Source organism: Caloenas nicobarica, chromosome 1, assembly GCF_036013445.1.
Source record: "Caloenas nicobarica isolate bCalNic1 chromosome 1, bCalNic1.hap1, whole genome shotgun sequence".
Lineage (NCBI taxonomy): Eukaryota > Metazoa > Chordata > Aves > Columbiformes > Columbidae > Caloenas > Caloenas nicobarica.
The window spans coordinates 138,777,590-138,849,163 of NC_088245.1; the positions used below are offsets into that span (position 1 = coordinate 138,777,590).

The window sequence follows — 71,574 nt, forward strand, 5'->3', positions numbered from 1 at the left end:
TGAACCATCAAGGACATAAATAAATGCTGCTAAATGGTTTAGCTCAATGGCCTTTGCCCTTCCTGGGGATGGAGCTCATCTTCCATCAATATGATTAGCAGAGGAGATTGTGTATTGATTAATCGTCCAGATTCATTTCTCAATAGGTGGCAGCAGCCTGTGATGCATGACCTTTCCCACTGAAGCCAAAGAAGCACATTTTGCTCCTTAGTGGTCAGGTGCCCAAATCCCTCAAGCTCTCCAGGGAGGGCCCATGCTAAGCTGTCTCAGTGAGGGTAAATGACCCCCCAAATTCCTCCAGGATGTCTCTGGGGCAGAGCTGAAGCTGCCTGGCAGGTGGGGGGAAAACCCTCTGCTACTCATTTGTCTCTCAGGCAAAGCATCCTGAATGTGCAGACCTTTGCAAAAAGCAAAGCACAAAATACAGCCCAGAGTGTAGGTGTGCACAAGGGCGCATGCACAGCTCACGCGTTGGCCAGTGCATTGCTGGACCGGCTGCTTAATCACCCCATCTGGGCATTGTCCATATAATCAGTGTTTTCCTGCCGAGGCTGGAGCGCAGTCAACCGGGCGTTGCTGCTTTCCCGGAGAGGAACTCCAGTCCCACGGGCAATGGAGTGCTGGTACAGCTGGATGAGGCCCCAGCGTTTTCAGCACAGTGTGTCCCCAAGGTCTCCAGAACTGGCACCTCGCGCTGCCTATTGTGTGTGTGGCAGCGGGGGCTTCAGCGCAAGTGTTAACCTGTTCTTGAGCTCCACAACAACACCCGGGCATTTCTGCCGCTCTTGGATGGATATTGCTTTTTCCCAGCAGGGCCTGGCCCTGGGACAAGTGGGATAAAGAGATGGCATTCACAAGCACTATTCTTGTCGCTGCCACACGGTGTGACCTTGACCAAGGCCAACAGGAGGTGAGGGGAGACCGTCGCGTGACGCCAATGCCGTCCTTTGCTGTGCCATGGCAGTTTGCTTCTCAGCCCAACAAGTGGGAGCATTGTGTCACTTGTCCAGGACAACAAGACCCTATCTGGGATGGAAACTTAACAGAGGACACACATGTGCTCCACCTGGGTGATGCTACTCAGCAGTGTTATGCAGAACAGTGTGGTACCCAAGCAAAGGAGACAGGAGAGCTGTGAGGACGGCTGTGGTTCAGGCGTTAGCAAAGGGGACTGAGAGGTATGGCACTTGGACTGGGGTGCTGAAGATGTGTCCATCATTTCTGCCTCCACCTGAGTTAATTGCCTAGGACCAGGGAGTCTAGGCAACATGGTCAGGTGAAGAAATCTTTAACAAAGGCACATTGCCTGAGTCTCACACCCCCTGGCAGCTCTCACCTAGTGCTGAGGGGCAGGCAGCAGAGGTGTTTATAGCTGCCTTCTGTCAATAACAACAAGTAGGTTACTTAACCTCTGTCTGTCACCGTGATGTACCATGCAAGTAGTAGCAGCTGCTTACCTCCTGGGGAAATGAGATTGTAGACTCAAGCTTGTAATGGGAATTGCTGTCTTGAGGTAAAGGCCACTGTATGTTATGGCCTTGTGCTGCTGCAGCCCGCCCTAGCTGCTTTAAGTCAGCAAGTCACTTCAGAGCTGGGAGCTGGATAAGGCTAAATTAGGATTACAGCTTCTGTGCTGATGAAATCTCACAGCCCTTTTCAGGAGTTCAGATTTTCAGTATAGAGAGGAATGCGCTCAGGTCATTCCTACCGTACCTTCTGAGCAAACATCAGAGCAGAAGTTTATCAGGCACGTTAGCATGTTCTTCCCTGCTACTGCATTATTTGAAGTTCAAGAAAAAGCTTGTGGACTGGGAACGGTGAGGAAAAACAAGGAGAAAGGAAAAACTAAACCCAGCAGATAACGAAAAGAGGAGATGGGGATGGCTTGAGGTCAGGGACCAGGGAAGCATGAGTCCAGGAACCTGTGGAGGAGGAAAGGCTGCAGGAGGAGCTGCAAAGAGCAAAGGGAAGGGACAAAATGAAGCTGGAGCAGCAGGAAAGATAGGTCTGTGTGAGTGGGGATGCTTTAAGACAAATCATCACCCTGTTACAAAAGGGGATCTACAGCTGAAAAGGAGCCTGATGGGAAGAGAGAGTAATTCAGTGATTTCCTTCATGTTGAGACAAATGAGGGAGCCGGATTCCCACTGAAATGGAGGAAGGATGACTGCAGACACTGCTCAAGGCATTTTACATACCTGAACAACACATGTCCTAAGAGAAGAAGGGCAAATCCATGGCCCAGACATTACAGATACCTTGGGAACTGCTACCAGCAATGTGTTGTCTCTTTGAAGACATTCACAGAAACAGGGCTCTCCTTGGCAGGTTGAGCGTGCATGTGGAGGGGCACAGCCTGCTGGGAGCGAGGCAGCTGAGACAAGTTTTAAACTAAGACACAGGGAGGAAGACTTGGGATTTTGTGTGGGCTCTTTAGTTGGGGCTTGTGTGGTTTCCATGCTGGCTTTTGATGTATAGTTGAAGGAAGAGCATAGATACTAAGATACAGTGATGACTAAAGCAACATAGGAGAGCAGGAGTGTAATGCTAATTTGAGCAGGAAACTGATACTCCATCCAAGATTATATAGCCAGTATATGTGGGACACTGGGAGGATCAATGCCTGAATGCTAAGATAAGGGACTCATGAGCAATATACAGAACTAGGGTACAAAACTATGTATACCAGGGCTTTTGGAGACAGGACAGACAGCTGGCAAGGCTGGACCACTGAGACCAAAAAATGTGTGGCTGCTCAGAAGAGCAAAGAAAAGTGGGGTGTGTGGTAGTATTGCCTGTGAATGATATTGTTGAGCGTGAAGAAACAAGCAGCAGCAGAGGTGATAGAACAGAGTCTGTTTGGGTTCAAATCACCTTGAAGAAAGACAGCTCTAGTTCTGCTGCAGTGGTCCAAGGTTGCACCAGGATATTGACAAGGGTCTCTAATGTTTTTAGGAAGATATGAAATAGCAGGGTTTGTCATTACTACAGGTTTTAACTTCTTAAGTGGAGAAAAATTGCAACTAGCATAGGCTGGGCCCAAGTATTCCTGGATGCACTGGCTGACGTATTTCTTCACTAAAGAGGCAGAAAAATAATCAGACCTGCTGTTGTGTTTGACGTGGTCTTGGTAATCAGTGAGACATCACAGAACAATGTTGCAGAAGATAACTTTCAATGTTGACTGGGCAAAGACTGATTCTGTTTAAATTAAATGAAAGAGTAAACATCATGGGGCCCCAGCTAAGATTTTTCAGCTTCAAAGCAGGAGTGATCAGAGAAGCCATGGGACTGAAGTGATGAAGCAGTTTGAGTTAAAAGTCTCCAGTACTTGCATGTGGAAGGCATTCAGACTCAGCATGGCAAAAGCTAGCTTGCTTTCCTGAACAAGAGAGTGGAGGCAAAGCATATAGAAAAGTTGTCTCTCTCTCCGGTGAAAAAATTTCCTCAGTGAAAGACGGGAGTGTCAGCAAAGAAATCTACGTTGCAGAGGTCACAAAGTTTAGGGAAAAAGACACGTCAGTTGGTGGAAATCAAGGTGAGATAGGCTTGGCAGAATTGCTGAAAGAATTTATTTGTAAAGGTGAAAAGAACAAGGCAAGAGATCAGACTCCTGCACAATGCAGCTAAGATCAAGGTATGCCTCAGAAACCAGAAGTTGTGCCTCATTTTGCAGGAAAGACACTGTAGAAGAAGGGGATTACAAGTTGATGGCTGGAAGTGTCTGGAAATAGAAACAATCCCATCAGAAGTCAAGGCAAAACTTGCAAGGTTTATTCAGATCAGAACGTTCCTGGAGACACATCAAGTAGTCAATTCAATGGCATTGATGTTCAATCAATCTGTTCGACTGAAGGCTGGATGGGGACCACACAGTTGCATAGTATCAACAATTTCACCTAAATTTAATTAAGGAACAAAAAAGAGATGTGGTTACTTATAGACCCAAAGGCTTAGAATGACTTTTCTTTTTATCCTAGAACAAAGTAGGAATAATTAAAGGTATTGACATGCACAGACAAGGGGACAAAATTCAACATGGCTGTATGAAAGATGTTATACTTTTTTTTTATACTTCGGGGGAGAATAGATCATTTTTTAAATATTGGTTATGTGGTATATGAAATGTATCTTGGTTTCACAGAAGGTGGTTGGGAAGTTGTGAAAGCAGAGGAGTACAGGGATTCACACTTGAACTGAAAAGTGGGTCACAAATTGCTTAATGAAGAGACCCTGAAACACAGACTAGTAGGCAATTGCTAATGAAATACGTTAGGGAGTGGTTTTGGCACCAGTTAATTTCATATCTTCACTGTTGACCTTGGAGGAAAAATGTTTGCTGAAGAGACAAAACAAGGAGGCATTGCCAGTACTAAGGAGGAGAAAAGTACCATCCAGAAGAGCTGGAAAAAGAGAGAGAAGATTGTAACAAGTGCAAAGAACGACACTGGAGTGGTCTGGGGAGAAAGACAGAGATGATGGTAGGAGTCTTTGCTTTTTTTAGCCTAGCAAAAGGAATGTTAAGAGGGCATATGATTGCTGCCTATTAATACAACAGATGGGAAAATCCCAGTGAAAGAGAACTGCTATTTCAGCTAAAAGACTGAAGAGTACTGGCATGAGAACATGTGTGCATCACCTACTTAAAATAGAGACTAGATACTAAGAGGTCATTTTAACCACAATAACACAGATCAGGACTGTATAAATGTGGGAGTAGTTACAGTCCTAAAATTACATTCGTCCCTTTGAAGGCAACTGCGAGGCTGATGTGGCCCCCAGTGAAAATGAGTTTGACACCCCTGACGTAGAGGCTTCCTTCTAGCCATATGTAAACTGTTTTCAGATGTGTGCCATAAAAATAGCTCGGGAGACAAACTCTATCTCTCTTTTGACCAATCTCAAATAAGTTTAAGCCTTTCCCCCCTGCTCTGTTGTGGGAAACATTAGCCAAGCCATGCTGTACATAACTCGTAATTCCTGCTGCAGGAGGTCAGTCACCCCAAATGTCATAGATTCAAGGGCACGTGTTTTTCCCCAGCTTCACTTGAGCTATGAAGTACAGTCCCTGGTCTCATTGCTCCTGGGAAGTGGATGCACAGGTGGCTGCTATTAGCATAAAGAAGAAACTTATTTGCCGACCGCCCCAGAAATGCATGTATTTGGCACAGCATTTACCGTTGTGCATGCTCTGATACAAGGGGACAAGTTACCACAGCTCCTCGTGGGGCTCTGGACAGTAGCCCATGAGGTAAGGGAAATAAAGACATATGGGTTAAGCAAGATGTTTTGCATCACAAAGCATCTTTTATCTTCCCTTTTGGTTTTTCTCCTGATGTTACCCTACATATATGTGGGGTCATCTGGTCCACCCTAATCCAAAAAAATAATGATCCAGGACCCGAGCCCCAGAGGAGAGTCTGAGCTGTGTTTCTGGGCTGCCAGTGGAGGCCTCAGGACAGAGGCAGGTCTGTCCTCATATGTGTGCACCAGTGCCTTCTAGGCTTCATGCGAGTCATGTGCATGGCATCAGGCACAGCCCAAAGGGGCAAAATTAGCTCCCAAGGAAGCGTGAGGAGAGAGGAGGAGAACATTATTCATGAGCCCCTTGTTTTGCCTGATGTGGTCAGCTCCACCTGTTTAACTTCCATTCAGAAATGTTCACCTTTTCTTCAAGGAAGGCTACTCTTTGCAGTTGTGCTACCCTGTACAAATGTGACCTGTAGACACAACTTCCAAAGATAGATTTGGGATCACCTGACAGCAGGCATCTCCCAGTGGTGTGACCTGTGTGCAGACATGGTGGCCAGCACGTGATGTTCCTGCTGAGGTCTTTTCATTCATCAAAACTATAGTGGAGGCTGTGGCACCCTATATTGGCTCATCCACATACTGCTGTTTGCTGCTTTTAGAGGTTAAAAAATTATTTCTCCATTTTCTAAAGGGAGACACTGAAACATCAACTTCAATTCTAAAGTACTGTGCTGCTTTTCTCAGATTTCCTTGGGGGACAATGAAACTTAGGATTTCTTGCAAAGCACTAGAAGACATCTGTCTGTCTGTCATCATCTGCATGTACTGTTCTGCTTGTCCATGCAAGATCCTTATTTTGCAAGTGAGTCCCTGTGTATATGTCTCTGAATGTGTCTTCTTGTATGGTAGGACCTGTGTGCGTCAGAACAGGGGTTCTGTTTTATGTTTCTGCACAGGTTCATCCATCTATACCGAGAATGTGAGAAGAGTAATGAAGGTGAAATCCTTTGGCCAGTAAGTTAAAAAGCACTAGAAATGTGGCAGGAATAATCCAGCCAGACTGATAGATCAGACCAGAGCTGTGCAGAGCACGCAGACTGGGAATACTGAGATCACACCAAATGGGCTTGCAGGTGCACTCTCAGGTCTTCACAGATTGTACCCCTGCATGTACTCTCCATGTACAGTGCACAGATGATACCAGGAGGGGAGACCTTCACTGCCAGTCAGAGGATGGCTGAATGTGGGAAATATGTCTTCCAGCCAAGTCGCTTGTCTGGAAGACTTCTGCCACCTGTCACAAAGTCCTGCAGACTCTTTCCCTCTGCCAGATGATGGGCACAGCCACTTGCCAGAGATTACCACCTGAGAGGCTGCTTCTTCCTGGACAAGCATGCACCACAGGCTGGGATTACACCAGCAGCAGTAACTTGGCCCTTCTGAGGCACTGGCAAAAGCTTCTGAAGTCTTTTCTTCCATGCAGGGGGAGAAAGAAGTCACCTTGATCAATGCCAGCTGAGACTCACCAACATCGCCTCCCTTTCCCCTGCATTCATCCACCAGGAGAGGTGAGAGAGCAGACTGCCCAAGTGAACAAGTTTAGGAGGCATGGAGGGTAACCAGAGAGATGAACCAGAACATGATACGAGGACTGTGCAGACTCCTGGTCCGCTGCGGACCTACTGGCTCAGGGTTCGTGATCTACCTGGGGTCATGCTTAGTACCAATGGGCTCCTGGGAGCACACAGCTCCATCAAGCAATAAGGAGGTGAGCCTCTGCCTGTGGCCACCACAGAGGGCACTTGTGCAAGAGAGAAGCACGTCCCAAGGGACAGGGGTGGTGGTGGTCCTGATGGGAGCCAGCTAAGGCATGCCTCCCATAGCCAATATAGTCTTAAAACACGCACTGTTGCAACATGCCTATGAACAACTCGAGGGAGGTAAAGGAAAGAAGGGAGCTCTTTGTCACCGCTCCAGGAACAAAGGCCGGTCTGTGAGACCGAGAGTAATACTGACCCAACCAGCATCAGCTGCCGTTGTTTCTTCCGTCACACTGACAATGCACAGTTGCAGGGTTTCTTTCCCTGCGAGGAGAATGGGATTTAGTGATACCATAAGTTAGTCAAACAGCAGCCAAGATATCAATTCACATCCTGTTCAATGGATGCAGCGTTTGCTTTGTGTTGTTTTTCTCCCACTTCCTCTATTTTGCACAGAGACTCATTTCCTCTCTCTTTCTCTGTAGCATGAGCATCACAAACACACATACACTTTCACTCCTCTCGCTTTCATTTACCTCCTATTTTGGAGGAAGCAGCTGTGTGTTTATATCGCTGGGGAGATCAAATGTTTTTTGCCAAAAAAAGCAAACAATGTTAACCACTGAAATTAGCAACAGTGTGCACCGACGGCACCATGTCCACCCAAACGAGTGGGACAGTGCGCTGTACTCCTTCAGGCTGCCTTTGCTGGGGGCTTGGGTAGTCACTGGACCAGGGTCTTCCAGTGAGTTTCCTCTGGAGCTGGGAGAAAGGCCACAGCCAGTCCCTGCTGTGGGCTGGTCTCTGGGCAGGAAACACCGCTGAGGAAACAAGGCTGTGACGTTGGATGCTGGACGTACAGACATTGAACGAGTCTCGAGTGGCGTAGCTTGACTGCTGGCTGATGACCTTGTGTTGTCGTTAGATAACCCCTGGAACTAGAGCCAGCCAGGAGCTCCGGGTGCAGCAATTGGCCCGGGAGAGATGCCCCTGCCCTTGCCACCCATCTGCACCCAGCAAAAGGGTGTGAGCTACAGCTTCGCTTTTATCTTGAGCTGTGATCCAGGTGCAAAGACCACTCTCTAAAGTTTCCTTCCCCATCACAGCTGTGCTGACTGTCTACATGGTCAGGAGGAGGGCATGCAGTCAGCCTAGATTTGGTCTCTGCAAGCCACTTGCTCAACTGCTCCCCATTGCTACATATTCCTGTAAAATCAGGACAGTTCTGGCTGACTATCTGAAGTGCTAGAGATTGGCCACAGATAAAGAGACCAGCTGGTATGTGTTCAGGTCGAGCTGGGAAACCTCTTAAGGACCTCCCTGGTGCATGTTGTTCATGTATTCAAGGGTAACCCAGCATCCAGATCTAAGCCAGGAAAAAATCTTTGTCCTGGTCAGATAGGAAAGAACTGCAGGGATGTGATTTATTCCCCTGGGATTTCACCTGGGAGATCTAGTCCTGCTATTGCAAGGACCTGGGAACTGGCAGTCCCGTGGCTTCCAGGCTTTTGTATTGAAGGGTTTCCATCGGTTATACATTCTGTAATAAACTGAAAGGCGCTTCTTCATTGATCACAGGCAGGTCCCTATCCTGCAAATAAATATCTGAATTATTGATTAATCTCTGAGAATCACACAGAGTCAGATATACCAGAGCAGAAGGATGGGGCATTTAAAAATCCACTGCAACTCTGGGGCTGCGGAAAGCAGCAGAGCAAGGTCAAAGATTGTTTCACTCTGTGCCTGTACAAGGAGTGAGGAAATAAAAAGACCTTGAGAAACATCCCTAGTTCTTACACTGGCTGGCTCTGATGTGCTTGATAGGTTTGGTAGTTTTAGGGGAGGAGAAAGGAAAAGAGGAGCGTAGCCAACTCCCTTAGAGGAGGCCAGCCCATGGCTGGAACCAAAACCAAGAATGACTGCTGGAGAGCCAGAACCAACCCTGGCTATGCCAAGCAACACAGTGCATCCCCTCCAAAAGCATGGCTATGGCTGGGAAATAGGGTCCTGAAACTGTTTGCAGAGCTGGGAATTCACAGGACTGCAAGAAAGGGAGTTAGGACCTGCAGAGCAAGGTGTGTGGGTCAAGGATGACTGCACACAGACCTGAGGGCCCTAGGCAAGCCATACAAGCCACAAAAATATGAACATGGCTGGATATAGCTGATACCTGACGCTGAGACTGGCTGCACTTCAGTGGGTCTGTGGTAGAGCAGCCTGCACAGAAGAGACTCAGATTGGTGGCTGTTGATGCCAATCATTACCGATACGATGGAATAATGGGCAAAATTGAAAACAATACTGCTTATTTTGAAAAAGACCCAGAGAAGGGCCTAAACTGGCTCAGAAAGTTGGTATGGAGTTTATTTTCTGGATATCCTGCTACCACTGTTTCAAGAACACTTCTATTGCAAAGCTCTGTGGAGCAACTAGTAATGTGCGAGTATAGTATTGCATGTGTAAATATAGACACAGGTAACAGAGATATACGTATGTCTGTGTATGCATGTGTATGTTTGTATGTGTATGGATATACACACACTCACAGGCAATGTACATATAGTACACTTACATATGCTATATATATTGCATATGTTACAACAGAGCACTTAATGAAGACTGGGTTTCTGCCTGCTGACATCACCTTCAACAGAATCCTGAAGGGAAAGACCCTGCTGGCCAAGACATGTGGGTTTTGAAGCAGCACAAAGAGACAAGGAAGACAACCAACAAACAGCCCCCAGGATCTGAGGTTAGGGAGCAGGAAAGCGCTACAGCAGAATGAGATCCCTGAGCCCTGCCGGTGCTATGAAATACCCAGCCGAAGAAAACTTCTGCTCCTGGCGGCACTTGCTGATGTCCTGGAGGAACATTGCAAGTATGAACAATGGCAGTGGGTGCTGCAGCAGCTCTCAGGCATTGTTCTCCAGGAGGGTTGTTCTAGCTGTTTATAGTAATGCCCTACACTAATGAATTCTACTGTTCTTCTCCCACGTTGATCTGAAAGGAAGATGTGGGACTGGGCACGGTACCTGCCAGACATAGCCCTGACTGTCCAGGCAGGCTGCAGTGCAAGTTGTGCTGCACAGAAAAAGGCAGATCTGCAGATTTCTTGCAAAATGCCTGAGTCCCCCAGCAATCCCGGGACTACAAGATAGCCCCAGAGAGCTCAGCACCACGGGGTTGGTAGTCCACTGTTCTCCTCTGCCCAGCCCCTGCAGCCTCCTTCCCCCTCCTGAGGGCAGAGCACCCTGGGGTAGGTTGAAGCCAGAGTTACCTGGCCAAAATCAGTGTGCTTCTTGTTGCCTAAGCTGTGAGGAACCGCTCCAGGGAGTCCTAAAAAAGCCTCAAGCTCTTGTACGCGTGGGTGGAGGGCAGAGCAGCACTTTGTTTGCGTTAATAGTACCATCACGTGTTACCCTAGGCAAGAGTGTGCTTTTGTCACAGTTATCACTGGGGTGTGATCATGTACTGGAAAGATTTATTATCCGAGAACAGAATCTAAAGGGAAGCTATTGGATTGCATCCCTGGCTCCCCTGGCTTCAGTGCACATAACTGAGCTTCCCAAATATTGCTTTAACAGAGAGCTGGACACAGAGCAGAACAAGGAGGGTGTCTCTCTTGCATGGCGTGGTGACACCAAGCCCAGTTTCACGTAGTTGAGTGTAAAGGAAGAACAGCACCAAAAGCATTCTTGAGAATCAGCCAAAATCCACTCAGGAGGGAGCTTCAGGTGCCACGTCTGCTGGGAGGTCAGGCTGGAGACCGCAAGGTCAGATTCCTGTCAGGGGTGGCTCCATTGGCTGCAAGGCAATCCCTACATTAAATCTGAAACGGTGGGGGGCACCTGGTGCTCCTCCACCTTGTCCGGCACCACCAAGGCTGTGGACACAGCCTCCGTGTGGAAACTATAGAGCTGGGAGCACCCTCAAACACAGAGATGGATTTCCTCGGTGGGGAGGGTGGATGGGGGCATCCTCCTGCCACTGAGGGTTGGGGGGTCTGGAGCAAGGCACAGCCTCTCCCCACTGCCACGGCAGTGCCTGGTGGCAGCCCTGCTCCGGCTGTGCCCTCTTGCCCCAACTCTGAGCCCGTGTGCTGGATGCACTGGCCCTGCAATATAAAATTGGCTTGGCCAGCAGGGAGCCATCAAGGAGTGGGTTCAGTCTTAAAGAAAAGGGGGAGTGAGTCTGGGTTGTTTGTGGAAGAGGAGGTCAGACTGGACCAGGGGGGTGGAGGAAGGATCCAGTCTGAGGTTCCTCATCTTCATGCAACTCGGGGTGGGTCAGAGCCATAAATATGCAGTGCAGGAAAGACGTTAAGTGAAGAAAGGTGGAAAAGGTAGTCATACATACCCCCAGATGAAGGCCAGGAAGGGAACATTCTGCTTAGCTGTCTAGGACAGACGTTTATTTTTTTTTCCTGTGCAGTTCAGCCATCTTATCCACTGTGAAAAATCATTGGCCGTGGAGATATCTGATAAGAACTGAGCTGGCATCAGTTGGGAGAACAAAATGTCAAGAATGCATTGGGCTGCACCCCTACTTTTACCAGCAGGCAGGACATCGGGCTGGGAACAATATGTTGCTTACCCTTATCTCTAATTGTCTTGCCTGCCTAGTTTCTTTACTGCCTCCTAATGAGTGCAAATATGATGTTTTGAGATTTGATCTTCTCCTAAGAACCCGTTCTGCTCCTACATCTCACCCCGTCCTGTGTTCCTCAATGCATAGCCTTGGCTGGTGGTGGGAAGTTTCAGGAGCTGGAAATGATGTGAGTACAGAGGAATACCTCGAATTTGGCTAGCCCTGTACTTCTAGGCCAAGTGTAACATAGTTTTCCCCACAGAGCAGCAAAAAGTTGCCATTTATAGAAAAATCTGTCTACTCCCAAGTGCTTTACAATGAAGAAAAGCAAAAATGCTCTTCCTCACTTTTTTTTTTTTTTTTTTTTTTTTGGTGAGAAAAGGGATAGGAGCAGTGGGATGCTCTACAGCCTCAGCCTATGCCACAGCTATCCAGGGTACACTGGAGATGTCCCACCAGCTGTCAGGAGCAGGCAGCAGGAAGAAGAACAGCTTCAAGGCGAACCAGAGGGCTGAGGTGGGACACACTGTGCGCTTATTTATGTGGCTGCTGAGGGGCTCAAGGGCTTTTCTTCTCCTGCCCATGTCACATCCCCTTCCACCAAATGTACCCCTCTGACCATGTGACTCCTACCTCACCTCTGAGGGACTGGAATATTGGGTCCCCGCCATACTCGGTGAGTGCAGAAACTTATCGCATGGACATCTGAGGAGCTGTTTTTCTAACAGTAACACAACACATGGCCTCTGGGGACATTTTTGTCCCTCAGCAACGTGGGACAAGCTTTGTTAGGGTTGGATCCCAGATCACAGAATCACAGAATGTTAGGGATTGGAAGGGACCTCAAAAGATCATCTAGTCCAATCCACCAGCCAGAGCAGGAACACCCAGATGAGGTTACACAGGAAGGCGTCCGGGCGGGTTTTGAATGTCTCCAGAGAAGGAGACTCCACAACATCCCTGGGCAGCCTGTTCCAGTGCTCCATAACCCTCACCATGAAGAAGTTTCTTCTCAAATTTAAATGGAACCTCCTGTGTTCCAGTTTATACCCAGCCTGAAATTCAGAGAGGGACTGACATCCCTTTTCCTGCTTGAGGCTTGGTAGGAGTGAAGCTGTGAAAGAAAAGGTTCTTCTGTACTCCTTTCTTTAGCTTGCCTCTATCAGGCTACCTTTCTCAAACCTGCCTTGGGAACCTTTCCTTCCCCCATCCCTTGTGAGCCATCATATGGTCCCACAAGACATATCCTAAGCTGCTCCCCTGGGCTGCTGGCAGATCAGTTAATTCCCATGAAACCTTGGGCAAAATACCTGCCTCTTCCCATGTTTCTGAGCAGAGGGCGCAAGCCCCATCCCTGGGGGCTGCTGCACCCTCCCCAGACTGCGGCTGAGGGTTTCCAGAGCCAGCTCTCTGCTCTCCTTTAGGGCACGGTTGGGATGCTGAGCTGCTGGGTAGGGAGGTGAGGTTCCAATGATCCCCTGCAAGCAACAGAACTGCTGAGTTCTCCCTAGATATCAGGACAAGCCTATTCAAGCCTGAAAGGTGGTCAGGCAAAAGACTATTTACATAGCTGTATTTATACAGCTGCAGCTGTAAGACATCTGCTGTCATGTATTTAAACAACTAGACCTTGCCTGAGCATTCAGGTGTTAATATTCCACTGACGTGAGTGAAGACAGGACAATCCTCAAGTATAATACGAACAGAGAAGTCCTCTTATAGCGTAGCTGTTACATGCCACGTGTATGTGTTTTGGGGAGGTGGGTTCATGTGTGTTGGCGGAGGATCCAGCAACCAGGTACGTGCAGCAGTGTGGGTAGAGAGCTTCACGTGAGGAGCTAACTCAAGGATGAGGCACAGAGATGAGGAAGAGATGCTTAGCACTTCTTCCAAATTTGGTAGTAAATTGGGGATTTCACAGAACCTCATTGATGAAATGAAACCAGCTACATCATGAGGGCGTGGAAAGGGACTCTGCTGACACCGGTGCAAGTTCCTTGGTGCCAGTAATGACGCGTGGGGGTTTAAAGATGTTGATGAATTCAGACAGCAGATTACAAAAATATGCTGAAATCCAGAACAAAAAAGAGGAAGGCTCAGACAAACTGTAGCTGACTGGCTTCTTCCAGGGGAGGTAGTGTGGATCCTGCCTTGACTGCTCTGTCTGTGACTAAAACAGATCTTCCCCAGCAGATCCTGAGGGTGCTCATCTCAGTATTAAGTTTTCTTTCCTATCATACCTTCAAATTTCCAGGTGATCACAGTTTCCACTAGCTTGCGCTGGATGCCAGGAGTGCAGCTGAGTCGTTCCTGACCCCTGGTCTACAATAATGAGAGGACTTTGCTCAAAGCCTGCAAGTGGTATCAGCTGCTTTGAGAGCAATTAATCCAAGGTGGTAATTTTTCACTGAGAAGGAGAATGAAGGTCACTCAAATATATTCTTCTCTCCAAGGAAAAACTCTCTTCGTTTCTATTTTAATCTCTCCGGGGATGAATTGCCTCCTAAAAACACTGGGAAAGCAGACAAGTAAGAGCATGTGGGTGAGCACGTGTGATAAAGAGGAGGCTGGGGCCAACCACATTTCAGAATGGCTGTCACACTGATTTGCTTTTGGCAACTATTTCTTAACATTAAAAAAAGAAACGAGAAAAAAGTTCCTGGATGCTTAGCTCTAGTTACAACTGAAAACAACAGCAGAAAATAGCCTAACCAGGGAAAAGAAAATCTAACTGCCTACTAAGCCTCTTCCCCTTCTCCTCTGCCCATGGGGCTGGCTTAGGGCACTGGGACAGCACCGAGTTGCAGGGAGACTCTTCCCAGCCATTTCAAGCTGTAGCTTGACGATGTGGTGAACCTGGCTGCAGGGCTCCTGACACCAGATCAAACACACCCCAGCCATGCCATACACAGCGCAGATGAGTATAAACTTGTTGGTTCAAAATCTTTTGTGAATTTTTGAGGCAGTAATCCTTGTACAGCCAGGCTTCATGCCTGTGCTGCTCTGTTGTTTTCCTGGATCAGGTGCTGTCTTTCCTCCTGCACATGGGACAAAGCTATCATGAGCTCTATACAATGCTCTGGTTCTTTCGACAGAAACACAGCCCTGTTACCCGCCTCCAGCCGAATCAGATTTATAGGGATGGATAATGCAGGTGGGCATTGATTGGACATAAACAACTAGATCCTCACCACCTAATATATATCATATATATATGAGTGTGGAAGGCATTGTCCGAATGAAGGGTTTCAGGGGGTTATTTGAAAGCCATGTTCACTGAATGGCATCACAACTTATCATTTCATTTCATCTGTCATTTCATCTGGGTAAGGATCCACAACCAGAAGCTCCTTTGGCCAGTGCTGTTGCTGAGGAGAAGTTGTGCAGAGCTGCATCCTCTGTAACAGCACTTCTGTCGACTTCTTGGCCATGTCCACATCAGGCCCAGGTCTGCTTAGTTGTGAAACCGGAGAGCAGTATATCTTATATTCGGCAGGTATGAAGACCAAGGTAAATAACCCTCAATAGAAAACACACTTGTTAGGGAGAGAACGCATATTAGATTTCGCAATTCACCTTGGGGCCCATTCACAGAGGACTGCTTTGAGCCCATTAGTGGAAATGTCTATTTTTAACCCTGATTCCAGTCAGCCGTGGGTCCCAGTCAATGCACGTGACACGCTGTCAGGAATCCTTTTTTTTTTTCCTTTAACATTTAAAAAGTTACTGTGAATTTTTTCTGCTGGCTGTTCAACATCCTCATTGAAGCAATATGGGGAGGAGGTGAGCAGCTCTGCATGTGGAGAGGTTTCCCATTCCTCATGGCTGACAGTTTTCAAACCATCCCTCACTTTCTGGCTTGTTTCTGCTCATCGGGGATCCAGTTTGGCAAGCGCACTGGGCATGGAGGTGCTGGCTGGGCAAAACTCTAGGGAGGGACAACAACATTCCCAGGCCTGGGGACTGGAGTCCCCGACTCCTTAGGAAGCACAGATATTTTTTTTTTTTTTTTTTTTTTTTCAGCTGTGATAGTAAAGTTCTCGTGGCATTTCACTGGAAGGTTTTTGATATCTCCCTCCTGATCAAACCTCCCCTCTGGGCTGTTTGAGTTGGCTGTTTGCCTGACAGCAGCACAAGCCTCCTGGAGGCAGAGGGAATTTTGTGTGTACGGTGCCGGCAATTTGGGGCCTTTTAAAGTGAAAGGAAGCACAGAAATGCAAGATCCCATTGCTGCTGTTACCAGAGCTGGGCAAACTGGCTGTATTTACTTTCCTGCTTTCTGAAGAGTCGGAGGGCTCAAAGGTTCACACAAATGAAGATGTTACCATGTTTGGGAAATCAGATGAAAGAAGCAGGGAGACAGATGATCTCATGGGAGGAAAGATGAGTATGATGAGAGAGATTTGTCTCCCTCCCTATGGGAAATAAAACTTTCCATAGATACTGACCCTCCACCATACTCTTCATCAGCAAAACCCAAGAGCCCAGAGGCTCTTGGGGTGGCATGTAGAATAAGAGGGAGAGAAAAGGAAGAAGGCTCTTGAGGCTTGAGGTGATGAGGAGAGGAGAGGAGAGAAGAGGAGAGAGAGGAGAGGAGAGGAGAGGAGAGGCGAGGAGAGGAGAGGAGAGGCGAGGCGAGGCGAGGAGAGGCGAGGCGAGGCGAGGAGAGGAGAGGAGAGGAAAGGAGAGGAGAGGAGAGGAGAGGAGAGGCAGCAACATGTGAAGCAAGTGCAGGTAGGTTCTGGGCAAGCCTGCAGCAGGGAGCTATGGTAGTGCACAGAAGGGGCCCCAAGCATCAGTACTATTTTGGAGCTGATGGAGCATGAAGCTGTGAGCAGGAGCTAGGGGAGGTCCCTGGGAGGTGTGTTCAAAGCCAGGCTCCCGGGGAACCTATCCAAGAGGCTTTACTGATTATGTTTGTTTATACACTTCCACATAATTGGGGTTAATCTGCTTCATGTTTTGGCTAATCTGCTGGTTCAGAGGTCTAGTAGGTTGGAGGGGGGTGTTTTGCCCTCCTCCTGTTTTCAGGCCATGGAGTCAGGAGAGAGAGACAGCCGTGGAGGAGCTCAGAGCTGCCTGCTGTCAGATCTGGCAGAGAAGTGCTTTATCCCTTGAGGAACGGTGCTGGGGAGCAGGTCCTCAGGAGGAACTAGTGCCTTTCTTCTTGCTAATTAATGGGTCTCATGAAAACAGAGGATTAGTGGGGAAGAAAACCACCTTGGTGAGAGCTTAGCACTACGTGAGGTAACTGCTCTGTAGGGGTCTGCTGAGGCTTCTAAATCCTGGTGGGCACCACCCCTGGCTGGCCTCATGCCCTGCCCTCACCCTTCTGCCTCAGGGCCCCACTTCGAGCAAAGGAGATGCATAGGTCATACACATGCTTGTGCTGTCCCTCTGTCCCCTGTGAACTTCTTCTTCTGGGAGCCCTTCTGCGCCCATCTGCTCAGTGGCTGTTGCTATTTCAGGTCCCTTTGCTGGCGGGGAGGGGGTGAGTCAGGGGCGTTCAATGCAAAGTGTTCCTTGTTGCTTTAGGTTAAATCAGAGGCTGTTGCCACCAGAAGCACATCCCACCCTCTGAGGGTGGAAAAAGGGTCAGGAGGATGAGTTCAGCCATGTGGCAAGAGCCCATTGCGCTACGGGGAAGCTGTTGTAAATGCTGCCCCTCCTGCCAAACCTACACATAAAATGCTTTTCGTGGGGGCTGTGTCGTAGCCATGGGATGTGTCAGCAGTGGCTGTTCTACCACTTTGGACCTCCTGACCTCAAGGCTTGGAAAGCAGATGTTTGCTCTAATGCCTTTCTGCTTGCAACGTTGAGGATGGGTCTGACCCCTTCAGCATGTTACATGAGGTGGTTTCCAAACTGGTCCATAAAAAAAGCCTTCATTCCTCTAGAAAAAAACCTCTACAATGTTCATCCCACAAGTCTCTCTGAGGACACAACACATAGAGGGTCTTAGGAAGCTGTTAAGTCCTGGGTGTGAAACAAAAGGGAGCCCGGAGCCTGTAAGTTGCACAAACAGGGCAGAACAAAACCTGGGCTGCCTTCAGGGCTGCTTGCATGTGCTCACCCCGACAAGGCAACAAAACCACAGCCAAAATAACACTGGCAGTGTGATGCCGCCCAGCTGATTGGTGACAGACACTCAAGGTCCGGTGTTGTTTAATCACGGCAGACATGACCTTCCTGTTATTCAAAACCACCCCAGCCACTCCGGCTGTCCCACAGCCCACGACTCAGCCCTCCCTCCCCTCCCTGCCAGGGGCTGCCAAGGGACCCAGGGGGGACGCTTCATGGGTTTGCCAACCTGCCCGTGCATCAGGGAGGTGCCTGTGTACACACAAGCTCTTGCAAATAGGGCTGCCCTCAAAGCCAAACTCATCCAGGCGGGGGAAGGAGCCTCCCATAGAATCATAGAATCACAGAATAGTTTGGGTTGGAAGGGACCTTCAAAGCTCATCTAGTGCAACTCCCCTGCAATAAGCAGGGACATCTGCAACTAGATCAGGTTGCTCAGAGCCCCCTCCAGCCTGGCCTTGAATGTTACCAGGGGTGGGTTACTCTTGCCAAAGCCAAGGTCAGGGGAGCAAAGCAGCTCCAGCTTTTCCCCTGTACTGTTTGTGCAAGACGCCTGCTGCTCATGCTTGGCCTGGCTGCCAAGCCCCTGGGCCAGTGATTAAACTTCCACGCCTGGCACAAGTGCAGCAAATTCAGGTGGTTACCAGTTGCGTTTTTTCACCTCCCGTCGCCTGGCGAAGGCAGAGCGTGCTGCTGCCACAGATGTGGCTGGCCCCCTGCCTCTGCCTGCTGTGGCTAAGCTGGCTTCCCAAAAAAACCAGCAGGGCTGCGAGTCTTGAGCTGGGGCTTTGCAGGTGGTGCCTCAGCCTTTAAGTGTGACGGTCATGCAGCAGCTTTGTCAGAGCACATTTGAGGGCGGTGACTAGCTGCCACTGTCACCCTTGAAGACACCCGGAGGTGGGTGCTGAGCCCTTCCATCATGGGCTGCTAAATCAAAGCCCCATCTCACCACCTGCCCACCTCTGTGTGGGGTGACAGAACAAAGCTGAAATATACTCCAGCTGGGAGACCATGCTGTGCTCTGGCAGGGGCCAGATGACATTGTGTCCTCCCAAGTCCAGCAGCAGTGATGGAGGTGGAAAGCAGCTTGGTTCAGGCATGACCATGGGCCAAGTGGTGGGCAGTGCAGCTACAGCACCATGCTCCCATTTCTGCAAGCCTGAAGGGCCAAAGGGTCCTGGACACCTTTGCTGACTCGCTGCACTTGCTCACTGCATTTGAATTGCAAGCACAATATCTAGGTGCTCTCTAAGCTGTGGTCAGTCCCCTGTGGTGCAGCGTGGGCTTGTCACCTTCATAACCGTAAGGCTAGCTGATCCATGCCTGCCGCTCTGGGTGGCACTGGGCTCTAGCCAGACCTACCACATCCACAGTCCACAGCAGCTTCAACATCAGGAGTCAAAGGCCACCACGAAGGGAAGTCTGAGCTTCTGTCCTTCTGTAGCCAGGCTGAAGGGAACCAGCATGGACTCAGCACGTGAGCAAAGTTAACACACTCTTCTTCAGGAGAAACACCATTTAGGCATCAGATGGCCAAAAGCCCAAAGATCCACCATCCATGACGTGAAATCACTGTCATGCTCTTCATTCATTCTTTGTCTAAAGTGACGCTGGTCAGGAAGTCTTTCTAAAGGCTTGAAGAACCTGGCACTGGGAGTTTGAATATCCTAGTGGCATGAAACCCTTGGAGCAGACTGACAGGTGAATGCAAGTCTTGCAGCCCCGATGCTGCTCTGCTCAGCACAGAGCCATGCCGTACCTCTGCCTGTGGCTTGGCAGCAGCTACACAGTCCCATGCAAGTGATGCTGGCTCTATAGACACAAGAAGAACAGAGCAAATACTGTTACCATGGCTGTGTCAGCACTGGGAAAACTGCTGAAATGAACTTGCATTTAGATGGTTGTTCCACTTCTGCACTGTGGCAGAAAGGAAGAGGGAAGGAAGTTTTGCTTGGCCTTGTTCACACAGTTTCATGACCTCCCAGGACCAGCTCTCTGAAGTGGTATGAAGAATGTGTACAGGTCACTTATTACAAAAATCTGTACTTTTTTTAGTCCAAACCTTGTACTCCACCTTTGGCACCATTTAATAATTTCAGTCTTTAATTACTAGGTAGTGCTTAGCTTGTAAATATTAACCAACATCTAGAGCCAACATAAAACATTTCATATCGCCTTCACCACCATCCTGGCTACCCATTCTGTTCCCCAAGCATCAGAGCCCAGTTTGCCTCAGTCACAGCTCCCTCAGTCCCTTATCTGGATAAGGATGTTGAAGCAGTCACAGCATGGTGAAGCTTTCCTTTAACATAGGCCAATACTCGCTCCAAGCTTAGCTTCAGAGTAGGTTTCTTTCAGGAGATGGCAACCAGGCTGGCAAGTGACAGCACGAGATGTTCCTGGACTGGTGTGAGTTGTCCAGGTGAGGACATCCTGAGAAACTCCTGGGTAGCAAGGATAGCCAAGTGTTCCTGCAGGACATGGCTTGGAAATGGCTGCAGAAAAACCTCAGCTACGCTACAGCACAAGGACAGCCCAGCAAGAAACCATATGGGCTTGCTGGGTCCAGGTTCAGCCCTGGCATAGATGCTCAGAGCTGTGGGACCCCTCATCCTTTCTGCAGATATTCAGATCTCAGCTCAACAGGGCCATCAGCAACCTGACCATGCTTTGAAAATGGTTGTGCTTTGAGCAGGCAGTTGGACCTTCAGGGGTCTTTCCACATTTTTTTCTTCTAGTGAGCAGCCCACTGCTAAGGCTGCTTAAAGCTGAAATGCCAGGGGGAAGAACAGCTTCCTTTTATTTTTTTTCCCATGCCATCAGACAAGACAAGGCTGATTTTGTAACTTCATGGCAGTGGGACTCTCAGGAAGTCCCAGGAACTAGTCAGAAAGTTCAGGTGTCATATCTAAGGTGGAACAAGTTTCATTTCTGCATCACTGCTCCATCATCATCAAATCCCATAAAATTCACCCACTTTCTTCCTACTTTAATGCAACTCCTTTTCTCCCCTTCCCAGCCGGGATCACCTCAAGTCCAGTTGCATCAATTCAACTGTTAGCATGGGCAGACTCCAAGAATTGGAAGACTTTTTTATTATTTTTTTAATGATCTCCAACTGGGGGTTCCACATTAAAGTGTCCAAGACAAGTTAAAACAGCTGCCACTCTCAGTCTCTCATTTTTCCCCCTCCCTAGTGCTCTCTTTGCTATTTGAGTTCATATTGTTCAGTACATGAGAGAAGTGACTTGGCTTTAAAATAACACCTTAAAAAAATAGTAACAAGGAAGAAGGGATGACAACATGGAGTTCTAACTGTAGATCCTTTCAGTGCTGTAGTTTAGAGTGAAACTTTGTAGAGGCAGACACATCTAAGAGTGATACAGACCACCAGTTCAGGAACTGGACCAAGAGCCTGAAGCACCTCCAGATGGCTTTAGCACAACAGCACTAGGAGCATGAAATTAGGACTTCATGGTAACTGTTCACATGCAGAAGTCCAGCTCTCCCATGAAGTTCTCAGAAGTGAACCATACAAGCATTAAACAGCAAATGAAAACATACAGAGAATGGCTAGATACTCAGAGGGAAGCAGCATGACCCACTTCAGCCCACAGAAACAACTCTGAGCCCAGACAACAGCAATGCCCTTCTCAAAAGCAGAAGATGTAGAAGGATCCTGTACCCATGATCAGCCTCTGCCCTCACTCCACAGCAGGCACAAGTCAGTATCAGGATGGGGCAAATACCACAGTGGAACAAGTATGTGCATGCACAGGAGACACTAGGAAACACTATCCCTTGCTTGGCAAAGCACACAGGAAAATCAGTATCAAGACTTTGAGAACAAGGATGCTTAGATCCAAGTGCCATTCAGTGGAAGCCTGTTCTCATTTAGAACCCTACAAGCAAGTCACAGCCTCTTAAGGCAGGCCAGAGTAGACATCCAGCCACCAGCTCTTCTCTCCGCTCAATGCTACATTTGGAGAAATTAGCCAAGATGCATAGTTAGAGATCAGCAAGCTCTCCGAGCTTTAGGCTTTGAAATGCAAGTGCTTACAAGCAGTTTGTCATATTAGGCATTGAGCTACAGAGTGGGATGCATCAGGGCTTTTAAGAACTGCATATGCTGTTGTCTCTGGGTCAAGCAGCTGTTTCCCTGCTACAAAAAGGGGAAGCCAGGGGCTAACTCATGCTGTCACCACCACACTCTAAACAGGGAGGTGAAGCTGCTCTGAACCAGATTTTGCCTTGAGAAAAACATCCACCTAAGACCATGTGGGGGCATCCTCTTATAATCCATCTTTATTTGTAAAAATCCACATATAAAATCTTTAGTTTCCTTTTACAAAAACAAAAAGGCACATAAAACTACTCAAACTCTCATCCCCATGGACTGATGGTTGGACACTTCCTCCCCAACCTCCCCCTTGCTTTCTCCTCCAGTCCATGTTTCTTCATGTTTCCTTCAGTTTCAGCTCACTCTTGCCCAGGCACAGTTCTGCGCTTGCAAAGATGAAGTACGCACACAGGGGAGATGGTGGAGAGGTGGCATGGGCTGTGTGTGGAATGTTTTACAGGTGCTTTTTAGTAGTAGGTCTCTTTTTCCACCCAACCTAAAGGAGGGAAAAAGCAGCATTAGCCTTAAGGCAGACCAAGTATGAGGTTCATGAGAGCTCCTTTTAGGCTCTGAAAACTTGCACTGTAGCACCTGAGCTAATAAGTGACCCATCACAATGGAAAAGTCTTACCAAACTGTTGATTTGCTGCAGCTTTCAGGCCCTGTTCCAGCTTTCTAGAACTACCCAAGCATTAACTAGTCTTTGCCATCCACTTCAGTGCATTGGTGTTTACATATACTATGGGAGAATGCAGGGAGAGGGACAGATCAAGTCCTTAGTTTGAACTAACTGCACTAATGATGTTGAGGAAGGGAAAAGACAACAAAATACACCCCTGCATAGTTCTTGGCACTGGAAGCCCCAGAGCATTATCAGAGCTTCTACAGAGCTCAACAGCATGAGGAGGCGAGGAAGGAATCACATGAATTAGCAGCATATTCTTACCACCGGGGTCGCGTCTGATAATGAGCTTTCTGATTTCATCATACAGGAATATGAGGAGGGAGTATGGGAAAGCACAGAACCACCAGGTCGGCCTGTTTGGGAGAGGAGACAGTGAGAATACAGGCAGCAGAGATGCTCTTTGCATAGCAGAGCTCTGACTTGATAGCACAGAAGAGCACAGGAAGGCTGGCACGTCCCAGCTTGCCAATGTGCCAGCTTCCACAAGGCTGTGGTTCAGCCAAGAATCCTCCAAGCCAAGAATTACCACGAAGTTTTCTGTTGCAATGGGTTAATCCAACTTTTGGATACTAATTCCAACACTAGGTGTGTCATAGCACCTTTGTTCATCTCTGTACCAGCACCTCCCCACCTATCAATCTAGCGATATTTCCTCTAAGCACACACAACCTTTGTGCCAATAGCCTTGCTCACTTGAACTGCAGCAATTTCCCTTACGATTTACACGTGCTAATATCTAGCTGCTGCAGGCATTAGGCAGATGCCAGCTTTCTTGTTAGGAAATGCTCACACTCCAGCACCAAACTCCAGACATTTCTGAATGGAATACAAGATGTATCAGGATTTTTTTTTTCCTCCATGAAAATTTCATGGCACTTACGCCAGAAGACTATTTGAAGTTTGAGACTAAATCCTGCCATTAAGTGTTGGAATGCTGTTGGGCAACACTTAAGATGTTGGCACCCTCCCAACCATTAGGAAAATTACTATGCACCAACTTGTCATCTGCACCCATGTAGGAGCTTTCAAAAGACTCTACTACTTGTGCTATTTCTTTGGAAGGCAGAAAAAGGCACAAGATGTCATCACCAGTTCTCTAGTAAAGAAGAGTCACTTGACCTGTGTTTTAGAACAATTCGGCTGGCTTTCTTTGGATGTGCAGTCCCCTACCCATAAAAATACCCCATGCATGTAAACACAAGAGCAGCTGCACCACAGCACATCGGCACAACTAAAGTTGTGTTGCAAATTAGTGGGGCACTGAACTGCAGTCTCCCTGTAACCATGCTCACAAAGCAGTAAAGCAAAGCAAACCCCTGGTGTGCTGCACTACAGCAAAGGATCACTTGCCCCCAAGAGCCTGGGCTCTTCTGGGTTAAAACTAGGTTTCATGCCCCGCAAGCTCACTACTGTATCTACGTCCCCACTCAAGCACTGTTGTTCTATGGTAGAGCCTGCTGCACAAAAAGCATGATATAACTTACTTGAGAGGGTACATCCTTAGAGCAACATCCATCCCAGGGCAGTAGGAGAGGAAGGCAGCCAGAGCAGTCTCCTCAAAGAGACCAAATATTAAGATCTTGTTCCTAGTAGAAACAGGAAAGCAATCAGGGACAAAGTGCTTTCACAGATGATACCCTGAAAAACCACTTAGTTCCCAAATGGTAGCGAATGGTAAAAGACATTCCAGTCTAGCCCAGCAGTCCATCAGGTGGAGACTATCAGGCCATCCAGCCTGATGGCACAATTGTTAAAAGGGTCTTATGTCTCTAGACAGATATTCCATCTCACAACTAAGTCAATGAGCAATTGCTTTCACTACAAATTCAGAAGGAGGCTGGGGTTCATGCCGCCCGATCTCTTAAGACATCAGCTGCTCTGCTGATGCAGAAGGCTGTGTGCTGGAGTATGTTACTGTCCTCTGAGGTGGGCTAGTTCCCACAGACAATGCCAGCAGAAGTCAGCATTTCACTTTGTCTCAGCCTGATAACCATAACAGATACTACAAGAGAGCACCAGCCCCTTTTTTATCCATTACCAAGGCACCAGACTGTTCAAGACTTATGCCAAGAGGCTCAGACACTGCTGGGATGAAGAACTAGAATGCAGTGTGCTGGAGAATACAGAGTCCAATTCTAAATCCTTTGTGGACATCCCAACTTACTTCATCCCCTGCTGGAAGACAGAGTTTCTTCGGGTCTTACAAATGATCAAGTCTGCCCACTGCACCACCACAATGCTGACAAAGAAAGCTGTATGGCAAGTGAACTCCACTATTTTCCTCTGTTCATAGGTCTAGAAAGTAGAGAAAGCAGAGAACATTTGTTGAGACATGCTTGCCTTTGCTCTCTGGTGCTCACAGCAAGTTCAGCAGACATTAGTGTTCTGGCTGGCAGCCTATAAGCTGTGCCTCAAAACTTACCCATTGCTGCCCATAGCTGTCTTCCACATCATTAACCCATCGGTCATCCCACTGAACTCTGAGCCCCACCAAGCCAGAAGGCCAGAATCCATTCTCTGCCATGATTACAAAATAGGTGAAGAAACCTCCAAGGGCCTGGATCATACCTGAACAGATAAAAATGATAAAACTGATGAAGCCACTGTGCAGTGCAACTGTAACAGAAAAGAAGTTTCCAGGAAACCCCAACCACCTAAAAAACTACTCCTTGTGGGGCTTTGTCTCCCAGGCAGCAGCTACAGAAATAGTTCACACTAACATCACTCAGCTGCAACCCTTTTGCTGAGCAGCTTCTGCTCCCAACTTTGTACAGAGTTACTTCTCTTCTGCCCTGTGCTGTGATGGCATGGTACTCAAGGACACAAGATAAACCTCCCTTTGTATTCTCATTAAGCCTTGCCCACCCCCAGCCCTTGCAAAATACAGTCAAGAAGGTTCCCAAAGTCTGCTGCAATGAAGCATGAGCTCCCATTCTGTGAAATGGGCACATCTCCGTAGCTGCCTTTAATCAAGGCTCCTAATACTGTGCATTTAGGGATACGCTGGAGAGAATCCTCTACTTCTAATTAAACTAACAATGGGATCTATGTTCTTGCTAAACAAGTTTGAACCAGAGGAGTGCTGGTTGCCAGCCAGTTCCTTTACAGTGCTATGCAATTAAACAAAATTACTGTGAAAGCAATTCAATGCATCAAGCTGCACAAGCCACCGCTATGTGCCATGGGGGCTGAATAATGGCAAGTTCTTCACAGCCCGAGGTTCTGGTTTACACACCTCAAACCTCAACCCTAGCAAAATAAGCAGAACAGTCACTGACTTGGGATGGTGTATAACCCCCACTACCACCAAGTTCAAATCAGTGCCAGCAAAAACAGACCAGCTTACCAATCTGCCCATAGGCCATGCTGATAAGCCGCTCATTCACCAGCTTGTCTGTCTTGGGATTTCTGGGCTGCCTCTTCATGATGTCACTCTCCGCTTGCTCATATGCCAGGGAGATAGCAGGGACCTTTTGAGGTGAGAGGACTGCTGTTAGAATCATTTCAGCTTTCCACTGTATATAGCCTTCCCTGCCCCATGTTTTCAGCCTAGCTGTAGTATTTGGGAAGGACTTGCACCCTCCCCAGCCCCAGTTTGTCCCTACATGGAACAGAAGGACCCTCACACTTAGAGAGCCATGAGACAAGGAAGTGTGGATTAAGGAAGTATCAAACGGTCACTTATTTTAGATGAGAAAGCTAGAGGAAACAGTATTTAAGCATTTTCCTTTCACCTGCCTTTCTTTGGGGTACCTAAGAATACACACATTTCTTCTTGAGGAAGGAAAAACAAACAAACAAACAAAACAAAAACAAAAACACACAACAAACAAACAAAGAAACACTGTTCACCATGTCAGTGCCCAAGTCAATGCAGAGGATGGTGACTGTTCCCAGTGGAAGGGGTATGTTTGCAATGATGAAGATCAAGAACGGCGTGATTTCAGGAATGTTACTGGTCAAGGTGTAAGCAATAGACTTTTTCAGGTTATCAAAGATCAGACGCCCTGGGGCAAGGGAGAGAGAACAACCACTCTCAGTTATCAGTAGAAGGCAGCCAAGTAGCTCACCGGCAGCTTCAGTGGTAACACTGAAAGGCAAAACACTAGTGCAGCAAATCGAGGAGTTCTCTTTTAAGTAAGGGTGAGACTGCATGCTCCATCCACAGCATCACCTATACAGAGTAATATTTTTGGTCACAGCAATCAGGGTTCTCTGCATACTGCAGTAGGATACTAAACCCTGGTTTCTGAAGATCATCAAGAGCCCCTGGAGGTACCCTCGCTTCTGCTCCTGTTTGAGAGCTATTGCTCCATGAAGGAGGAAAATGTGTCAGACTCAGCTGGCAAAGATGACTGCAGGGTCAGTGTTAGGTAAATGGAAAAAGCAGCTTTTGTTACTCAGCTGCTTCCTACTGTTACCCATCATGGAAAGCAAAAATATTTTGAAGGGAGGAAGAAAGTGCTGCCCTCCTTGAAAACACTTGTCATAGAGACAAACTTGAATAAAGAGAAGCCCTCCAGATACCTCTATTTCAGATGGAATCTGTAAATAACATTGCTGAAGCATGCCATTTCACCACCACTGCACACAAGTTATAAACTCACCTTCTTCAACCCCAGTGACAATGGAGGCAAAGTTATCATCCAGCAGAATCATGTCAGCTGCCTGCTTGGACACGTCTGAGCCAGCAATACCCATAGCAACACCAATGTCAGCCTTCTTCAGGGCTGGGGAATCATTCACACCATCACCTGTGACTGCTACAATGGCACCCTAGTCACGAAGAGAAAGATAGAAAGACTGAAATCACTCCCCTCATCCCTTTCCCTGTTCTGATCATGCTTATCTGAGAACCATGCTGTTCTCTCCAAAGGAGATGTTGGACAATATATAAACGAGTTGAATCCCCCGCTCCCAAGTGCATCCAGAGCATTTAGGAATTAAGCGTGTTAAACATCCTGGGATCAGAAGAAAGCTTAGGTACAAACTGAAGATGCTTTCCTGCAAGACCCTTATATTTACGTATTGTAGAGCAGTCTGACATCAGCAGCTGTGGGCTGCTGACAGACTGAGCCCTTTACCTCAGGGTGCTGAGAAAACTAAGCCCTGCTACTTCAGGGGGCAGCACGGGTTGGTAGTTTATATGTTCAGGGATTTCTCCGATACAAAATCCTTGGACTCTCTCTTTACCTGTCGCTGACAGCCTTCCACAATTATAAGCTTCTGCTGAGGAGATGTCCTGGCAAAGACAATTTCTGTATGATGAGTCAGGATGTCATCCAGTTGCTCACTAGTCATGTCCTTCAAATCTGTGCCATGAACAACACAAGCTTTGGCATCCCTGCAATCAAGAGACAATATAATGTAATACTTCACAAGTTAAACTAAGTTTCTCATTAGTTGTATTTGCATCATAAAGCTATGGCTCTTTAGTGCTCTTGGAAAAGACCAACTCCTTCTGTGACTAAATACTAATCCAGGCAGCCTCTGCACAGAAGTTTGATGGTCCAAGTTTAAAGGTAGATGGGGAACACAAAGAAAAAGACAACAAGACAGCACCAAGGAACAGACAAAAAGCCCTATGAGCAGACTAATTATTTCTATAGCTTTTTAAAAATGCATCAAGGCAAAGACTTAGTTGTTTCCACAGCTCTTAACTTCTGCAAGACAAGAACTTCTGGCTGAGGTAGTTAGCTTCCAACATCAGGAGAGATGCTGTGGTCTTCTGCAAGCAATCCTTTTTGCAACAGAATGATGATCTACACACAGCTCTTCACAGAGAGCTCATGCTATGCCACTTCAAATAATTTCACCCTTCAGCAACAAAAGCATACAATGTTATATTTACATAGACTGGTTTGGTACCCTGCATACTACAGCAAAATACCACCTCTCTAACGCAGCATACCATCCCTTATAGATCTAGGAGACTATCCACACAGCTCATGACATCACCCACTTTAGACAGGGAAATTCCTTCCCCACCCTTGCAGCCAGCTGCTGATCTGCTCAGTCACACAGCCCAGCAATCCTGAGCCTGCATTGCTAGGTTGTGAAGTTACCCTCAAAAAGAAGGAGGGGTAAAAAAAAAAAGGGGGGGGGGCAGGCAAATAATTCAACCACAATACTTGTCTTCCCCAAGCAATTCATTCCACAGGGTGTCTCTATTCACAGTTCACAAGCTACACGGCTACCCTCCAGACCAAACACAGGCTGGGTCAAGCTAACCAATGCAGACAGCCCCGCCATTCTGCAAACAGCTTGCTTATGCCAAAGCACATTTTCTGAGGATGCCTCAGTCCTGCACTAGGCTATGAAGGCAAATATTAACCCCTAAATGGAATTCCTTCCTCTTTCACATTTATTCTGCTTGTAGCTACTAACTAGCATCAATTGCCCTACCCAGCCCAAGTCCTGCTCCCTTTGCCCACCTGCAACCAGACCCAGAAGAGAGTTTGAGAGCAAGAAGGGCAGAACCGGGCTTTGAGTGATCATGTTTATAAGGCGGCGTTTCAGCTTTTCTCTCTAAATAGTATAAAACAGTCACACAGAGTTTATTTTGGTAGCCCATTCAGTCTGGATTCTGACTAACAAACTAGGCATTTTCTTTTTATCAGAGTTTTCCCATGAACCTGGAAGTTATGCTACTAAATAAGCTTGACTAAGTATATGTTTGGGGACAAAAGTAGATCTAGCCTCTATTTAAAGATCTGGAAACACAGGAAACACATGGTTTCAAGCTCTGCAACAGCATTGCTCAAACAGTCCTCAAACAGCCACCTCCCTCTCTCCCATGCCTCTTCAGATACCTTTTCTTGCTCCATGTGTTGGCCAGTACATTGTGCTTGTGCAGTGACATGAGCCAGGAGAGGCCAGTGCTCAGCCCGGAGGGAAAAAGTTACCCACTCAAAGACTCTACTCTGCCCAGCCAGCTGTTTCTTTCTCCCTAACCTGGGGACAGACCATCAGGACAGGGAGCTACAGGGCAGAGAAATGATGGAAGGAACTGCCTGAGTTTTCTCTATAGCACTTACTCCTAACTGCTTCCCATGCATAAGAGACATGCACATTCAAGACAGCCTTGTGCATTCCTCACATAACTCATGATATGCATTGAAGAGCCACAAGATGCTGAGCTAAGCAAATGCAAGCTTTTCACATCCAGGGAGAGATGCTGAGAAATCATCTAAGGCAAGGAGAGAAGTAAATGCTTAATTCTTTGAACAGTTCTGGCCTTCCCCACCAGTCAGTACCTAGGGTTGACCTGGCTGACAGGAATGTTGAGTCGAGCAGCAATATCTTCTACGGTTTCATTGCCCTCAGAGATGATGCCAACACCCTTGGCAATGGCTTTGGCTGTGATCGGATGGTCTCCAGTAACCATGATAACCTGAAATGCAAACAAACCACTGTGAAAGCCTTGCTGGTTCTGCAGAACAACACTACCCAAGAGGCAGGGTCCCTTGAGACTGAAAAGTGTTTTGTTCTAATAGCAAGCCCTGGCACAGAGCAAGCCTGAGGTACCAGTATGCAAGGGACTGGGGTGGATGGAAGACTAAGAAAATTGTTAATCCCAAGTCAACAGATCCAGTTCCATTTCCAGCCTGTGCTTCACTCTGTCGTCTCAGTCAATGCTATGGAACACGCCAAACACATGCGAGCCAAATCTGGGACACCATGCCATCGGCACCTGCCAGGGCCCTAACAGTTTGGAGCCTAAATCATTTTTCAGTCTGTTAACATATAATCATTTGTATTTAACTCAGAAATGAAGCCGGAATGCGTACTAGTTACATCCTGATCAGTACTTCACTCACATTACAGCAACCACCACTCAACATTACAGCAAACACACAGAGTATGGCAAGCCCTTTGTATCCACAGGTATAGAGCAAGGTGATTAAGCCAGAAGTAAACTACCTTGATCCCAGCACTTCTGCATTTGCCAACAGCATCTGGCACAGCAGCACGAGGAGGGTCAATCATAGACATCAGTCCTACAAAGCAGAGTTTGTCTACAGGAAAGTTCACTTCATCCGTATCAAACTGGAAGCCTTCAGGGAACTGATCATCAGGCAGAGCCAAGTGACAGAATCCTGTAACACATCAAACCCATCTTTACTCTGTTCCTGTGTATCAGGAGCAGCTTGCTTCTGCAAACAGCTATGCAAGAATAACAGGGCAGCATCAGCTGTTTAGCCAGGGCTATTGAGGCAGGAGTCACACTCATATTTGGATAACTAACAGCTGTTGCTAAGTGCCCAGACACAGCTTGGTTCACACGCAGTGGAGCAAATCTAACACCACATGGCCCCAGGGAGACTGAGGTTCCAAATGCTTTGCTTTATTTTGATCTAGGTGACCCAGCTGCTGGGCAAGACAAGATCCTGCAGGCTGCCTTTTAGATTAAAGGCTAAAGGCAGGACTCTTCCTGTATGAATTCCTGAAGCAACCTTGACTGAACACTATAGTTACACTGGAGGACCAGAGTACAACTCTTCACTTAATCTGTGGGGACTCTGCACAGGAGCACAAGGGACAAATCTTTTCCAGTTTATTACGGCTGCTTTTCCTTACCTAACACCCTCTCCCCAAGGCCTCCCAACTCAAGGTAGGCATTCTGAAAAGCATCTTTCATTTCCTCATCCAGTGGCTGCTCTTTGCCATGGATAAGAATGGTGCTGCAGCGATCCAAGATCCTCTCTGGAGCTCCCTTCATCACCAGCAAGTAACGAGATTCTGATGGATTTGCATTTTTGTGGATAGACAGCTAGGGTGGAAGAAATGAAACCGTTTTATAGACACATACTGTGAAGGTCACAAGTAATCACCATCACTCTGTTTTGTGACACTACAGTAGCTCAGGACAGTTTGTGATATTTTGCTCTAGTTTTCATTTACCTGTACTTTAAGTAGTTCACAAACTAAGGAGTTACTATGTATTATTTAACATAAACATATAACCACAAGTGTTGCAATGGCCTTTTTTATATCCAAGTTCCACCTGTTAAGGTCATTTCCCAGCCGTGCATTCCTGTTCCCAGATTTGAGTTCTTCCATTCTCCATGCACTTTTCATGCACAGGCAGGAAGCATATCTCTTCTCAGCAGCTGACACCTTAGTGCCACAGCAGCTCCAGAAGCTCTTACAGTATAACTAAGTATGGTCCATTAACTTCAATTTATAGTCTTGAGCATTCTACAAGCAAGTAGCACTAGGTCAGATTTTGCTGCCAAAACAAGTTTTGAGGCATACTGTGTGCCAATTTACATAATTACTTCACACAGTGCCTCTCCCAAGAGGACACATGCTTACCTGGTACTTGTTGGTAGAGTTAAATGGTATTTCCACCACTTTGGGATACCTTTCTCTCATCTCTTTGACAGAACCACAGCACAATTCAATGCATTTCAGAAGTGCAGACTCAGAGGCATCTCCTGCTACTGCTCTCTGTGGAAAGAGACAACTATCAAAGCATACATCCCAGTGGACTCACCACAGAAGTTCAGATATTCGAACAACAAAAAAAGATGTATTCATTTCAGCCTAGTCTCAGCTTTTACATAACATGAGAGCAAAGAATAAATAATTCTGTTATCTAGTACTGACAAATACTGCATTTCAGAATGCCACAGCCTCCCAGCCTGAGAGAGTAGCAGTCTTCTGTTGTCAAAACCAAGACGACCCTTTAAAGGCAGAGAAAGCCAGATAACCAGGCACACGCAGAGAAAAGGAGGCTGGAGGGCAAACTTTGATCAGAACTGCCCTAAGCTGCTTGCCATGAAGAACAGCAAATATGAGATTGAGACCAATGACATGCATACATAAGCACATGCATGTGGTCTCCCTCCCACAGTTTAAGATCAGGTCATCAAGCCTGTGGCAGAGAAGATTTAATCTGTCCATGCCTCCTCCCCAGTAAGGTTAGCACTAGCAAAGATTGTAGACAGGTCTTCCCAGCCCTGGAGATCTGTGTGCGCTCAACGTCCTGCTTCAGTTTCCTTTGCTGCAGTTTTAAACCAAATATTTCTTGTCCTTCTGGTCTCTTTGTCTGTTAAGATATTTTTTTTTTTCATTTTTATACTGCTTTTTGGCATCTAAAGACTTTTCAAAGCTCCTCCTTCCTAAATCTTCCTTAGATGGGAAGAATTCCAGCTCTTTATCTTAGATCTAAAAAACATAGCCTGAAGTTATAGTCAGAGGAATGCTAGGAAAAAATAGTTTGTTCCATCATTTCTATTACCACAGGATCAGAACACCCTTGGGAAGTAGTTTACTAAGCAACATGACTAATATTTGACAGATTATAAGCACTGTACAGTTAATTGCAGCCCTGGCTGGGTCACAGTTCAGAAGCAGGAATCTGAATTGATGTTATCCTGGCATTTGTACTAGCACTGAACCAGCAAAAGCTTAAAAAGCCAAGACTGGTCAGTGAGAACAGACTGGACAAAGAGTCTCCCACAACTGCTGCTCCCCCAGCTCTGCTGTCTACTTCTCCCAGCCCCCAGAACCAGGTGTTTGTAGCTTTTAAGTGTACAAATGCCAGAGACAGTGTTTCTTGGAATAGCAAGACATTGGTAAATGCCTAGGAAAGCTTTCTGGTCTTTCCTAGCCCTGTCTGAAGTATGTGACCTCTCAGACTGTAGATGCTAGTGGATGGCAGGGAGCCTGCTGCGGGAAATGTGTCTTCTCAGTCCCATCTCTTGTAAGAGTACCAGACTGCAGAAAAGATTGAGAGTGGCAGATACATCTACTTTGCAGTTCCTGTAACCCACAGGACACAATTTGACTGCCATTTATGGGAGGGTGGTGGTAGGGAACAGGACATGTTTCTTTTAGGAACTCACCTTAAGAATTGGTACATTTTCCTGGTTGGCCTGAAACACAGCACGGTTGCAGAGACCTGCAACCCTGGACAAAGCAGCCCAAGTAGCTGAGGTCTTGTCAAAAGAAGCACCTGAAAGCACAAGACGAATGTCAAAAAGCGCCCCCCAAAATAATCACATAAGCCCCAAATCCCACAGGTTGAAAAGCAAGTAGCCTTTACCTCAGGAACAGGAAGCACTCAGAGCCTGTTAACGCACTACATCTCTTTCAACCCTCCTCCCTTCCCAGGTACCTGATGAGCAGTTGATTATTTTAAGACCAGAGGGTGAAATAGCAACAGTGCAAGAGAACACCTCTGCTTTCAAGATTCCAGTAATGGCTGCATCCAGCAGCAGCAGAGGCCACACTGACCAAGCCAAGGAGTTCTGGACAGACAACATTCTTTCAGAAATGCTTGAGTAAAGGATGCTGCATTACACGTCCAGGTTGTCTCACTTTATCCATCACGCAGGAATTGGATGAAATAGCTCCCAAAGGTACAATGCTTAAGAAAAGATACTGCTTCTACCACAATGGCTTTTAACTTGCCTTCAAGGGAGATGAATTGAACAGACAGTTAACTGATAAGCTAACGTACTTTCCATGAAGTGAAATCTTCTAGGTTTATTTCTACTCCAGCCAAGCCAACTGCTGTCAAGTCAAAACCAAGTGCTTCCAAATATGACCTTATTTATAGCTTGTTACTTTGCACTAGTGTTAAAGACAGAACAGTAAAGCAGCTTTAAGTGGTTCAGACAAGCACAGTGTTTTGGAGCACTTGGGGGCAGGGTACAGCAGCATCACTGCAAAAAGTTTACACTAATTACGTGTTGCAAGCACAACATTTCTACAAGGTAGATGACAGCTAGGAAACTCCTGAATTTGGTTGTACTAAACAGTTCTGGAGAGATAAGGACCTCTCTCAATTGCAAAACACACTGAGATTTCAGACTCTTATCAATATCTAGAAGAAACTTCCTGCTGAAGTCTTACAGTCACTTCATTCATCACTACCACCCTGCAAATACAACCAGGATGTTCTGGGAAAACCCCTGTTGTTCAAGGGCAGCCATCTAGTTCAACTTGGGAAATTCTCATCTACGTCCAGTCACAGTTTATTACCAGGGCCAACAACTTGCCTGTCCATACTTTCAGCTGACTTATAATGGGGTAATTTAATGAGATTAATTTTGCCAAAATTAACCGGGTACTCTGAAGTACATAACAGCAAATATTTCTACATACAGGACAAGCATAATGGGCTCAACATTCAAGAGGCTCAAATTCCTATGGAGTAATTCCAAGCAAAAGCAGCCTATACGGAGTTTAAGGATTAAATAGAGCTGTGGTACAGTGCTAAGTTTTCTATGTGTCACCACCTCAAGTCTTTCAATGCTCACTGTAGATCATACATTAGAAGTCCTTACACTGTGAACCTCACTTGGACTGGAGAGCTAGAAACATGAGTTCTTAGAAGCACAGGTGTACAGGAAGCCCCAGAAAAAGCCATTTTTTAATGAGATGCCTCAAGCACAAAGAGATAGTCTTACCACTCTGGTTCTCTGTAGTATCAGCCTCATGAATCTGATTGTCAAACCACATGTGTGCAACCGTCATGCGATTCTGTGTCAGAGTGCCTGTTTTGTCAGAACAAATAGTAGATGTGGATCCCAAGGTTTCCACAGCTTCCAGGTTCTTCACCAAGCAGTTCTTACGAGCCATGCGCTTGGCTGTTAGTGTCAGACATACCTGGAGACAAGGAAGATGACAGGTTAGATGAGCTTGTACACTAATACACTGCTACCCAACTCACTGTGGACATGGAATGACCACCAGTTTACATGCCCTGCAGGAATTCCCTAACTTCATGTTCACCCTACCACTGCAAAATAAACAGCAGCATTTAGGCTCACCTGCTAGGTTTAAATAACACATTTTCATCATCACAAAACCTCCAGAAAAAGACCCACAAGCAGTCTCCTGCTTCTCAGTGCATTAGAAAGGAAATAACATGCCCCAGACTAACATTTTAGTTAAAGTTGCAGTTCCCTAACCATAGGAACTCTCAAAATAGATGAAGGCAAGGCACATACGAGAAGGCCCAAAATAGCTCTGGTGATAGGGCTGCAACTTTTTGGTGTAGGAAGCGAGTAGCTCCAGCTACCCTTTCTTGACAGAGGCTCTTATCTGGTTCTAGCTCCCAACTATTCATTCCCTGGGGTTCAGTTGCTTCCTAGGGCTGCATGGACACCTCTAGCCCCGTCCACCACCACCCTTTACACAGCTGAACACACTAGATGTTCCCACCATCTCTTCAGGCAATCAAATTTACAAGAATCTCTGCCAGGTCCCAGATCAAAAGCTGGGACTACAGTGAAGCTTGTTGGATGCTCTGCCAGCCCTTCAGGCTTGGAAGGGCTGGTGTGCACATGAGTGTAGAAACCCCGAACAGTCGTAAGAGGAAGGCCTCTTCTTGCCACAGGAAAGGCAAGACAAGTCCAGAATTCCTAGTCTTGCTCGCTTCATTTCTACAATGCCAATCCTCTGTGCGGGTCTAGCTTAGGGACCCATCTTCATCAGAAAAACAGCTGCAGAACTTGACATTGATATGGGAAACTAGTCTGATGACACTGAATTTATAAAATCTAGCTCTACATGCTCACTACACAGAGTACCTTCCATTACACAGATTATCTTCCATTACTTTAATGTTTACCTCTGTGAACATACATTGAGCATGAAGCACTCCACTTCCTTAAAAAAACATATATTTAACTCAAAACTTTTTTTCCAATTTCACTCACCGTGACTGTTGCAAGCAGCCCCTCAGGGACATTAGCAACAATGATCCCAATAAGGAATATTACAGCCTCCAGCCACGTGTACTCAAGGATGAGTGAAAGGATGAAGAAGGTGACACCCAGGAAGACGGCCACACCAGTGATGAGATGAATAAAGTGCTCAATCTCTATGGCGATTGGAGTTTTCCCCCCTTCCAGTCCAGAAGCCAGACTGGCAATACGGCCCATCACAGTGCGATCCCCAGTGCTAATGACAATGCCACGGGCAGTGCCTAGGAGAGAGACAGGTTTTAGAAAACAAAAACCCTTCCCAGAACACACTGAGTTTTTTCAGCCTGTCCTAGAGTTTGGCAAGCTTTGCCCAAGATAATGCAGGTAGGCATTCCAATGGCTAACGTCTCCCACTGCAGCTTTTTTTGCTCTCTAGCAGCATGCGAAATAAGTGGAGATATATGCTGCACAGGATTCCTGTGTGACTGGCCAAGCTGTATGGCCTCTTCTTTTACCTCACGGAATCAAGTGCCAATTGCATAGGGAATTAGAGGAAGCCACCTTCAAGAAGCAGACAGTGTTCTCTTCACTCCTGTAAGGGGAGGCCCATATTATCTCCCCAGTGTTCTTGAGAAAGATCAAGAATGTCCCTCAGTATTGCACGGTTGGGTGGTTTTGTTTGGTTGGGGTTTTTTTTGGTAGAGGGGAGGCAAGTGGCACAAAAGAGCAGGGGGCAGTTTGCTGCTCAGAATCTGTCAGCAGAGAACACAATAGGAGTCAGGAAGGATCCTCCACCATCCCTGAAGAGTTACAAACCCTGTGGGTATGGAAAAGGTGCTCTGGGCTTCAGCACAAAGAGTACCTACCACCATACTCTGAGCTGCAACAGGAAGTTCCACCAGAGATGTTTGAAATTCCTGCTAAATGCAGCAGCTGTATTATTTCTTATAGCTCTGCCTAAGCATCTTAGTTCACATTATGCTATCTGCACTTTAACACCACTGTAATAAGGCAGTGATGCTCAAAGACACACTACACAACTGCTCCTCTAGGAGGAGCAAGAAAAAAAAATAAAAAACCCAACACCAACAAAACAACCAGTGCTGCCCATTGTACAACACTGCAGTTGGAACAGGCAAAGCCTGTGCTGGGAACTTCTAGCCTGCTCTTGCACAGCAGGAGTAGGCTACCAACTAATACACTAAACTCAGAGTGTTTGGCATTGCTTACCTATGCAGTTCAATTCCTAGCATCGTTAATACTTTAAGGAAGCCGGAGAGTCACATACCTTCCACACAGTTGGTGGAAAAGAAGGCAATGTTCCTAGTCTCCAGCGGGTTCTCATGGGAGAAGTCTGGAGACCTGGTCTGAGGCTCTGATTCACCAGTAAGTGAGGAGTTATCCACCTACATGGAAGACAGTATTTTGTCATACACAAACAACCAGATGCCTTCAGCAAGGAAAGCAGAAAAAGCACTAGGCACTCCCCCTCACCCTTCTCTTCCACTCCACCACCCATTCACACCATGGAAGACATTCTTTGAAACCCGACTAACTCATCATCCTACATAATGAAGTTTTCAGACAGCCTGTCACTGCTGTACCTTGCAACCATGTGCAGATATGATCCGAAGGTCAGCTGGAATTCTGTCTCCTCCTTTCACCTCCACTAGATCTCCAACTACAACACCTTCAGCATTTATGCTGATCTTCTCGCCATTTCTGACTACAAGAGCTTGCTGAAAAACAGTAAAGAAACAATCTTTGTCAAAAGCAACTCTTAAGAAGGGGTTTAAGACATCTGAGTATCTTCAAATAGTTGTGCTATGGTTCTACAAGATTTCTACTTGTACCAAGATGTTTATCTCTGACACATACACACATTAAGAAAAATAGCTATTTTTGTTTTCTTTGTATTATAGTTCTTTGTTACCAAGGTGACAGTAAGATGGTTAGGTATGGCACAAACCCTGTCTGTGTAGGAATCTGAGTTTCAGCGCTTATCACACCAGTTACTGAACTCCCTAGACTATCAAGAAAGCATCCTATGAATGTTAATGAGCTGGTGGAACTCACAGGCTGCCAGGAACTGCCCTGGCCTATTAGCACAGTTACTTGGAACATAAAGAGGAATGGTCTCATAGACCCCTCAACATCAAGAGCCAGTAACCCACACTAACAGCTTGGCACAAGAAACATCTTGTCTGCTAAAGGCCAATACATACCACTCCCAGCCAGGCCTTCTGCAATTGAAGCCAGTGTTTAAAACGGTTAATAACCTTCAGCACACTACAGCTTGGCAGATCAAGGAAATGAGGTATTCCATACCTGAGGCACCATGTTCTTGAAGGACTCCATGATCTTGGAACTTTTTGCTTCTTGGTAATAAGAGAAACAGCCAGTAATGATAACCACAGCTGCCAACACAACACCCAGGTACAGCTACAAGGAACAGAGAAAGTGAGTCAGAGGACAATTTGCCTGAAAGGTTTCCAGTTTGTCCAGGTAAATTGCTTGGTATTTAAGTGCCCATTAGAAAGCATGGAGGTACTTGCAGCCTCTGTACATTTTGTACACAAAAGCCATCCACAAGCTAGTGTTGTTAACACAACATGAAGGAAGTCAGCTGTTCATTTCATTATGTGGAAACACTCCAAGAAGTGTTACATTCACCCACCAAATTTCCCGTGCTTATGGGAAAAGCTTCTGGACTGAATGCTTAGAGGAAGTTAATATGCTTTGAGTCAAATGGGCTGCTCACTCAACCTGCCTTTGAGGTAAAGCAGACATTTTTACTTACATTATCATTGTTGACCTCCTCCTCCATCACACTTTGTATCCCATAAGCCAGAAAACATAGAATAGCACCAATCCACAACAGAAGCGAGAATCCTCCAAAGAGTTGCCGACAGAATTTGACCCATTCAGGAGTTGTGGGTGGGGGCGTGAGAGCATTTGGGCCATCACGAGCCAGAATCTCAGCTGCACGTGCAGAAGTCAAACCCTAGAAGAGAGGTTCCTGTTACAGGCATTGTTGCAAGGCCGACTGTGGAAGGTGGCTCTGAATTTGTTCATGTTCTGCTCAAAAAGGCAGACAGAGTCCTGTCACAGGAATAAGGAGATGGCAACAGGTAATGGAGATCTCCACAGCTGCCAGGATTCTGCAACACAAGTGCAAGATGCGAAAGCTGAACGCCAAAAGACGAACTACAGGATGTTGGATTCTACTTGAGGAGCCTGCAGGTCATGGGGCTACAAACACTCAAGAAGGGCATGACACGAAGGCTACAACAGCAGACTTTGAGCTCTGAGAAACAGCCCAGTACAATCCATCCTATCAAATTATGGAACGAGTGAAAGTTGGAGGCCATAAAGATGATGACACTTTGGACTGGCCTTCCAGGAAGCTCCGCTTTCAGAAGCCAAGGTCTTTGACAGAAATATGCAAATCTCTGTGCTGTTATAGAGTACGAGCAGACTTGCTGCTATATGCAATCATGCAAAAAAAATGCATTAAGCAAAGCAAACAAGAGCAAAGGTGCAAAACCACTGCAGTGGTTCTGCACTGGACTTTGAGGTTAGCTGGGACATTTGCATACCTCTTACTATAAAAGGGTAAAATTTTAACTGCTGCTAGCTATCATTAAGTCTCTGGGCATGTGCTAGCTCACTAGACTACATCTGCAATACTACAAGCTCCTTGGGAAAAAAAATAAATCCAAGAATCAACTTGACCTTGGAACAATTCAGAGGCAGATAACAATGACTTTGTTAGAAACAAAGTCACTGAAGTATTGCAGCCAGGCTGTACTGTGGGAGGACGAAGAGAAGTATTTGTGAGCTCAACAATTCTCTCAAAGCCTGGGAAACTTGACTGAAGGAGGGGAGATTAAACAAAAAAGGAAAAGAAAAAAAGAAAAAAAAAATCCTGACCACCCAGACCTCCCTTTGTGAAATGCTCTGAGCCGAGACTGTTTCTTTTCAAATCACGGCAAGGAGGGAGGGAGAACAAAGTTTACCTACCCGATTCAAGTCTGTTCCATATTTACGATGAAGTTCATCAAGGCTCAGCTTGTGGTCATCCTGAAAGACAATAAATGGTTGACGGTGGGGGAAAGAGATCACAGTCCCTCCAGGCTGATCAGCAACAGCACAGCAATTCCACCTCCCACCCCAGGTTTCCTATCTGTAACAGTTCAGCTAAGAATCTCAATCTCATTCTTCAACTCAAAGCAGTCTCATCTTTAGCATTCTTGTGACTATTTGGGTATGACATGACAGCTTTTTAAACAAACTCTAAGTATATCTCAGTGCAGTCTTTATGCTCCCAACAGATTCTGTGAAGCTTCAGTGGGGTTTTTTTGGTGTTGTGCAGTGGGTTTGTTTTGTTTGGGGTGGTTTTTTTGTTTTGGTTTTTTTTTGTAGTAGGGAGGTATGGTGAGGGAGGAAGGGAAAGGAAACAAGCTGGGAAGGAAGGCAAGAATGTACAGAAGATTAACCCTGTAATTTCACTAATTTTTAAGTAATGTTGCCAGCTTAAGCAGTGTTTCTTCCCCCAAACAGGGGAGGGAGCAGACACTAAGTGAGCATTGCTACTGAACACAAAATATGTTTATGGACCAAGCTTTAATATCCCTTTCCCCCTAACAGAGAGCGGCGAAAGCAAGAGAGCCCACCCTCAAATCCACAGCACAGAAAGAAAACCTGTATCAGCATCAAGAAGAGCAGATCCAAGCTGGATGATGTGCATACACAGACATATAGCATCATCCAGCATTCACAGAAGGGGATGGGAGACGCTCCCCACAGCCTCAGGGATGATAAGGAATAATACTACTGAGGTCAGTCTGAGCATAGGCCAGCAATAAATGGAGCTGTACAGACTCAACTCCTCAGCTGGAATGAAAACAGTCTCACTCACATGACAGTACAATAAAGCCTGCAACACTGCTATCCAGACAGTGCTTGCCTGGGTGAGGAAATGCAGCTATACTGTGCTATGGGTAACACAGGCAAGCAGAAACTTGGGTTCTGTTTCAAGTGCCTTTTGAGAAGTGATGTTTTCAGGGCTACTGTGTGATCATCTTGATGCTGAAACACTTCCAGCATGTCTGGCTTAGAGACAGAGGGGACCAAAAGGGAGATCAGTGCCTTCAGTCCCACCATGCTGTCAGCACACCAGCTCTTTTCTCTTTTAGTCACATGAAGCACAAGGCTTTGGGACAGTGAATATTCTTAAAGCTGCTCTTTCCATGCGCTACACTCTCACCATTGAGACTTCCTTTTTAAGTTCATCCATGTCCCTCTCCTTCTTCTTCCCCTTTTTCTTGTTGGTGCCATGCTCTGATGTAGCGGTAGGCTCATATTTGTCTCTTCCGGCCTGCAAGAGAAGACACAGTACCATAAGAAACACCTTACAGTCAACTCCTACAGCAGTAGACATGAACTACACACACAAGACTGCCAGACAGACAAAATGATTATGGTTTATTAAAGTTATACCACTTCAATAAATTAAAAAATGAGCTAGCGAGCAGACAAGTCTGTTCAACAGCATCCCTGATACAAAGATTACAGCCAGACATTGTGCAAGTCTAGCTATGAGGAAAGTAAGAGACATGCTATTCAGTGAGTCTCGATGTGTGAAACCCAGCTCAAGCTGAAAAGTGATGAAGAGCAGAAGAAACCAATTCCTGAGTGCATACGTATGTTCCCTTCAAGGCATTAACTCCTCCTCCTCCTCCCTTTCAGTCTCTTACATCCTCTGGCAAGGAGCAGCCCATCAACTGAAGATAAATAAGAGGTGGTATCTCTGACTGGTCGAATCTCGGGGATAAGCTCCAACACTTTCATTCTCTGGCACTCTAGCTGGCTGGTTACGCAACAGAAATCTGCTTTCAATTTATGGCAGTCTGACCAGCAAGAATGGTATACAAAGCAGTAATACACTTTTGCAGATTTGATCTGCGCTCAGTCCTTTTTACACTTCACAGAGCAGATGATTTGCTTAAAGCCTCTTTATTCAGATGGATTTTCATTCACTTTCATTATGGTTAATGCTACATAAAATCACGCAGAGACTTAGATCTTGTCATGATGGGGTAAAACAAGCATCTAAAAGACAAAGAAATAATGATGTAGCACATACAAACATCACTTGAAAGACAAAAGAAAAAAGTACAGAAAAGTTACAGGCAGAAATAATCTCAAACTGCAAGATGTTTAGACACCCTGTAGGGCACCAAAATCAGGCATCAGTACAGCCTCACAGTGCTGTTCCTCCATTAAGTACTTGATACATTTCCAGACTCTCACAAGCCTCCAACAGCAGCTTTTCCCTCCCTTCTCTTCTGCATGGGACCTATTACAGCCCTGCCAAGTTTTATGCGATGACATTTTCACCCAATAAGATCCCTGAGAAGTATTTTGAGATGAAACATCAGTGACACCAGAGTCAAACTGTTAACAAGATTAAGAAAAGGTTTCACAGGCATCTCCTTGCTTGATCTTTGCACGGGCACCTCAAATGATAAGCTAGATTAATGAGAGCAATCTGGATACAGAAACTATTGTTAGGAACCAAGAACTGCCCTGTTGAGCAGCAAGCACAGGAAATTTTTATGATTACTGCAAGTAGAAACCAAAACCGAAAGTGAAACTACATTTAAAAGGGAAAAAAAAAAAAAAGGGGAGGGGGGGAAATTCACTGCTTTTAAAAAAGAACCCAGTCACATCTAGACAAGGATTTTTGTTGTTCTGAGAAAGCTCTATGCACACCACTCTGCAGCCATAGTCACACATTTCACATACACAGAAGCCTTCTTGCCCCGTTCACTAAAGGCAGGCTTTACATCCCCCAAATCCTTGCACGCAGCTACAGAGCTGCGCAGTGGAAATGGGTTTTTTTATAAGTGGAGCAAAGCCAAGCTGTTTGAGCTCTTTGCCTCCTCTAGTCCATGAAAAGGACACAGAACTACAGACTGTCAGCATTCCTGACATTCTCTTCCCTGCACCTGAACTCGCATTTCACTTCTTAAAAAAGTGAAAGTCGCAGAACTTTAAGCAGCATAGTCCTTGCATTCCAGCCTCACAAGAATTTGCCACGGGGCAATTCACAAAATGTCAGCATGAAGGGTCTCTCCTTCAGTCTCTGAACAGAACAACTTTGATTTCTGCTAGAGCTCTAGCAGACAAGTCCAAACGTGGTCCTGCACAAAACACACACTTCTTGATTACTGGTTGAGATGAAAAATGATTTCTGATGAAGGAGCTGGTACCTTGACTAGCATTCTATCACCTTCACCCCTTCTGCCTAGAAAAGCCTGGCAAGCTCTTGCAGGTGATCGAAAAACCTTCTGGTTCTTTGAAACTTCCACAAGAAGTGCAGTTACTTAGCTTATCAGAGGCAGCGGTGAATATAAAAGTGCTTAGCTCTTTCAGCTGCAGAGATGACCTACAAGTGGGCAAACATGAAAAGGCTCACCCTCCTTGTTCAAGTATGATCTACTTAAAAAAAATAAAAACAAAACCACAACTGAACAAAAAACCCAACCATTGGTTGTAATCAGGACAAAACCAGCTAGAGTTACTTCTTTAAGCAGCTAAGTATTTGAGTCTTAACTGAGTCCGTCTTACCAAGGAGCTCAGAGTTTCTCAGTTAAAATAAAGCACAATATCTTCCCTTCTGTTGCTTTAGTACCACACACATCCTACCCATACAGAAAAGTTAAGTCAGTAGAATCAGTTTCAGCTCTTGCTATAGGATCAGTTCACACAATCTGAACTTCCCACTCCATCATTCAAATTTGAACTTGACACATAAATCAAAGTCCTGTCCTGGTTCTCTGCCTTCAGGGCCATTGCCTCTCTTCTGTTCAACAAAGGCTTGTGTTGGCTGGGATGCAAGGGGACAAGGGGCTCATCCAACCCCTCAGCGCTGTAGGATTTCCCTGCTCTCCCCTCCTTTTCCTGCCATACAATGAGAAGGTGGCCCATGGTATTCCAGATCCACATCTTAATGAGAATTCATCACATGGCCTGAGCACAAAGGAAGGTCTGTCTCATCAGAAACGTCACTCCTGTTCCTTGACTTAGCCTAGGAACTCTGACTCATCAAAACTGCAACAGAAAAAACAACACAGCTTTTTTTTTTCCATGCAACATTTTTTTTCCATTGGCTTAAGCAAAACATTTGTATACACCAGAGTAAGAAGTTTCATACAGCCCCCAGAAAACCTATTGTCTTGCAGATACAGCTTATGCTTTTCCGCTCCGGACTAATTGAGCCATTCATAGCTGATGTTCTCAACACAAGCCATGATTGACCAGGAAACAGGAGGAGTGCAAATCAGCAGACAAGTTCAGAAGTACCTTATTCTAACATCACCTAATCCAAGAAGAAATGTCAAGTAAGAGCCAAAATAAATTACACATTCCCTGGAGGCCTGGTCTGTTCTAGTACTTATGTCATTATAATCAACTGCGCAGAGAAAACAGAAAAGTTACTGTCCTGCTGCCTCATGAGACAGTCTTCAGTAAATATATTAACCAGATGAGTCATGATATGGACTGTGCCTATTGGGCTGGAAACACCGCTCCATGACCCTACGTAATCTCAGCAAGAGACGCGAATGCCTTCTCTGGATCCTTCTTACTCCCTCCCAAGAGCTGTGTTCAATCTCCTGCCTTTAATGAAAAGTCTAATTAACTGCATCAACTGAACAGACTTACAGCATTTAGGACAGTACAAAGTAGTTCTCGCTCAACAGCTTGTAATTGCTTATTGTGAGCAGACTACTGCTTCCCAAATTATGGAAGGACAAGTCACCCTCCTCCCATAACAGGGGATCTAACCCTTGGAAGGGTTTTCATCATGAGGATAAAAACAGGGCCACCCACACACCTTAAGTCTTCTCTGGATAACAGGACAAACACCTCTACTTCTCAAGGAGCTGCCTGAAGAAAGCTGGCTTTCCCAATGCCACCGCTGCACAGCTTCCTGGTTTTTCCAGTGCTGTGCCAACCATGGAGTGTCATCTCCCACACTTCTTTACTTGGAATATTAGTGCATCTCTACCATCAATCCAGAAATCTCTAGTAGTTGCCCAGCAGATGAAGAAGAGTGGACTGGACACAGTTCTCCCCTAGAAAAGCTGGTGATGTCAGCTACCCCTTGAAAAGGCCTGGGTAAAGCATGACCTTACACAGTTTTCAGAAGGTCAGGATCCTACTGGGTTGTGGGATTGCAATCCACGGGCACAGACCACTTGCTAGAGACCCTTCAACCTGTTATACCACTTTTGCAAAAGAGAACCTTGACTATGCCCAGTGCTTTTGGCAAAAGGAGTATCCCCTAGCCACAGTAATAAGAAGTAGAAATGAAAAAGATGGAGAAGGAGGGAGAGTAATATATTAAGATTTCTTAATTGTACCAGATAAGGATTGTTTTGATTTGCATAATTTCCCCTCAGTTGTTCCATTACACAATAAGCCTTCCTAGTTTCTGATAGGAGAAAACCCCTTAGCTGGGGTTCAGGCATTAGCACTGACCTCCAGAAACAACTCAGAGTATCCACTAACAACTGTGTGCTACGTCTGTGCAGCCAGGCAGACGGAGCAAAACATACTGCTGTCTGCAGACAGCTTCCAGGCAGCTCTGAAGAGAAATGAAATCCCGTCTGCTTTCTTCCACTACACACACGCCCTTGGATAATCTACTTTTCGGGCTGAGCGACATACCCAAGCAGCTCACAGCCCTCCCCTCGTCCTGTTACCATTTAAAGTAAAACAGACGTGCTGCTTGGCTTCTCCTGACAACCACAGGGACAAGGAATTTGTTCTCTCACACTTACGCTCTTACTTTCTCTTCCATTCCACGCTCCCATGGGGAAAGAGGTTTCCTTTTTGGGCACCTTAACACAGGGCAGGCACATACTGTTCAGTGTTGCAAGCAACAACACACTGCCTTTTTCACAGTCCCCCAATTCTCAGGGGATACCCAATTACTCACATGCCTTCTCACCGCTAAATGAACGAATCTTGTGACTTGCTACCAGAAAGCCTGAGGCAGCCACACACTGTTGAATTATCCCTCACGTGGGCACTTTGGTTTCAGACCAATTGCTTTATTACCTATGCAACCTATGAAACCTGAAATAGAAGCAAGACAGCTAATAGCTTTCTGTATTAGAAAGCATTTGCAACTCCCATTAGTCCAGCCCAGGCAGCCTAAGCCCCCGAAGTCTTTTGCACTGCAGTCATACACACACAACTCTAAGGCTTCTTTAAAGACTTAAAGCATCCAGAAGACTGCAACAAGATCAAATCCCCCCTGGATGTTTTACCTCTTAGATGACCTCTTATCGTGCCTGCTGCCTGTTGTCCACCAGACTGGAAAACATCACACTGGGCTGCCAAGCATCCAAAGGACTCCACTGAGGGAAAAAACCCACCAAAAAAAAAAAATCCAAAAACGCACCCCACGCACTCTTCAATCCCCTTTTCCGAGTAACTGTCCATTGAACCATGTTCTTGCAGGTCTCCTGCTATTCATGCAGTTATGTCAACATTGCTGCCATTGTACCGCAGTGATGAGGACAATGCAAAGTCAAGTCAATGTTTGAACAGCACTTGGGAAGCACAGAACACTTGGAGGCTGGGACAACTCTGCCTCTCAAGGCCCTGCACAGTCTCCCTCTTCTTGAGGAGAGGTTTGGGAATTTTCCAGGAACGAGTCTAAAGCAAAAGTAAATAAAAGCCTACACACCTCCAACTACACAAGATATACAGGGAAGTATTTGAAAGGGAAAAAAACAAACATTCAAACAATGAAACTCAGAAACTGGTCTTTACTTTTCCAACACAAAATAAAACTAGAGCAACCCAGAAGGTGTTTCTGCTCCACACACGGGCACGTGATCACAAAATCCAACTTCAAAGAGCCTTCACGCACTTTTCTTTGGTTAAAAGATATGATCTTAATTAAGGACTTCTCCTCCTTGTGGGCTATAAGGTATAAACAACACTGGTACAGGGCTGAAACCGCTGCACAGACTTCTGTGAGCCTTTTATCACCACAATTAACGCGATACAAAAGATGAACTCGGGGCCACCATCTCCCTCCTGCCACCAACTGCCACCACGCCCTCGCTGCTACCAACAGGCAAATTAACTCTAATAAACCCTAATAATCCTGACAACCCCCCCTTCCCCCCTCGTGTCTCAAGAAGTCTAAAGTACTTCCACGAGTGAGCCAGGGGAGCAGCCACGCTCCGCAGCTCAGCTCCAAAAGGGCATCAGATAACACCAGCCCCGGGGGCTGCGGGCCCCACACGCCCCGGGGGCCTGGAGGCCCCTTTTCGGGAGGACTCGAAGGCAAAGGCAAGGCGGCAGGGTTTGGGCTACCCCCGCCCGGGGCTCACCGGCACAGGGCCCCCTCCGCGGCCATGTCCGCGGCCGGGAGAAGCCGCCGCCTCTCTCCGGCGTGTCTGCCGCTACCCGCCCCCCCGACAGCCCGTTACTTCCTCTGCCGCCGGCGGCCGCCAGCGCACGTTGCTCGGGGGCAGGCGGCACCCGCGCCGCCCTCCAACGGCCGTTGCCGCCCGCCCGGGCCCTGCCGCCCTCTTCACACGACGTGGCCGCCCCAGCCCGGCAAAGACAAAGCGGAGCCCCGCCCGCCCCAGCCCGGAGGGGAAGGGGGACCGGCCGCGGTCCGGCTCCTTGAAATTTCCCACTCCCGGCCATGCGCTCCGCCCCGGTCCCGCCGCTCACCCCTTTGCCCATGGTGCCGTGAGGCTGCGAGCGGGTCAGGCGGCTGGGGGCGAGGAGCGGGGCTCAGCGGCGCCACGTGTCCCGGCCGGCGGCAGGTGCGGAACAATAGCAGCGCCCCGGCCGCCGCTCGCCTTCCTCTTCCTCCTCCTCCTTCCTCCGCGGCTCCTCTCCTTCGCCTCGCCCCCCTCTGCCCCCTCTCGGGTCGCTCCTCTCTGGCGCCGCAGCCGCCCGCAGCTCCGCGAGCCGCCGGCTTCCCGCCGCATAAAGAACCCTCGCCACACCGCCCCGCCCCGCCCCGGCCCGGCCCGGCCCGGCCCGCCGCACCGCCCCTCCGAGGCGGCGGGCAGGCGGGGACGGGACGGGACGGGACCGGAGCGGAGTGGAGCGGGGCGGGGGGAGGCTGGGGGGGCGGCAGCGGTGCTCAGCGGGCCCGGCCGCGGGTGCACCTTGGGGCTCACCTCGGCTGCCCGAGCCGCGCCGCTACCGCGGTGGGGGCGGGCGGGGCGCGGGGGCTCTTTGCGCGACGGGGAAGGCTCCGCCCGCCCGGCCCGAGGCGAGGCCGCCGGAGGGCGCCGCGCGGGGCCGCAGCGCCGCCGCCATGCCGGGACGGGCCGCGCCGCGCCGGGCTGCGCGCGCTCCCCACGGTGCCCCTCTGAGGGTTTGGCGGTTTATCAGCCGTGACCGACGGTCACGGCGGGAGCTCGCCCGGCCGCCGCGGCCGCCTGAAGTCCCGGGTTGGCCCGTGGGTTTCCCGCCGGTCTTGCAGGCACTGCCGCCCTTCACGGAGGGGGACGAGACCTCCGGAGGGTCCCTTCCACCCAAAGTTGAGCCTGTGCCACGGAGTGGGGGGTCGCGTCGGTGAGCTGTGAGGGGCAGACGCGGGCGGCGTGGTGCCCACGATGCTTCAGACCTGCCGTGGCTAAAGCTCACTACGTACACTGGGAGACAGATGTGCACGTACTTGCCAGAAATTGCCTGGAAGCATGGCAGCCGCTGCACTTGGTGGTCAAGGACTCGGCGAAGACTTACGGGGCGTCTTCCTGTGCCCTGTGCTGCTCAGGGAGTCTGGCTGAGGGAACCATTGACCTTCCCTTACACTTCAAAGTCTGGGAAAGTCAAACGCAGACGTTGTGACCCTGTGTTTGATCACTTTGCTTTTCATTTCTGTCTAGATGCTCTGGCAAAGAAAATCAGCACCTGCTCTTTTACCACTTGACAGCTTAGGAGAACCTCCTGGAACCTGTATGAGCTTGGACATAATAAAGTGTTTCTGTAGCCTCTTCCCCACCACATGCTTCTCTTGCTGAGGGCCCTAAAAATTAGCTGTAGGGGTGCTAGGAACATTCTTGCTCCATAAGAGCAAGAAACCCCTGGTAAGAAGGGGTTGAAACTCCCCTCAGCTGGAGAAGAGAACTTAATTCAGGCCTTAAACATCCTGCATAAGAGCTTACTCATCAAACTGTCACAGACCTGTGTAAGCGGAAGGGATGCCACAGCCACCATCACAGTCTTTTAAAAGGTGGTGGAGGCACCACACCATTGGTGGACCATGGTCTTGTCACTGTGCCCTAGACCTGCTGTTAGACCTTTGGATGTATCTGGCTCCTCTGGACATGCAGGGTGCTTCATCTTTGCGATTCCAGGTGGACTTAGAAATGGCTTGACCTGCTCAGCTCTGAAGTGCTACTGGGTCTGAATGTAGTGAACTTTAAAGTAAAAGCCGTCAGATGCAATTTTAGATGGCAAGTCAGCGTTTCAGAGACACTTTTTAAGTCTTCTGTGTAAGCTCCATTTTATGCCTTTGATGGTCTTTATTTGATCTGGCACTGTATTGACAGACTTGGAGGCTGAAGCTTTCAGTTTACCTGGAAAATACACGGCACCTGGGCAGCTGTCTCCCTTCCAAGCTGCCCCGTCTTGACCCTGAGGCAGCACTCTCATTTAGCTCTCATTACTCATCTTTGAGGTTTTCTTTTAAGACTTTCCATGAAAGGCCTGGCTCTTGCCAGTGGGCAAGCAGAAGGGGGTAGGCATTAGGAACTGGGTAGAAATTTCAGAGCCTGAAGTCATCTATTCATTTCATGTTGACTCCTTAACAGCATTTCACTCCTTAAGTTCACTCCACAGTACCAAACCTAGGTTCCTTCCAGGTGTCAGTGAAGCACTATCAGTAGGACACAGAGACCTTCAGACAACTTCTGAGCCATGTTTCCCCTTGAAGTGCCACCTATCAGTGTAGTTGATTTGGCACACTGTCAATCTGATCCATCTTTTCCCTTGGGACAGTGGACACCTTGCCATTTCTTCATGACGTGAAACTGTAGCATGCAACTGCGGCGCTTTAAACTCAGACCTAGTGTCTCTTTCAAATGAAAAATGCGTCTCAGTTCTGTTACTGGCAGTGATTTAAAACAGAGAGAAAATCCATATGGGTCAAAGGAAATTTTATTATGTCAAAACAGGCAGGGAGGGTAGAGTACTTGTGTTCTCCTGTAATAGGTATCAGAGAGATTAGCTTAAGAAAAATCAGGAGAGCTCTGTTTTCAGTATCTACAAGCAATTACAAACCCTTTTTGATACCTTGGCAGGACAACTGAGAGACGCAGAGATAACATACAGGGAACTTCATGCCTGCCAGTGTGTCAGATCCAAATCAGGTTTTAATACCTGAAAATTCCTGTTCTTTGGCTTGTGTCTCCCCATTCTGGGAGTAATTGTGAATTTTGCAGATTTGCAGCAATACATTGTTTTTCCCTTTGGGCTGCTCACTGCTTTGGTGAGTTTGTGGGCTGCTGAACAGCAGTCGAATTCGGGGGGTAGGTAGCATTACACTGTGGGACGTTATGTGATGTGCACAGCCAGCCGGACATCACACAGCCCTTCTGCAATGTTTTTTTCTTCGAGAAGCTGAGATTGCTTTACAGCAGGGAGTATTTTTATGATGATTTTAGGGATGGGAATATGAAGTCACAGCAAGAGGCAAGGCAGGCATGCAGAAAAGCTTTAGCACGTTCTAGTTAAGAGTCCAAGAGTCTGAAAGCCCTTTGCTCTTGCTGCTAGACAGCTTCTGTTAGGGCATATTCCTGCTTCCAGTAGCAGACTGTGTGTAGCTTGACACAGAGAAGCAAATCTTCTTCATCCCTTTGCAACTGCCACAGCCTAGGGCAGCATTTGCTGGGAAAACTAGGATCCCAGCAGTGGATACTCCCCAGAATAGGAAAGAATGTCTTCGCCCACCCATTTTTTCTTTCTGTGACATGTCCTGGGTTCACCAGTGTTTTGAATGTGTTGCAACAAGAGCCATGCTTTGGCCTTCACCTTGAAAACCACAGCCGCTTTTTCAGTGGCAATTAATGTGTACACATTGGGGCAGTTTGCCGGTGGGCAGGACAGTGCCCTTCACAGCAGGGGCTCCCACTTATTCAGAAAAAAAAAAAAAAAAAAATGGAGCTGGGTCCAAATAAGCTATTTTCTCCCATGCATTTGTACCTTATCTCAAGAGTCTCCAGGGGCTGGGGTTACCTCCGGCAGAATAAAGCAGGCAACAAAAGCAGCAGCAGTGCAGGTAAAGCGAGATGTGCTCTGCTATTAGGTCTCTATCAGTGTGGTTCAGAAAAGCAGCCAAAAGGGATAAACTAAAAAGGGATACAGAGAAGACAAGGTGATTGTATGTAACTGTATTTCTATTGATCTCCCAGCTGTAATTACAGGTCTCACACCCCTCCTGGCTTGTCCCCTGCCTTTAATGATATGACTTTAAGAGATAAGGCTGTGACTTTATTAAATGGGGGGAGGAAGCAATATCTAACTATGGGGTGAGCAAAGATCAAGATCCACTACACCCAGTCAGGTTTGGCTAAGCTTCTTCCTGTGCTTTTTCCCTCCCCCTGGCTGAGGGATACAAACGTTTTGCATTTTTGACAGTTTTTTGCATTTTTCTGGAGCTTTCAAGTCAGTCATTCAAATACTGTTGCAAAAACAGACATCTCAAAGGCCATGTGAAAATTAGGGCTCCAGCCTTTACCATCACACATAAATGGCATTACCTTCCTTCAGAGCAATGGTGTTACAGGCTGCAGAGGCGAAGGGCAGAAATACGCAGCATTCCCATCATTTCGAGTGCCTCAGTGCTATGCCTGTACAAAATTCCTGGGCGCTTGGCACTTCCGTAGGTGGGAACTTTGGCTCCTCAGCCTTTCTCAATAGTAAGCTCAAAGTGCCCCAAGAACTTAAAAACTGTGGATTTTTTGTGTTTTACCAGAGAGGAGGTGGAGGCTTACTAGAGTCATGCAGTGAATCAGATCAATGTGTGGGATTCAGGAGAGCGTGGTTGCTGTCTGACTGCTAGGAGACAGGTTTTTACAACTGATTCAAAAATCCTCAAAGACTACTTAGAGAGGGGATGCTGCGAGACCACAAAAAACAAAGCCATTGCCAATAGATTGAAATACACTATTCAAGGATTTGCACTTCTTCAGGAAAAATGTTAAACTCTTGCTCTGGACAAAGCTGTAACATGCACTTGAGTGACACTTCTTTTTTAAAGGCCATAATCATAATCTATAGTTCCATTTTTAGTTACTGAAGCTGTTTTTAATTTGCCCCTCTTTGCCAGTGAGTTATCTGGGAGATAAAGCAGCTTTGAAATCCCTAGACTCCCTGGAACCACAGTGTATATCTGTGTGTGCACTTTGCCATTCCTGAGCAGATAAACCGAGTGCCATGTAACTTACGCCTTCTCTGCGAATCGTTTCAGCGCTAGTGGCTGTATGGGAATATATTTAAAAGAGCACAAGGTTGAGCCAAAAATGTCTGCATGTACTCTTTTTTTTTTTTTCTTGCATTTTCACCTGCCTGTATTCCATGGCAACGGGGCGATTGCATCTAAGTGTGTATACAAGCTAGTGAAAAATGCAAGATTTCTTTTTTTTAATCCATACTTCCACTGTTTTTTACCTAGATGAGAGGGCAAATGGATGTATTATTAGTAAGTAAAAGGGAATTGAAGATTGTTGCTCTAGGTTGGAGAAGGAGAGAGAAGAACATGTTGCTATATTAAAAGCAGCTCTGTTTGACATTTTACTATGCTACACATATGGTTTGAAACATATAAAAGGTATTGATAACTTTCCATTAAAAATTTGTATTCGAAAATACATTTTCAAAGAGAAACACCCTGAAGTCAGGATGTGCCAAAGTCCAACCTCTGCTCTCTCCACCTGCCTGCATGCACAGTAGTACAGCCTTCAGATAAAACACGCTGCTACATCCAGCATTTCAGGTGAAACTCTGCACAACAAATGAGGTTGAGCCAGCTTTACTAGACCGAGGTTCATCTTCACCTGCCATAATGCTTCATTTTCCAAGATTAACGTTCTCTGAGTTCGAGAGCCCTTTTTAGCAGGACAGCTGGAGGTGTTAAGAGAGAGGACAGCAGGCTGATGGGGACCCTCATTGGCTGCAGCTTCAGAGACCAAGGTCAGCATGGAGCTCAGCGTCCTGCCTGTTGACTGATGGCCGAGTAAAGGTGATGACCTGTCTAGTGGTGCTCCACCATGTCAGTCATACCTTCTATCTGATCTGGCGTACAGGGTGCCCTTGCCTCACTTCCCCAAACCTTACACAGCCAATAGAGGTACTAAAGCTGGGTGTTCCTGGTAGGAAAAGAGAGAATATGGCTGAAACTTGTTGATCTGAAATAGCCTGAATGTGCTGAGTTTCTAGGCAAGCTACATAAGCCATCGAGTTGACAGTGTGCTGAGGGAGGACTGAGAATATTCTTCCCAGCATGATGGGGATGGATTTTCTGGAGGTGGCTGCTTCTGTTCCCATACAAATAAAAAATGAACAATATGAGTTTGGGCACCTACAGTCTTAAATAGCCACGTCTTTAATTTTCATTTAAGTCTGCATCCATCAATAAAATATTTGATATTGTTCGCTAGACAACTGAGTTCTGCACAAGATGTTCAGTCTGGCCCTGGTTCATCAAAACACTTAGTGCTTTGCTGAATCAAGGACTTGCTTCTCATTAAAGCAGGCACTTTTTATTGAAGGAAGGAGAGAGTATGGTGCAGCCTTACCTCACTGTGTGGGCGCACTTGGCAAGTGCTGTGCACAGTAATAGGTTATGGATTAGGACCCTGTTCTCAAGGCCCAGACTCACTCTGGGTCTTCCACCAGATGCATTTTTCAGTTGGTAGCTACCAAAATGGGATGGGAATTCTTCAACTTTGGGGAAGAGCTGTTTTTTTGTTAGAAGTGGCACGGTTGGTTGTTTTCGTTTTGGTTTTGTTTGTTTTTCCCTGAGCCAGGGAAATTCTATACAGTCTCAGATTTATAGAGAAAACGTTGAAAGTATTGGGCTCTGAAATGGAGTCAGTCATTGTCCACGTTCACTTTGGGGGTAATCCGGCTCCCATGAAGATTTTTGCAAAAAGCTACAAAACCAGGTATTGTGGTGAGGCAAGTGCTACAAAGCAGACATGTAATTGTCTAACAAGCAGCACATAAGGAGGAAACCAAAATGAAAAAAGGCATGTCCCCCAGGTACAATCAAAGGATGTCTCACTAAGAAAGAGGGAGGCTAATCTCATTATTCAGGAGTCTGGGACTGTGCCTGAATGTCCCAAAACATCTGTCAGCAAAAAGCAAAAGCTTTGCCTCAACCCCATAATCTCCTGGCACTTTGCATCTCTCCCAGCAGCTGTGTGGGCCCAACTGCTGTGGACAAACTCTGTCAAACAGGTTGGAGAACCCATCCCACTTGAAACAAAGAGGCAGAGAGCATCCTCCATCTTTTTTTCCTTGGAGCCTTTTATTTGGGGGTCTGCTCTCACATCAGGTCTGCACAAACAGCAGTGCCAGGACAAGGCAGCATTGCCATGAACTGGCATTGCCACGAACTGGCATTGCCACCCCAGCACGGGAACCAGGAGCCTCCAGATTTGCTGGTAATCAAGTATAGTTCCTATATGGTTCCCATAGCTTATAATGTCCAAGCACTTCACAGCTGTTTGGAAAAGCATTCTGCCCACCTGGAAATAGCAGGGAAATGCTCTTCTCTCCCTGAGGCACAGAGGTAGGGCCTCAAGTAAGATGCCCTTGGTGTCCTGCAGAAGTGACAAAGAAGGGGATGGGGAACACCCCAGTCTGGATTTGGGACAGCCTAAGTATGGTTCAAATCCCTGATGCTTGGAAGTACTCCTGATTTCTGCAGTTTACAGGCAGAAAAATTGCTTGTTTCCTTAGCTGGGATGAACAAGAAGTCTAGGAAAGAGCAAGGATGCCAGCTATACCAGGTGCAGCCAGCCAGCCTGGTGGCCAGAAGGTGCAGACTCGCAGTAGTTCTAAACTGTGTTTGCAGAGGGAGTTTTGTACCCTGGGAAACATGAAGCACACACGCATGATTGGTGTTTATATACGGGGCTATGTCAGGACAATGAAACTGCTGGGAAAAAGGATGATTAAAAAAGAGGTTTTGAAACAGACAAGATAGCTCCATAAAATCCTCCACCGTCTGAGATGGAAAGCCAGCAAAAATAAGCTTCACCAACAAATACAATTCATTCCAGCTCTTGCGGCAGGGAAATAAAACAAGAGAACTGCCAGAACAGTGGGTTGCAGTTCATGGCGTGAGTGCATCAGTATCATTATAGCCTTGAGATGAGCAGTTAGCCTTAGTAAGAAATGCACATTCAGCAGCAAAATTGTTCTATACAGATGGGCTATAGCCCAAGAATATATTGTATTCCCAGGATGTTTACTGCCCAGATCAACTCAAATGGACATGAGCAAGCAAAACGCTGACCAGCTATAGATTTTTGCTTCAAGTTTATGAGTCCTCCTTATCTGCAACATGATTTTAAATCAGTAACAAGTTTCTGTTTGCAGAACATCTTTCTCTTCAAGGATTTTAAAACCTACCTGTTTGCACTGACCACTCTTCTGGGGCAAAAGAGCTGCTTATCAGCACTCTGTAATATTACCCCATGGAAAAAGGAAATTAATTATAAGAAGAGAATTGATGAGAGAGAGAACACAGATGACAAGCATAGTTGACAAGGTTACTGGCTTTTACAAAAATGTAATTTAAAAAAATTTGTGTCTATGCATTCGGAACCCAAACAAGAGAGCCTAAAAAGCAGCCTTGACTAGCGGTAACTGAGCTCTTGAGGTGGGATCCTCTGCATGGTGGAGAGGTATAGCATCTCTTAAAGAGCAAATACTCAGAAATCCATTCTGTCCTTTGTCACAAGATTTCAGCCTAATCCCTTCCCCTTCAATGGCCTTACTTGGGACTGCTGGTGTCCACAAGGTCAAGTGCTAGCCCAGAGATTTTCTCCAGCAGTTTCACACAAATGCATGCAGATATCTTTGTTTCATTTGTTAAAATGTTAAACAGGAAGGACAAGATGTAATTCCCGTACAGTTTCAGAAAGAACCTGCAACAACCTGCAGTTTCACCTTTGCTATGGAAGAATTTCTTTAGACCCAGGAAAATCAGAGTGAAGTCCTAGCAAGTGTTGTCTGTATTGCTGCTTACTCTGGGTAAAGACATGGAGGCTCTCGTACTTTAATCAGCTTCAGCATGCATTGCAAAGGAAGGGTTTGCATGGGCATGGACATATGACATACCCACAGGAGCGTCAGCCTGGCACCCTTCTGTGACCATATGCTGAGCATAGCTATGGTCTGACTGAAGACCAGAGCAGCAGAGAGCTCATCATTTTTCTGAATGTTAGTGCAGAGCAGTGGTGACTTACACTCAAACCAGGGAAGGACCTGTGTTGTCTCCTCTGGGCGTACAAGTCACACGGTCCTTGTTCGCAGGGCAGAGCCAACCACCGAGGAGAAGCTCTGGGAAGGATGCCGCTCCATTTCTTCCTTCACCCTCTCTGACCTCGGGGCTCTGCAGCCTGAGGGGATTTACAGCCCTGCTTCAAGATGGCCAACAGGCTGCTCTGAGTTACTTGTCCAGATGTGCCTCTGAGTTATAACTTTCGGGCTGCCCCAGGCACTCATCTGTACAAGCAAGGCACCTCAGCAGTCCCTCCGTGCTGCTGAGAGGAACAGGGTGGCAGATCCTTTCTTCCCAATGGGGGCTGCCCATCTCCACCCCATTGTACCAGACAAGCTATCACACAGCCCTCATACTCTTGGGCAGCGCTTCTGGCTGCACTAGATAAGAGAGTTGCGCATCGGCCAGAGGCTGTGATAGGCTCTGTCTGAAGGATTACACCTAGATTAAGAAAAAGTGATCCTGGGTTTAATCACATTAGAACAAGTCTGAAGTATGAGCTGGCAGCCGACAGCAGTACAGACCATGCATATGGGAAAACACTGTTGCTGGGGAAGATCACGTGGATTTATAATGCATCAGTTCCCCTGGCTGCCCAAGGCTGTGCCTGCTGTGGGGACGATGCTCTCCATTTGCCATGGGAAACAAGACGTGTGCGTGGTATGCTCTTCTGAGAGCTCACTTGTGCTCTCATAGCTGCTTTGATGCACTGCATCAGCCACTTGTGGATTTACCGAGCTGGCAAACTGTATCTCCAAGTGTAGTCCCACTAAAAGCCTCACCATGCCATTATCTGTATTGTGCAGGAGGCAGACAGAAACACAGCACAGAGGGAGACGGGTAGGATTCATGTTGTTTCCATACTCACTAGAGAGCACGTCTCCAGAGAGCAATTTGTTCTACCAACATCTGCCACTCAGCCTAGAGTGAGGTGTGTCACTCTGGAAGTCCCCATGTTTCTCCACTAATTTTGGCCCTGCTTAAGACCTAAACTTTTGAAGTTAGGAGCAGTGAATTGCGCCAAAACTTGTCTTGGCTGAGCTTCTTGGAAAGTTCATAGCAGAGCTAAGATCTGCCCATATTCTGCTTGGGATCCCAGTTCCAGGCTAACCTAAAAGCCCACCCTCTGCTTAGGTGGATACCAGCTCTTCACTGGGACACTAATGGTTCTTTTCAGTGTCTTTCTGGCACCACCTGCTTTTGGGCAAGTGCAGCTCTACTTTCATGCAACACATACTTGTACCAGGACCGCAATGTAATTTTAGCAGTGCTTGAGATTGTGGTAAATCTGCTGATGTGCAGCTTGGGTTCTTCCCCAAAGAGCAAGGTGCCTACCTCTGTTTTGCTCCCTGCACTCTCCTGTCACCCTCTTAGTTCTTTCCCACAAGCTACTGAAAAAGCAGCGTTCCCTGGGGCCATAGTGTTAACATCTAGCACTCCAAGAGATAATTACAGTGGAGACTGTAGATGGGGGAGCAGCTTGGAGGAATGGCACGTCCCAGGAGAATGTGCTTTGCTGCTGCAATGACATTGCTCTATGCAGTACACAGGTGTCTGCCAAGTACATGCAGTACAGCAGCCCAGCACCTTATCCCCCAGTGTGGTTTTTTAATGATTATATAGTGTTTAGATACGTTTAGACTTTGGCTTGCCAGCGCATAGCTATTGTCTGCACGGGCATGTCCTCAGGAAACAATGCAGAAAGCCCATTGTGGTTAGTGATAGACCTGAGCTGCGTAACTGAGATCCACCCTTAAGCCTCAAGATGTTCTGATCTAATCCTTAAATCCAGCAGATTCCTCTGTTGCAGGTAAAGGCAAAAAACCACCAGACCCAGCATTTCCCAACTTGAATTTTCCCAGTTTTAAAGAGCCTGAGGATTTTATTTTGGTTTGAGGGCTCAGTCTCAGAGTTCAGATCTTGTTCCTAGATATGAGTGTTCAGGAAGACTGCTGGATGCACCAGCTTGTTTCAAGCCTGGTCTCTAGTTACATTGAAAGCATTTAGGGGGGAGAGGCTAATCATGAGTTGAGTGAATACCTGGGAAAATTAATTTTAAGGCAAGCCTGTAAAAGTATTTTTTTGTGCCGGAATAGCAATATTGTTAAGGAACATCTTTCCCCTCCTGTGCTTTTTTTTCTTTTTTTTTTTGGGGGGGGCAGAGAAGTTGGCATTTCCATAATGGCAAAAACCTTAGTGCAAATGCTGTTTAATCCACTTTTAAGTCTTTTTGCCAATATACAGTCATTTTTGTTTCCCTTATCAAAATCAGCTAAATAACAGGACTCTCCTGTGACAGTAAAAGCAGTGCTCCCACAAGGAAGGTTTGCTGGGATAGTTCCTCTGGAATACTTACACCTGGAAATTTTAAGAATAAGACCTTGCTGAAGTAAAAATATATAAATATATATATATATATATATTGCAAAGAGGTAGTGAGGAAAATAGCGTGAGTCATTTCCAGTCTGTCCCAATGGACAGATGAGAAAGCTTTGCCTTGCTTCCAGTTCCTACATAAACAGTGGGAGCCTCCTCTCTGTTATTTATGCCCCGATGAGTAGGAAGACACCAGTAACAAACACCACCAGCCTTGTCTTCATTCTTAGTGGCTTATTACCCTCACAATGTGCATGCAAGGCTCTCCAAGAGCATTGCCAAACTCACCAGACAGCCTCCCCGAGGTATGTTCTGAAGAGCCAATGCACGTCACGCCCATGCAATCCTCTTTTCCTGCATCTCCAGGCAAGGGCACGCACTGCCCATAAAAGCATGCAAATCATTCGCTAAGTATTGTACCAATGGGTAAGAGAAGATATTTCCTTGCCCTGAGGAAGTCACTGGCAATGAAGAGATGGAAAATACTGGAGAAGAACTGGAGGGAGTCAGCTCTTCCCTAGCTGAAATGATAGGGGGATGGAACAAGCTGGGTGATGGAGAGGCCAAAACCACCATGCTGGCCAACAGGGCTGGGGAGTGGGGCAGAGGGGTATCCTCCTGGCTCAGTGCAGCCCAAGCGGATCAGCTGTGGTGGCCCTTGGATGGCCTCCGGGTGCTGCTGACCCAGCGGGACCAGGGTGGCTCAGATGCTGCACCTGGCCGGGACCTGCCACCCGGCCTGAGCCAGCATGGGTCTCCTGGTCATCATGGAGGGACTTCATCTGGTCAAGGGACAGCTGCCCTTGGACAAGGCCACCAGCTTGAAGCTAAGAAATATGTGACTTCTAGGGCCTGACATAGTGCCCAGGGCACTGGCATAAACATGTTATTTCAGCTGACCAACCAAAGGAGCTGCCATGGGCATGGAGGGGACTGCTTGCAAATGGTCGATGCTCTGCTGCTGGCCTTTACAGGCTGGAGCTACTGCAGAAAGGGCCTCTTGAATGTTACATATATTTTTTAAATCTTGCTCAACAGCTTGAAGAAATATCCTTTATTCCTCTTCACTCATTTTTGGGGCTACTTTTCCCAGGTATACTTCCAAACTCAAAGCACAGGCTTCCTGATACAAGCTTAGCTTCTTACAAGAAGCTGGCACAACTAAATTGGAGTGCTACCATCTTCTCCCACAGCAGAGGAAACAGGTTTTGCAAACCTAATCAACTAGTCCTACGGGAAGTCACAAGACCAGCTCCTCTCAAGCCAAAGCACTGAATGCTTGAACAACAAATTGAGATGTTGATTGAAAGGAAAAAAGCCTTTTAAATCTATATTGGCCAATGCTGTAAAAGAGAGAGGTTTATTGTTGTAGGTGTATATACTATAAATAAGGGGGTTATTTGATGTTCTGGGAGTTGCGGAACAGACTGTTTCATATGATCTTTCAAGAAATGGTTTTAGCATGAGTGAGGTGGGTGGTTCTCTGAGGTACTGGAATTCGTGATTACGCTGAGGCTTTTGGGAGAGCTTTCATCCTAAGAAAGATGGATCTGTCATGTTGGGTTTTCTGCCTCTCCCATGTGACAGAGAACAGACAGGGTGATAAAAGGTCATAACCCCCTGAGAAGTAGGAGGGGGAAAAAAAAATTGATTGGGTAAAAGAGGAGAGAGATTTCTTTATTGATCTTCCAAAGAGGGAGTCTGCTCTGCATTTGAGTTTTGGAAATAATTTTTGTCCATGTTGCCAACACAGGCAGCAGTGTCTCAGGGGTCAAGTAGATTCTAACAGCACTTCCAGAGTCCATGACAGCAAAACACAGGTGCCTTCATGATCTGTGGCCTTCTAGCAGTTCCAAAATCAGCTTATAAGATTGTGAGAAAAAAAAAAATCACAGCACAACAAGGATGAGTGTGTGATCAGAGATGAGGACTCCAGGGAGGGTGTCCTGAGGCAGCTGTGGCAACCTAGGGCAGAATGGGACGAGTCAGTTCCTCTCCTTCACCTAAAGGTCTTCAGGACTGCAGAGGGACCTCGGCATAACTGGTACTCCACCTCATGCTGTTAACTTCTTAAATTCGACTGTCCTGTTGTGCCATGTGGAGCCTCATTTCCTCTCCCTGAGAACAGTGCAGTGGATTGCAAAAGGTCTCTCACAGATGCAACACCATTAGCAAATGTAATGGTCAGAGAAGGCTGAGGTGCAAAACAACCCTGCAAGTGGATGCAGGTTACACCTCTGGTTCCTGCTGGCAAGTAGCTCTTGTGCCTCTGTTGATGCAGGATTTTTTGTTTGTTTGTTTGATGTGGTTGGGGCAGGAAAGCCAAGCTCTTTGCTGTCAGTCCACCCAAGTTAATGAGTCTGAACTGGGTCATTGCCACTATAAAAGGGAATGCCTTGAAGGAAGATTGTAGCGTCATAAAAAGGGTAATTCAAGTACTGCACCTAATTCTGTGCTTAGCACTGTGTAGCTGAGATGTTACTCACTCTTACTAGACCTTTACACCAATCTGACGGTGACACCAGATTTCTACCCTAAACCTCTAAGAGAAAGAAAAGTTTGATCCAAAGGGTAGGGTTTAGACCTAAACAATGAAGATCAAGCAGTAAGCTTCACTGCACAGGCAGTGCCCCTTTTCTAGCCATATTTACATCTAAACCACTGTGTACTAATTGGTGAGGATCCACCATGGAGCCTAGGAAACTCCAGCTACATCCTTAGTGGAAAACTGCAGTTCCCCACCGGGCCATGCACTTGTATACAAGGTGCCCCCATGCTTTCTCCTACAGTGGTATGGCAGGGAGATCTCTGGCTCTCATCACCCAGCCCTACACAGCTGAATGAAGCGGATGCTGACTGAATGCATACCCAAAAGTCACCTTCTTCTAAGGAAAAAGGCCACGGGCCGTACCCAATTGCCTCACCGATGAGCTCATGCTGATCTAACCCACCCGCTGCTCTGAGACCACACCAAGGATACCTACCCCACCCTGCTCAAACTGCAGAAACTTTTAAGAACTGAGGGTGTTAGCCCAGCAGCAGGGGCTGTGGGTACTTATTGGAGGAGTGGCAACCCTTAAAAACCTGAAAAATATTTCCCCAGTGCCTACCATAAGTCATCCTTATTTTAAATCAAGCCAGGCGTGCCTTGCCTCTGTGGACATGTAGAATAATGCATTGCAACATTTACAAAAGGGCAGGTTTTCTGGTCTCTCTCCAGTTGTTGTGTCCAGAGGAAAACACACCAGACTATCTACACATTCCTCAGAGGTCATGTTTTCTGAGCCCTCTGCCCAGCTTGCTGCTTTCTCTTAGTTTTTGCTCACCTCTCCAAGTCTTTAATCCAATATAATGGAAAATTAGTCTGAATTCTGGCCGCAACATAAAATTACCTCTGGCCTTAAGTGACCAATGTCTATGGTGAGGGAATAGAAACAAAACTGAAACATGGGTCCCATCTATGAGGATACTTGTCCCTGGGTCACAAATTCATAGGGTGTTTTTTAAAAAAGAAATACTGAGCCAAAATCCTCCCTTTAGCTATCTCTGAACTCTGGATAAGCTTACACTTGAAATGAGTGCATGGGCCCATAAGCAGAGCCTGGCCCACATTAATTCCTGAGCAAAACATTAATAATGCAGGAGAGTTAGAAACTTGGGACGCTCGGCTTGATTTACCAAAAAGGCTGTGCCCAAGGATTGAGTTGCAGGTCTTAGCACCAAGGCCTGAATGACCCTGTGTGGCAGCTGAGGTGGAGAAGCCTTTGCAGGTGGTTTTCCTTCATGCTCTCCTGCAAGTGCAGATGGCAGAAGGCACGGTGTGAGTTACTGATCTGGGTTTCAGCACATCTATGTGTGGTAACCAGAGAAGCTGCAGCAGAGCCAGGAGGAAGGCAAGCTGAAATCAATCCAAGAAACAGTCAGTCCATCAGCTATCCTATTGCAAATCCCACTGAGAGGATGTCAGTAAAGCAGTAATGGAGACTACTGAAGAATGAGCCTGTTCTGTTTTATTAATATAAAAAGCAAAATAAATTCAAACCCAACAAGTTTGCAGCTTATGTGTCCCTGTCTCTGAGAATCTGAGAGACCATATGTAGGAAAACAATGGCAAGAGAGCTGAATCTTACAGGTATCAGCTTGACCTCTGAAACTTAGCATCCAGGAGGAACACTGACACATCTGGAACATCAGGTGATATGTAGAGGAGGCCACTCCTGTCAAGCCAAAGGTCTGAGCCTCAGCTGCACAGGAGCTCTGCCTGGCATGACTGCATCTGTATGTTTCCCTCCTGGGATGGGGAGGAAGGAATTAAAAGCCTTCTGACTACCTACTACAGCCTGAAGGCACTGTACATGCATAGACAGAGAGAAGGAGCAGAGGATTGATGGGTCCCTCAGGCTGCTTAGGGAAGGGAACGGTTGCAGGGTGTGGTGATGCCGAGGTGCTCTTGGGGTGCTTTTGTACCAGCACAGCAAAGCTACCTCAAGTCCCTAGGCAAAGCAGGCTGGACTGGCAATGCTCAGAGAAAGCCATACCTGTGAGGCACCCTGCTTGCCCATGGTCTATGTGTCCTTCCACCCTTCAGCTGAGCTGGCGAGAGGCACAGAGCCACCAGCAACACATGATACTTTTCAGCCCTGCACCTGTCCCAGTATCTGGGGCACCTGATGCTTCACCTAGCATGCAGGTGGCTGCAATGGCACCTACCCATGTCCTCAGAGGGCTTCCAGTCAGCCCAGCACATCCTCAGGGCTCACCTCCTTCCTCAGGAGTTGAGCATTCCTCAAGCCTTATACAGGGGGTGTGAAACCCATGTCTCTGCATTCATCTGTCTCTCTCACCATGCTACAGGGCTAGCAGAAGACACGCTCACAGTGCTGGAGCTTATCTCTAATTCCCAATGGCTCTCAGCTGTGTCCCATTAATCAGAAAAAGGCACAGTGCTTGGAAAGAGACTGCTACCAGGGCTGCCCTGGCACTGCTGGAACCTATCCCGCACGTGACCCTGCCAGGAGGAGAGGGAAAGGTGGACTCTGATCAGTGATCTAACATGGGGCGGGGGGCTGCCCCCCATGCTTGCTGGCACTGGAACTTCACTGAGGGGCTGCTCTGTTTGTAAAAAGCATTGTTGGCAGAACTGCTCTGAAAGCTGTGGTTTTCCAATTGTATGTCATGGGCTGTGTCCTCTCAAACCCTGCCTTTTGTCCCCTTCACAACACACTATAGCAATGAGATGAGAAACAGATAAGGTTGACACTCCTAAGGTGCTTCACCTGGTTTACCTGAAAAGCAATACCTAGATGACAGCTCCTGCTGTTGAGATGGGATTTTTCTGGCTCAATTCTGTTGGACTCGCTCCCATTCTCCTTTGCTTTACCTGTTTCCTGCCTCTTCAAATGGCAAGATTTAATGTCCTTATTCTCCTTCAGTCAGGCAAATATCCAGCTGAGCATGGAGAGGGAGAAAGGACAACGGACTGTTAGCAGCCTCAGAATAATAGATGAGAAATCATGGGCTGTATCCATTGCTCAGCTCCACCACAGAGACTTGGACTGGACCAACACTGTTTCCCACTTGTAAACCAGAGATAATCAGTCTTCCCAAATCTGTTGCTGGGAGAAAGTTTGTTATTGTTCATTAAGCCCTTCGAGGTTGTTAAAGGTCAGGCTAGCTGGCAAAACGATGTGAGGTCTATCACCCAGCTGGAAGGCACTCTGTGACTTGAAATAACAACAGCCCTTTGCAAGGGGGAGGATTGTAAATTCCACAGGGCACCAGATAAACTGGAGGAGGTGAAAACACAAAGGGGTAGCTGAAGTTTCAAGTCCCTTCCGCCCATGCCCTACCTCCTACCTTTGCCATGCCAACACAACTGCACCAGTGTGACAGTCCTCTCCTTCACTGCTCAGGGAAAAAGCAACATGTAGTTATGCTGCACCAGGTCTTGCTGCCCATGGACCATGTCTCTCCTTCAACCCCATTCCTCCTCCTTAGTCAGCAGATGGACAGCCTGGATGGCTGGTCTCCTGGGAAAACAAAAAGAGGAATGGCAATGGAGAAGGAAGGAGGGTTGCAGTGTGGGGCAGGAGGAAAAGCTGTAGCTGAGCAGGAGAAACTGGAGATCTTGGGGTAAAAGAGGGAAGGGGAGAAAGGAGCACACAGATACCCTCATAAAAGAAAGGCAATGCATGGAAGTATGGAGGAGGGCCTGGCGATGGGTGCTGGTGTTGCATACATTTCCTGGCAAGTGGGAAAACATAGCAGAGATGAGAGGTCACACAGAGCCTTCTCCCCAGCACACACACCTCTGGGCGGGTGCCTTGCTCACCCAGGAGGTAGCACTGATGTACACATTTTGCAACCATCTTCACCTGCCTCTGCTGGAGCAGAGTTTTGGGGCCAGACCAGAGATCCACAAAAGTAACACCGCCTTCATTTGGTGCAAGCAGCGTCCACTTCACCCAGCTCCAGCCCCGACTGTTTACCTTCCCGAATGCAGGGTGGCGATCACTTGCACAGTGGTCACCCAACTTGTTCTACTGCTTTGGTTGGACAACACGGAACTGTTGCAGGAGCCTGGAGAGTTCCTATGGGGGTGAAGACAAGGAAAACAAGGCTGTACTTAAAAGTGTTACTGATGTAGTCACTTTGGAAGGGGGCTGGGAAAATAGCACTTTGTCAGAGCAGTAACAACTCAAGTGTAGGTATAGTTGTGCTGCAAAAGAGCACTTTTACCAAGAAAGCTTATTTCACTTGGAAGTTCCTGCAAACAACGTCAACAACTGCTTTGTATGGAGATATATACAAGAGCCTAGATATGTGCCCAAGTCACTGTAGCGTAGCAAAGTCCTGCTCATCAGCTGCAGATTGCCTGTGAAGGAATACCTGTGTTCACAGGACGTGCAGGGTCATTGAACACAGACAAACAAGGTACAATAATTATTTCTTAGTAGTTTGTTACCATCAATACCTAGACAGTGTGTCTAAGCTCTACAATGTGTACTGTGCAAGGAAAATGGGAGAGGAGACCACATACAGCTTGGGAAATAGCATGCTACTGACAAACCTCTTTGGTGAAGGCAAAGACTTTACCAGTTTTTTTTCGTTGCACAAATGAACAGCTACAGTAGCTATGCAGAAAAAGCCATGTCTGCACTGCTGGGAGACTTCTCTGGTGCAGCCTCTCAGGACAGGTACAGCCACGGAAAGGGGACAAAGCCAGAGAGGCTAAAACAGCTAGATTGACTGACTCCAGGTTGGCTCCTTATGCTCTTGGACTCACCTCTAAATTCTCCTTCATCCAGAAACATTAACTCCAAGCCCTCTCTGGCTGCATCCATTTTTTCACAAGCAATGCATGCTCAGGCTTGGAAAAACACGGGTCATTAATGGATCCTACTGTGACAAACAGGGACCGCAGGCTACTTGCAGCCTGTAGGCTGAAAACTGCATTCCCCCAAATGAAGGGTAAAAGAATTTGCCTCTTTGTTTTTGGAATTGTTCTCCCCAGCCCTAAACACAAGCTGAATATTCATGAACCTGCTATAAGAATTAGTTATCTTCTAAAAGCAAACACAAAGTCCCTATTCTGAATGAGGTGCCCAGGCGTCTGACAAAGCCAAGCGTCTGCTCTAGCAGTGGGTTTCCCAGGGACTCTGCCTGCTGCCTTAAACCAGTTACTCTTGCCTATTAAAGCAGAATCAAAACTGAACAAAGATGGAGATCCTTGCAGAGCTGTTCAAGGCAGCTGCGGCTAGTTCAGACCTTTACATCTCTTGACCTAACTTGACTCCCAAGCAGCCACATTGTCTGGATGGGAAGCCAGAAGGGAAGCTAACGCGATTTTTATTGTAAGTGCTGCTCACCAGTGCAGTCAGTCTACTCTGTGTTAAAAGTTCAGGTTGCTAAGTAGCTCGCCAGTGCAGAAGTTCACATTTGTGTTTGAGCTGTATTTGTGGTAGGGACAAAAATGGGTGTGTATGAGCACAAATATCTGTAATGCCTTATTTGCAGGTGTTAATGGTTTGAGGGAATTGGGCATCCCTGAGTGGAAGCACCCCTGAGGTTGTTAAGGACATCAGAGTATTCATTGTATACATGATGGAGCTGACACACAATTGCATTTAAGAAATGGGTGTCACTGGAGAGGCAACCCCACGTCCAAGTGACATGGCAAGAGAATACAAAAAAAAAAAAAAAGGTGAGCCATTGCAAGTGTGTACAAAAGAGACAAAACATGCCTACTGTCTCTACTGGGTCTGTCTGGGAGTTAAATTTCTTCACAGCAGCCCATATGGTGCTGTGCATTTGTGGCCAAAACAGCATTGATATCACACCAGTGTTTTGGCTGCTGCTGAACAATGCTTGCACAGTGTCAAGGCTTTGTCTCTCTCCTTCCTACACCCCACAAGTAAGTGGGCTGGGGGTGGACAAGAGGTTGGAATGGGACAGTGGAACAGCTGACCCAAACTGACCAAAAGGATATTCTATACTGTATGACTATACCATATATTGTGCTCAGTAATAAAAGATACGGAAAAGGAGGAAGGAGGAGTTACAACGTTTGTCTTCCCAAGCAACCACTATGTGTACTGAGGTCCTCCTTCCCAGGACATGGCTGGACATCTGCTTGCTGGTGGGAAACAGCAAATGAATTCCTCTTTTCTGCTTTGCTTCCATGTGCAGCTTTTGCCTTTTCTTATTAAATTGTCACTGTCTTGACCATGGTTTTTTTTCATCTTATTTTCGCCCCTTGTCCTGTTGAGGTGGGGAGAGAAAGAGAGCAGCTGGGTGGGCGCCTGGCAGCTGGCCATGGTCAACCCTTCACACTGTCCTTTCATTCAGGTGGCCCGTGTCCCTCCCAAGCCCATGTGTGCAGACAGTGGGGATCATTAGGGTCACTTAGAAGGCTGGTGAGCAATTTGGAGGGCCTGTGTGGGGAACTGCCTGGGGCTGGGGAATAGGAAGGAGTACCAGGGTCAGACTGACCTTGTGTCTATGTGCCTGGGAACACAAGTGTCGTTGCTCCTAAAAATACCACCGCAGTACCAGTGCTACAGCGGTACCCAAGTACAGCAAGTGCGTCTGAGCTGGCATTGCCAGGCTGGACCTTCTGAATCACCAGGGACCTCTGTCTCCCTGCACAGTGAGGCGAGGGGGCTCATGCTGAGAGCTGGGCTGGCAGGTGCTGCTCGCAGCATGTTCTGAAGAGCATTCCTCCTCACCCAGCAGCCCTGGTGCACGTGGAGACTGCCTGGTCACCTGCATGGCGGCCCCCCTGCCCACACCAGCGGGGCCAAGAGTGTCAGCCACATGGGTCCCTTTGCCTGTGCTGTGTGCGATCCCCAGGGACACCAGCTCCACGCTCTGCCCGGGCCTGCCTCTGCCACTGGTTCCTCTCCAGCCCGGAGTGAACATCTCAGAGCAACCAAGTCTCCTGCAACCAGCAGCAGGCAGAGGAGGAGTGTCCTTGTTGAGCCCCCACTGTGTATCCTCCACCTCTTGCGTGCAGATGGCAGAGAGGCCTTAGCTCTCCAGAGGACAATCCTGGCAGGTGTCACCAAAATCAGAACCTTTCTGGACTACAAGTGGTTGAACTCCACTTGCTTGCTTTTCCTGGCCCCTAAATGGAGTCAGCCCTTATTACCCTCACAAGATACTGAAGGAAACCTCAGGACTGCTAGTTCCACAAGCCAACTCTACACCTTGCAGACACAGTAGGCATGGGCATGGTCACGGCATGGTTTATGGGGTCCCCGGACACAAATCCCTTCTGCAACATGAGAGAAGCCCTGGCACACGTGCATTGGGCATGCCCAGGGCCCTCTCCCACCTCTCCCAAGGCCTAAGTGTTTTTATCCCATCTTTCTACTCACACCCTCTCTACCTGCTGCCCCACCGTGTCACAAGGCCTTGGTAGCCTCCTCTTGGCCTTGGTCAGGCTGGCCACTTGCAGCCCCAGGAGGAGTCGGATGCAGAGGGGGGACCGCAGTGACTATTTCTCTCTGCACTTCGGATGCTCTCAGGGGGAGGTGGGCATGAATGGTGGAGCTCTGCTCCGTGTCCTCTCCCAGCTCCTTGTTCTTGCACTTTTAATCCTCTGACCTTCATCCTTTTTCTCCCATGAACCGTCCCCATTTCTGCTGTTTTCCTTTATGCGCCCCCCACATCCCGAGAGCTCTATGGTTTAGTTAGAATCAGCTGACACCCAGCCGAAGGGGTAGGGTTTTCCCCAGCAGCCCTTGGCTGGTGGCCACATGATTAAAAACAGCGGGAGAACGGCGGCGGGAACCCAATCTAGCATTAATGAGAGTGAGAAGTTGTAGCGTGACCAGCTGAGCAGCAGGAGCCTGGACAAACAGCAGCAAAACAAACGGCGCCGTGTGTAGCAAAGCTCCTGTTTAGCATAACACGGATCTCAGCTACACCGGGGCATTCAGCCTCTCAGCTTTGCCCTTTCCTAATCAGCCCTCTCACATAAGGAAACACAAAAGACTGGAAGCTATTTGTTCCTTGCAGCCAAGGAAAAAAAAAAAAAAAAGTCTCGCATTTCTGCTTCAGTTGTGTTTGCATCTTGCCCATCTCTGGGTGGTGTCTGGATGGAGCTGGTCAGGCTAAGTGACCTGGGACTGAGCGGTGGAGAAGAGGGGTTCGGAAGAGGGCTATCTCACTCCTCTTTGCTGGGAGTCTGCTTCCCCCATCGGCTGGTGAAAAATCCACAGGCAGAGAGGACCAGGCAGGACGCATAGAGTTTTTAGGTGCAGGCTTTACTATCAAACAGCTTGCTGCACAAATCTGAGCCCTGCTTGGACTTTGCAGGACTTGGTTGCTTTGAGACCTGCCTCTGCTGCCCTTCAGATCACAAAACCTTTTTCTCTTCCTCATGCAGGTGCATGGTGAGGCTGATTGCAGGCTGCTAGCTGCAAAATTCCCTTGGCTGGCCATTCTTTTGCAAGATCCGTATTAAGTTTCTCCTCAAGGTAGTTCCCTGTTTTATTGCACAGCAAAACATGCGGGGCTTTATGCTAACTACCAGTTGAAGTTGACTTTAACTTCTTCATGTACAAGACAGCAGGGACTTGCTGAGACAGCTCAGTAAGCGAAAGATCATGCATCCTTAACTCGTAGCAGATGTAGGGAAGGCCTGGTCCTGAAGTCCCTGATGTGAATGTGATCAGAAGTAATTATATAGTTTAGCTGTTACTAAACCCCTACACACAACAGTGGTCCTCAACTGGAAGCTTGGAGGCAGTCCATCACCTTTGTGCAATCTTGGGAGCTAATTGCAGTCTGAGGAAGCTGCTGTCTACGCAGGCCAGAGACATCAAAACAGGGTATTGCCCACAACATGTTATTTGCATGGTATTGTTAGCTAAGGAATGACATATAATATGTGGTCATATCTATCATCTGTTTAGCTACACCAGCATAATTCATACAGTCAAAGAAGTTATGTCAGTAAAATTTCCCAAGTGGACAAGCCTCATCATGGTTTTCTCACAACCACGTAATACAACATTTTCACACTGCTCAGAGCAGTTAAGCAAACATCAGACCTGGCTTTCAGTGTAAGAAACCCTCTGAACAAAAGCGGCATGCTAAAGGGTACGTTGTCATCAAAGCTTTTCCGCCCTTTCTGAAACAAGGAAATGCATGAACAGTTTTTGCCCTGTTAGAATATGAATTCAGAGTAAATTTTGCCAGAAACTTCAAAAGTCATCATTTGGAGCTGAGAACCCAAAACCACAGGCTGTGTTTGGTCTCTATGCATCAGGAGAGTTTGTATTTGCAACTGCATTTCTGCTGTGAAGATGAGACTCGTTCAGACCTTGGGTGAAAAGCAGACTGGTACAGGAGTTTGCACAGAACATGTCTGTTTGCACACATCTCCACTGGAAAACCCTCGTCTCAGGGCAGGGACTCCCAGTTGTGCCTTCAATAGAAGTAATATGTGATCATTTATGGCTTCAGGGATGCTTCTTTTGCAGGCAACCTGAGTGGGGACCTGTGAGGTCAATCAAATCTCCAAGGTCAGTGAAACAGCAGCTGTGAGGACGGAGGAAAAGCTGTTCAGCACCGAGCACACGGAGAGGCTGAGCTGTCAGAAGCACTGCTGTGCCGGTTGCTGAGGACATGGTGTGGTCCCCACGTGTGACCAACCAGAAACCACCATTGGGAGGGGGCACCCAACCAACAACATGAAGGACACCCTGACCTGCAGCATGCAATTGCTCTGGTGGCGAAAAGCGCTTACCGTCTCTTGAACCTGTGTGAGTACCTACGGGGGGGAATTAAAAAGTCCACTGTGCGATGACAACTGTATCCCAGCAAAAGCCTCAGCGCAGGGGTCTCATACTGGCTTTGCAGGGCCTTCTACAGGCAGAACCTCCCCAGCAGTAGCACTTCCATACTAGCATGGATGTCATATCTAGCTGCACTGGCAAAATCTTTTCTGGTAGAGGAAAGGAACACTTGGC

General features: G+C 47.2%; 1 protein-coding gene across 1 annotated transcript; it reads right to left on the reverse strand.

Annotated features, from left to right (window-relative positions):
• Positions 1-21,960: 21,960 nt before the first annotated feature.
• Positions 21,961-48,190, reverse strand: ATP1A1 (ATPase Na+/K+ transporting subunit alpha 1). The gene is made up of 23 exons (XM_065626841.1): positions 47,920-48,190; positions 41,420-41,530; positions 40,174-40,233; positions 38,951-39,154; positions 38,479-38,592; positions 37,755-37,889; positions 37,439-37,556; positions 36,163-36,431; positions 34,909-35,107; positions 33,340-33,449; positions 31,805-31,939; positions 31,067-31,259; positions 30,410-30,585; positions 29,743-29,879; positions 27,680-27,830; positions 27,094-27,262; positions 26,339-26,493; positions 25,833-25,956; positions 24,909-25,054; positions 24,651-24,781; positions 23,971-24,072; positions 22,748-22,839; positions 21,961-22,297 (listed from the first exon to the last, which is right to left on the reverse strand). Exons 1-23 carry the CDS (start codon positions 47,929-47,931, stop codon positions 22,269-22,271), a joined length of 3,072 nt encoding a protein of 1,023 aa, XP_065482913.1. The 5' UTR covers positions 47,932-48,190; the 3' UTR covers positions 21,961-22,268.
• Positions 48,191-71,574: the final 23,384 nt, after the last annotated feature.

Coding starts and splice junctions, on each gene's coding strand:
- ATP1A1 (XM_065626841.1), bottom strand. Junction 37,890..38,478: donor TCAAGAACATGGTGCCTCAG/GTATGGAATACC, acceptor ACTGTTTTTCAG/CAAGCTCTTGTAGTCAGAAA. Junction 24,073..24,650: donor GTCTTCCAGCAGGGGATGAA/GTAAGTTGGGAT, acceptor TGTTTCTACTAG/GAACAAGATCTTAATATTTG.